This window comes from Podarcis erhardii (genome assembly GCF_964252035.2).
Source record: "Podarcis erhardii genome assembly, chromosome: 1".
In the NCBI taxonomy this organism is placed as follows: domain Eukaryota; kingdom Metazoa; phylum Chordata; class Lepidosauria; order Squamata; family Lacertidae; genus Podarcis; species Podarcis erhardii.
This window is the reverse complement of record NC_138497.1, coordinates 50500478-50571133: the sequence shown is the minus strand read 5'-3', so window position 1 is coordinate 50571133 and position 70656 is coordinate 50500478. Positions and strand designations below refer to the sequence as shown.

At 44.5% G+C, this 70656-nt stretch overlaps 3 protein-coding genes across 6 annotated transcripts; 2 read left to right on the top strand and 1 right to left on the bottom strand.

The window, feature by feature from the left end:
• Window positions 1–25391: 25391 nt before the first annotated feature.
• On the top strand, window positions 25392–45674 carry SLC39A13 (solute carrier family 39 member 13). 3 transcript variants are annotated; one of them, XM_081856277.1, is made up of 10 exons: window positions 25392–25546; window positions 37013–37315; window positions 38169–38282; window positions 40296–40417; window positions 41234–41389; window positions 42277–42366; window positions 42757–42807; window positions 43416–43548; window positions 43670–43769; window positions 44110–45674. In XM_081856277.1, exons 2-10 carry the CDS (start codon window positions 37045–37047, stop codon window positions 44183–44185), a joined length of 1113 nt encoding a protein of 370 aa, XP_081712403.1. In that variant the 5' UTR covers window positions 25392–25546; window positions 37013–37044; the 3' UTR covers window positions 44186–45674. The 3 variants fall into 3 exon arrangements, with proteins under 3 accessions (XP_081712403.1, XP_081712405.1, XP_081712404.1); XM_081856278.1 differs by lacking the exon at window positions 25392–25546 and adding an exon at window positions 25553–25800; XM_081856279.1 differs by lacking the exon at window positions 41234–41389.
• Window positions 45675–49084: 3410 nt separating this feature from the next.
• On the top strand, window positions 49085–60795 carry LOC309338870 (transmembrane protein 178B-like). 2 transcript variants are annotated; one of them, XM_081856373.1, is made up of 4 exons: window positions 49085–49546; window positions 55557–55670; window positions 57955–58092; window positions 59018–60795. In XM_081856373.1, exons 1-4 carry the CDS (start codon window positions 49087–49089, stop codon window positions 59260–59262), a joined length of 957 nt encoding a protein of 318 aa, XP_081712499.1. In that variant the 5' UTR covers window positions 49085–49086; the 3' UTR covers window positions 59263–60795. The 2 variants fall into 2 exon arrangements, with proteins under 2 accessions (XP_081712499.1, XP_081712500.1); XM_081856374.1 differs by lacking the exon at window positions 57955–58092.
• A 389-nt stretch (window positions 60796–61184) lies between these two features.
• On the bottom strand, window positions 61185–69094 carry PSMC3 (proteasome 26S subunit, ATPase 3). Its single transcript, XM_081856195.1, has 12 exons — window positions 68788–69094; window positions 68506–68586; window positions 67586–67711; window positions 66530–66634; window positions 66001–66063; window positions 64721–64858; window positions 64370–64513; window positions 63940–64088; window positions 62635–62731; window positions 62336–62481; window positions 61709–61790; window positions 61185–61541 (listed from the first exon to the last, which is right to left on the bottom strand). Exons 1-12 carry the CDS (start codon window positions 68812–68814, stop codon window positions 61431–61433), a joined length of 1269 nt encoding a protein of 422 aa, XP_081712321.1. The 5' UTR covers window positions 68815–69094; the 3' UTR covers window positions 61185–61430.
• Between the last annotated feature and the right edge of the window lie 1562 nt (window positions 69095–70656).

Here is a 70656-nt window from a genome sequence, read left to right as displayed (position 1 = left end):
CTGCACCAACAGGAAACTGGAGGCTTCTCTTTCTTTGTTTTCTGAACAGTCAGGAAGGGCCCGTGATAGAATTTCAGAACACAGGTGGGCATTCAGCCATACTAGATACACCATAAGGTTTTGTGTGTTGTTGTTTTTTAAAAAGAGTAAAAAGGGGGAGGCGGAAACGTTCAAAGCATTTCACATATTGTTACCACAGGGCCAAACTAAAAGTCATTCTGAATAACAGTAGCTTTCCCCAAGGTTTGTATCCAAAACTGTATTTTAGACTGTGGAAACTGTAATCTGATGCAGAAGATTGGCATGGATGGAGAGGGGCTTCTTAATCCTTTCCTCTTGGGCCATTTCCTTGCCAAAAATAATTCTTCTCAGGCTGCCTCTACTGGTCTGTCTGCTGGGGAAAAGACAGATGAATCTGTACCAATGCCTTCTGCCCATCCTCTGTTATAAATATGTGCTTATGAGATCTGGTGCATATGTTTCTGTCTATTTTTAATTACCGTTAATTGCCATGGGCCTTTGGGGCAGAGGCGTGTGGGTGGACTACAGAACTGAATAAATAAATGTGACAAGGGCAGAACAGTAGCCTATCCTTTCCCTGTTAGCCTGAAAATAAGCCTAAGCATGTGTCACTGTAGCGATGAGATGTTGCTTCCTTGTTTACCTCTGTTTTCGCTTCCTTGCTCTTTTCCTCTTGGGTGCACTGTATTCATTTTATTTTATTTTAAGCTCTTAGGACAGGGACCTGTCTTCTTCTTTGTCATCTCCTCCTCCTCCTCCTCCTCCTCCTCCCCCCCCCCTGTGTGTGTGTGTGTGTGTGTGTGTGAGAGAGAGAGAGAGAGAGAGAGAGAGAGAGAGAGAGAGAGCGCTATCTAGTTCCAGCATTCCTGTTGGTTTGGAACTGAGAAATAGCCTTTTGGGTTGACCTTTAATTTATGCTCTGTCCATCAATAAGTCCTGTTTGGGTTTTTGGGGTTGGGTGGCAGCAGGTGGTACTGGAAACTCCAAAGGAACTAAGATTTTAACCATAGTTGCAGCCACATGCATTCACATGAAAATGTGTTTGTCTTGCTCCTTCTATTGGGTGAAGAGATCCCCTTAATATTCTGCTAGGTGCATTTACAGCTCAAGACAGAACGTATATCGGAGTGATTTAGCCACAGTTATCATTGCCCTACTCATCTTTGATATTGGAAAGTGAGGCTCTGCACCTTCTGAATTCCAACTTTGGATTTTTTTTGTGAGTGAGGATGATGGTGGTGATTCATTGTTCCCATCTTGACTCTCACAAGGCGATCATGCAGTTGTCCTGGTTTCAAAATCATCAGCCCCGCCAGCTCGTCTCCATCAGTCTTGAGAAAACAGGAAGCACCCCCACCACAGGAAGCAGTGGGCTCTTACACCCTCCCAGTGAACTGAGCTGCAGAACCTGTTGCAAAACGTTAACAGAACACTTGGTGAGCTCCAGAGGGAAAGCAATGAGAAATCTGCTGACCCATCAGCCTCTGTGCAATTCCGGGCATCAACTCTTCAGACCATAATAATCTATGTGGTCAGATTGTTGTCACTTGAATAAGCTTCATTGGGGGTTGTTTTGGTTTTTTTTTTTTTTTTGCTTCTTAATTAACAAAGCTCAGGCTGTTCGCTTGTGAATTATTGAATTTAGCCAGTATATACATTTTGACTTAATTAAAAAGATATTTCAGAATTTTCACCATGCTTCTAGTTCCACTATGCTGTAAAGAGCATCGCTTTAGAAAATTATTGCTCTCCTGCTTGCTGTGTATTATTGATTATTATTTATTAAATGTGTATGCCACCCTTCATCCGTAGATCTCAGGGTGGTTCACAACATAAAAATGCAAGAAAGAAAGCACAAAATACATAATAAGAACAAGAACAAGAACAGAAGAACAGGTACATTTCAGTCCAATGGCCTGTCCAGTACAGCTTTCTGCCATTTCTTACAGTAGCCAAACTGGTGCCTATAGGATGAGGTAGGGCATGATCACAATGGCCATCCCTCTCTTGATATTTGCTACCGTCCTCCAGCAGCTGGTATTCAGAGGCATGATGCCTCTGATCATAGAGATTGTATGCAGCCATCTATGATCATTCATAGCCACTGTTAGCCTTTCCTTCTGTGGATTTCTCTTATTCCCTTTTAAAGCTGTCCACGTTGGCAGCCATTGCTACATTTTGTGGTAGTGAATTCCATCATTTAACTGAGCACTTTGGGGTGGGGGTGGTGGGAATGCTTCTTTTTGCCTGTCCTGAATCTGGCATTCAACTTCCTTGGATTACACGAGGCATTATGAAAGAGGAAAAACTTCTCCATGTGCATTTTCTCCACGCTGTGCACACCAAGCTAAACTCACCTTTTTTCTAAGCTAAAAAGCCTTTCCTCACTGGTGAGTTGCTCTAGCCCCTTGATCATTTTAACTGCCATTTTGTACACCTTTCCCAATGCTACAATATCCTCTTTGACCAGGGTGGGGTACCTTTTTGGCTCCATGGGCCAGATTCTTTTCAGGACTGGCCTCATGGGCCGAATTTTGACAGGTGGAACTCTATTCATTGGACCTGGTATCAAAACAATTGTAAAATTATCACCAATTGTGCTCCATTCTTCATTTTCATGCCTGTCTTGTATTGTCAGTAAAGGCATGGGATGGTAGTCAAGTGAATTTTATTCAGAGTAGACCCTCTGAAGTTAATGGCCCTAACTTAGTCCTGGTCATAAATTTCAGTGGCTCTACTCTGAGTAAAACATATTTGAACACCACATATAGTTTTTGGGTTCTGTGTAATTTCTTGTAGCCTGCTTTTTGTTTTTACTCATAGTAAGGCTGCATTGTCATTCTTTTTTTGTTCCAAAGAGTCCATCCTTCATTAGGATGTGAATAATAAAAGAATACTCAGTTGTTAATTACCCAACAGCGTATTATGTTATATTCGAAACCAAAATGATGTCATCTTTTGTTTGGAGAAGTACTGGCCCAAACGGTAACCAGGACAACAGAAACAAAAGTGATAAGAAAGAAGATTTTCTCTTTGTGTATAATAATTTTACTAAGGTAACCATCAAAAGGCATTTAAAACAATTAAATAAATCCATACAGGAGAATCATTGCAGAATGCGGTGAATAGTGTTGGAAAAGCAATTATATTCATGTAGGTGGAGCAAGAAATGATCCGAAATGGGGAATGGAGGAAGGAAAACCTTGAAAATGTGCAGGGGTGGTGTAAAGGTAAAAAGAAAAAGGTACATGGGATTTGGGTGGATAGAATGCTGTTCATCATCACACAGAGAAATACTGACAGTCAGAGAAGTGGGAACAAGGAGAGGACTTTGCAACACCTGCCATCTGTTCCCCAAGCCCCCCGACTGCTTATGCTGATTGCACCACCCCTGGCATCTGAGGAGGAAAGTGTGCTCTGGGACGCTGGGAATTCTAGCTCTGTGAGGGCTAAACTACCATTCACAGGGTTCTTTGGGCGAAGCCATGTGCTTTAAATGCATGCATTTATTTTTATGTATTAAACCACTCCTAACCCAGCTCTACATGGTCAAAGAATTTGGGGGAGAATCTCTCCCCCCCCCTTGATAGGGAATGTCCTATCCTCACCGCAGAAGTGCAGTCTTGAAGGAAGATGGGTGAGATCGTGTTCAACAAATGAGAAGATGTCCTCTGAAGGAAAAGGCGATTGTTGGGAATGGCTTCTAGTCATCATTCTTTAGCCAGGCTCTTGTTTACAGTTGAGAAGGATTTATGACAACTCTTGGGAGGCTTTTTACTCTGTGCTCTACTTCAAAATAAAATATCTTGCTTTCAAGTCTGCTCTGGGATAAGGGTGGGTTAGAAATTTTGCAAATAATAAATCAATTACAGAACAGAGACTGAATCAGTAATTCAGAATTACTTATTTTCTCTGCTGATCCACCTCATCAGGCTCTTACTAGAACGTGCTTTGGAAAGTTTTAATTATGATTTCCCCCCTTCTGTCAGTTAATTTGATCTGAAGCATCAGAAAGTTGCAACACAACATCTGTGGTACTGTGAAATTGCCAAATAACACATGAGAGTCTTTCTGGTCATTGCTATTACAGTTCTGTTGTGAGGGAGGCCACATTTTCACAGCACGCAAACTGCAGTATTGTGGGGGGAAATGGGAGAGATCTTTGCTGGCCAGCACATTCGTTTTGTTTGTAAGTGCCACCTCAAACAAAATTTCATCACAATTATAAATTTCATTTCCACACTCCCATATAGGTCACACACTGTCACAGTGAAAATATGACTCCTGCTTTAGAGGATTTGTGGTTCCACAACTGAATTTTTCAGTGCCATTCCCAACAATATGAGGAGGCCATTGTTACTTGACTGGCCTGCTTTGTTACAAGTGTGATCTCACCTCTCGCCCAGTCTAAAGGACCAGACCTCCTATTAATGACAGAGTTGACATAGGGCCAATCTGTTAGGCAGGGTAGAAAGGTGTGCTGGAAAAGAATAGAGAACTGTTTCCCTCTGAATATGTATACCAATTGATCTGTGCTAGTGGGTTTTTAAAACCACTTTAGAAGGAAAGAAAGAAAGAAAGAAAGAAAGAAAGAAAGAAAGAAAGAAAGAAAGAAAGAAAGAAAGAAAGGAAGGAAGGAAGGAAGGAAGGAAAGGAAAGGAAAGGAAAGGAAAGGAAAGGAAAGGAAAGGAAAGGAAAGGAAAGGAAAGGAAAGGAAAGGAAAGTGCTTTGATTGGACTCTTTATCTGAGAGACAACACCTGTCAGGGCTGCCTCTAGGTCCCAGCTCACAGAGGACCAACGCCAGGCTGATATTATGTACAAAAGTCTTTATTGAAGTATAATTTCCATTTTAAAGCCAGAGCGTGCAACCCTACGTCTAGACTCTAGATCGGCGAAGTCCCCTCTGAGTCACTGCCCCTTCCGCACCAGTTTAAGATCCTAGCCCGGCTCCACCTCCTGCGCTGTTCCTTCCTCTTCTGGGTCCTTCTGCCCCCTGGGGTTTCCTCCCTCCTGGACTCTTCTGACGCTGACCCCCCTGAGTCTTGCCCTTCCTTCCGGCGGGCTTTAGGACCTGGCTCCCTATCCGGGCAACTTGCTGTGCCGCTCGCCTGTACATTTGAACTTGGCGCGCGCGCCCAGCCGGTGACTTTCCTCTTGACCGTTTCCCCGCTCTCCGATGGAGGCGTGGCCAATCCTGACTCATCTCCTCCCTCTGGTGGTGGGAAGACTGGCCCCGATGCCTGGGACTCCTCCCCCCCACTACGCTCTGGTGGGGACGCTGGTCCTGATTTCCAACTGCTGCTCAGGGAGTCCCCGCTGGCCCCTTCCTTCTGGGGTTTCCCCCTTGGCACCCCCCTTGCCCTGGCCATCGGCGCTCCTCTCTGTGAATCTTCCGATTCGCTGGAAAGACTCGTGGAATCTCTTTGACCACTGTCACTGCCTACACCCCCCTCGTATTCCTCCTCCTCACTCTCCATTTGCTCCTTCTCCTGTGTCTCTGCTCCTGAACCCCTGACAACACCCATCCATTGACCCTACAGGGTCAAAGGGTGCTCTTCCCAGCCAAAGAAGACATTCTAAACTATATAAAAATATTCCTTCCAGTAGCACTTTAAAGACCAACTAAGTTGGTTCTTGGTATGAGCTTTCGTGTGCATGCACACTTCTTCAGATACACTGAAACAGAAGTCACCAGACCCTTCTATATAGTGAGAAGGTGGGGAGGGGTATTACTCAGAAGGGTGGTGGGAATGGGTGATTGGCAGATAGCTGTGATGAGCCTGTTGACGACTCTTAACGACTGCAATAGGTCTTACAGGAAAAAGCAAGGGGTGAGAAGGTGAAAAATGGCTTTGTCATGTATAATGAGATAAGAATCCAATGCCTTTGTTCAGACCAGGTCTCTCCATGGTTTAAGTTTTGGTCGTTAAGAGTCGTCAACAGGCTCATCACAGCTATCTGCCAATCACCCATTCCCACCACCCTTCTGAGTAATACCCCTCCCCACCTTCTGTTTCAGGGTCTGGTGACTTCTGTTTCAGTGTATCTGAAGAAGTGTGCATGCACACGAAAGCTCATACCAAGAACCAACTTAGGTGGTCTTTAAGGTGCTACTGGAAGGAATTTTTTTATTTTGTTTTGACTATGGCAGACCAACACGGCTACCTATCTGTAACTGATTCTAAACTATAATTTGGACAGGAAGGGACAAGCAGAGGAACAGTGTGGGCTAAAGACACTGACGTCTTGTGACTACATCCAATCCACTTCAAGCCAGCTACATAGACGTGTTATAAGAATTTAAGGTCTCTAATATATAAATTAAAGGTTCATAAACGTGCAAGGCAAACACATACCGTCCTAAAACCATTTTGACTCTCCCAAATTGACCTCAAATGTTTCTCTGCAAGGAGGAATGAAATGGGAAAGCCTGCCCATTGTCTCTTTGCTCACAAATCCTGTTTTAACGGCATATCTGTGTATGAATAGGGTGAGCCTGTGACCTGGATTCAGGAACTGAGTATTTACCATCACAAAAGAATGCCCTGGTAAAAGCAGTCAGTGACCATTATCAGGTATCCTGGCAGAAAGGATTCTGCTGTAGACTGCCTCTTCTGTGATGTATGTATGATTTAATGGGGGGGTGGTCTTGAGCTAGAGGGTGGCAATTTCAAAAGTCTATATAAGAACTTGCACACCAATGATATGGGTCCCTACTCCTTCCTGCGTTGGGGTGTGTGTGAGCACCCTCTTGCAACAGTTTAATAAAGATCAGGCTTACTAGCTGCTTTGCTTCTCAGTATTCTCTGGTTGGCCTCTGTTATTTTCTCCTACTGATAGAGAACCTACATAAGGACTCTATAGGCTCTTGGGTACCCTATAAGGGAAAAGGAGCAGTTTTTTCTTCTAACAGACACATCTGTTGTATCATCCTCTCAGTGAACAAAGCATAGTCTCTCGTTTGGTTACATACTTTATTCTTTCTGACGCATCAGCAGACTATGTGTTCTCTTAATTCTAGTTCTTTCACCTTGATAGCTTTTCACGGGGGGTGGGGGCGGAAATCACAGAAAATTGTGATATTGTAAAGACTAATTAGTTTATTGAGGCACAGACATTTACAGGTAAACACCCTAAAAGGCAGGCTAGAAATCTGTGACAATAATAATACAGGTAAGCACCCACTATCAATTTTTTCATCAAATGTTCTTCAATCCAAATGTATGTGCGAGACACAAACACCTCCTTGCTATGGAAATCCATGCAACAAGAAATAGGAACCTTTAAGGTGTTGTCATACTCTTTGTCTTTTCCTTGCGGTGGATTGACAGGACTGGTCCTCTGGAGTCCAGAGTTAATATCTTGAGGGGATAAAGGGTTTGGAAATGTACTGCTGGTTGCCTCAGTGGAAGGAATTTATCAAAATAGTGCTGATCTGTATCACTTAGCCACAATAAGGTTATACAAAGAGCAGCAAATCCCTTGGGGTGTAACAGTTGGTCTGTTCCTAACCTCAGCCTCTTATCTCTCTCAGACAGCTTCCAGTTCCTCCATTTCCCACAAGCACTGTGGCAAGAGGCCTGTCTCCAATGGGTACAGGAGAGGATGAGGGCATACAGTGTATGCCATCATAGATGATCAGGCTGTGTGTGAGAAGGTCTGTGTACACACAACAGTTTACCATGCATACCACGTGTGCATGTTTTTTGTGTTGCCTTCATCCAAATGGAAGCCTGTACTTTTCTCCTGTTCAATTCAGATTTCCCCTCATCTGCAGGTAATGTAGTAAGGGGGGGGGGAGGGCAGGAATCCAACATAAAATTGCATGTTACCCAACTCTGGACTTCTTCTTCTGTTATTTTTATTGTTATTATTGTTATTATAACACTCTAGACCTTCAATCTAAGATCCCAGGGCAGGTTACAACAATTAAAACACAACATTAATATTAAAACACAATATTACACAGTATTAGGTAAAGGTAAAGGGACCCCTGACCATTACGTCCAGTCGTGCCCGACTCTGGGGTTGCGGCGCTCATCTCGCTTTATTGCCAAGGGAGATGGCATACAGCCTCCGGGTCAGCGTTGTTGTCTTTTAATGGCCTTGTGCACACAATGGACCTTAGATTACTGGAATTCAGGGAGGTTGTGGAAGCAGTAAGTGAGGGGAGGGGACAACAGCACACAGTGCAAATGCATCCCATCAAACACAAGCCACTAGTTTGGAGAGGAAACATTGGGCAGGATTGACCTAACAAGCCTGGTCATTGAAGCCCTGTGCAAGGATTTCCACTTGTGCAGCAGATTGTGCCCCCCCCCATCCACATGCCGCAAAATTGGCTCTGGGAGGATTGGGAGAACCCCAAGAACAGTGTGGGGAAGCAGAGGGGTTTGTTCCATCTGGCAAGCTGCAAAGAACAGTGCAATGCTGAATTCTACCCATTGAGTTCTACTGAAATCGCACACTGAAAAATTGGTTCTGTGCAACTCATGCGGACATTAACACAGACATTCTGGTGTGTACACAGAGTGTAGAGGAACCGGCTGGTTCCAAACTGTCATGCACTGGAGCTTATTGGAGTCTTGAGTATCACCACTGATGGAAGGAAATAGGTTCAGTTGTTTTACATCACTTGCACAATGGGGGAATAACAGGGTATAAGCTAGATAATGATCAGTACTGGCAATGCTCTAGCAAATACATGCTCCTGAGCATGGGCATAGCCAGGTTTTTTGTGGGGGGGGGCAAGCTTTTGTTAGGGGGGCAGTTTTCATTATGCGAAGCAGAACCTCAGATTTGTATTGATTTTTACTGATTAAGGGGGGCAGCTGCCCCCACGCCCCCTTGGCTATGCCCATACTCCTGAGGAAGATTTATAAAACAGTAATGACATAAAAGAAACAAAATCACAAAGTATCATAAAAACTAAAAACCCAATCAACTAGAGGACCCTCCCACACACATCTGAAATAGTGCCAAAACCACCTGGTAAGGCACAAAGCAAACTTGAATTTTTTTTGCAGGGGTGCATTCTGGATCAGTATGGCTGCCTTTGTTTTTTATGTTTCCCTAGGGAGGAAATTCTTTCATTTTGGTGCCACCATTGAGAAGGCCCTGCCCCAGTAATCACCCACTGTGTATCTGATGGTGGGGGCACATGACACAAGCCCTCTGAGGGAGATCTTTACATGAGATTGTTCCTTTTATGTGAGTACATATCTTATCCTAACACCAACTTGCCTAACGAGTTCAGAGCAGATGTAAAAATTGAATGGGGGACTTCTTGACTCACACTCTGGACAACTAAGTTAACACCAGTTGCACAACTCTTTTCCTGCTTGTGGAAGGAGAATTGTATTTTCCCAGCAACCACAATTTGTGGTTTGAATTATAGAAAAAGGCCGTTTTCCTGCAACAGAGGCAAAAACCTTAAAATGAGATGTCTGCATTTCTTATAACATAGGAGTTACACATTTGTGTTAGTGGTGCAGCAATAAAACGGCTAACACATTTGCAAAGCACAGCAGGGTCCAGTATGGTTTCAAATTGGATGGAGGACCATGCATTGAGATTTCTGCATTGCAGGGGGTTGGACTAGATGACGCTCGGGATCTCTTCCAGTTCTATGATTCTGTGAAAAGTAATTGTCCATGTTGTTGTTGTTTAGTCGTTTAGTCGTGTCCGACTCTTTGTGACCCCATGGACCAGAGCACGCCAGGCACTCCTGTCTTCCACTGCCTCCCGCAGTTTGGTCAAACTCATGCTGGTAGCTTTGAGAACACTGTCCAACCATCTCAACTTTGTCGTCCCCTTCTCCTTGTCCCCTCCATCTTTCCCAACATCAGGGTCTTTCCCAGGGAGTCTTCTCTTCTCATGAGGTGGCCAAAGTATTGGAGCCTCAGCTTCACGATCTGTCCTTCCAGTGAGCACTCAGGGCTGATTTCCTTAAGAATGGATAGGTTTGATCTTCTTGCAGTCCATGGGACTCTCAAGAGTAATTGTCCATGGAAACCCTTCAATGGCTCTCTTATAATGAAGGAGTTGCACAGATGGAAAACTGTGTGGGAAGGGGAGGTACATCTGAAAGGCAAACTCAGGCCCTCTACTTCTAGACAAAAGGGAAACTCTGAGCTGTGGAGAGGGGAGAGAAGATCTCATAACTTTTCTGAGACTCTTTCATCTCATGATTCAGCAGCTTTTGTGCCAATTTACGGTAACAAGGGAGACAAGAGCTGGCCTGTATGGGAACGAGTGTTGACAAAGTGTTCTTGTATAACTTCCTCTGGGCTCTGTCAGGAGTGCTGGGCAGCTGCGTAGCCCAACTCCAGAATGCAGAGAGAGAAGAGGATGTGAGAACCTTTGACCTTGGGTGTTGCAATCCATGGAGTGGACTTGGGCTGAGGGCAGGCAAGGTGGAAAGCGACCCCTAGCCCTGTGTGTTCCAGATCCTTCATCGTCCGAGAAAAGATGAAAATCTAAGAAACGAAAGAAAACCCACAAATTCTGTTACTCATGATGGCAACCTGGATGTGCGAATCTGCTGTCATCTCCTCATGTCATTGTCTGTTGCAAAATCAATCAGTTACTCAACAAAAAGAGCCATATTGGGGGAAGAGAAGCCTGTCACGGGTTGGCTCTTGCGTATCACGCAATGAAGGCATTATCAGTGGAGGCATTTTCTATGCAAGAGCCCTAATTTTTCTGTGACTCTTATAGCTCAGGGTACCCTGTGTTGATCCTCTCAGACAACCACCAGCAGTCCTGAGAGATTACATAACATTGGGTGGTCCACAAAAAAGAAAAGAAAAAGTTAGTAACGGATTGTCCATCGGACAGAATCCTCCCTGACCTTCACGGGACATTATAATAATCATACTGTGTTTATTAAGTTCATTTGAATGGGTTTTATTTGTTGATGTTGTCATAGTTACCACTTTAGAAAGGGGGTGTGATGCACAAGGGCCAGTAGGTGGCGCTGTGCAGATGGAGGTTTAAGATTTGCAAGCAGAGAAATATGTACAATAAAGTTATATTTTGCCACTCCCAACATGGTGCCATCTAGGCTCTCTGTGAATCCTACAGTGCAGAGCTTCTTTGTTTTGTAAATAGATAAACAGCATAAGCAAACCATTTCAAAAAACTAGAATCCTGAGGAGAAATCAACTGCTAAAGCAAGGCTGACGAACCTTTACAGCCAGAGGGACACAAGGAGAGAAATACAGCTTAATTTTTACACGGGATTACCTGCGAAACCACAATTAAATCATAGCTCACTTCTGTGTCCGCATCTGTGTTCTAGGAATTGATGGTAGTTTTGCTGACATTCTAGGCAAACGTGAAGATATATAAGGATCCATGTCTTGGGTCAAACTTGTTGTGGTGCTGGCAAGCAGGTGTATGTGTTCATTTTTTTTGTGTGTGTGTGTAGTCTTCCAATATAAGATTTCTTAATATTATAAAACCTGAAAATCAGATCCCTCCCCACCCAGTATACCCTAATAGCTCATCTCACATTTTAAGACAAGCAGGAGAGAGAGAGAGAGAGAGAGAGAGACGGAGAGAGAGAGAGAGAGATGTATGCGGCTTTGACTAGGATGTTATTTTATATCTCTGAAATATCAGGTTCTGCAACAGCAGTGTTGTTTAGGTAGTTCTGATCCCATAATTCCCAAAAGAAAAGCTTCTGGGTTTTTTTAATAAATGTTATCTTAAACATCTTTTTCAGTTCATTATATATCATTTCCCAGAAAACTTTTATCTTATTACAAGACCACCACATATGAAAAAAGGTACCTTCTTTCTCTTTACATTTCCACCATATATTTGATTTGGATTTATACATTTTGGCCAATCTACTAGGTGGCCGACCCTGGGGTTGCGGCGCTCATCTCGCTTTACTGGAGTCGGCGTACAGCTTCCAGGTCATGTGGCCAGCATGACTAAGCTGCTTCTGGCGAACCAGAGCAGCGCATGGAAACGCCGTTTACCTTTCCACCGGAGCAGTACCTATTTATCTACTTGCACTTTGAAAGTTTCATTCTACTCCATATTTGCAAATTTCTTTTAATATCCTCCCAAGTTTTTAAATAATTATCTTTATACAAAATTTATATTATTTGCTGTTAACAACGCACCCAAATATTTAATCTTCTTTTCAAACTTTAAGCCTGATAAACTTTGTAATTTATTTTTACTGTCATCATTCATATTGTTTACCAGGGGCTTGGTTTTATCTTTATTAATTTTAAGACCTGCTATTTCTCCAATTTTTAAAAAATCTCTTTCAGTGCTTTTGGGATTGACTCTATTGGTTCCTCTACAAATATCACCACGTCATCTGCAAAAGCTTTTAATTTATATTGTCTCTGTCCCATCCTTATTTCTTTAATTTCTTGATTACATCTTATATTTGTGCCAAAACTTCTAAAACTGTTATAAACAATAAAGGTGACAGCCTTTAGTTCCTTTAGTTATTTTACAATTCTCACTCAGTACAATATTTACTATCAATTTTGCTGATTGATCAATATATATTGTCTTAACTCCATTTATAAAAGTGTCTCCACAACCCATATAGTCCAAATCCTTAAACATAAATGCCCACAAAAGCATTATCAAATGCTTTCTCAGCGTCTAAAAACATTAAAGCTGTTTGTTTTTCATTTCTCACTTCTAAATATTCTATTACATCAATTATGTTTCTAATATTATCTTTCATTTGTCTGCCCGGCAAAAATCTGGCATGATCTTGATGGATTACCTTTTTAAATACATTTTTCAATATACTAGCTAATATGTCTGCAAACATTTTATAGTCGTTATTCAACAATGAAATAGGTTGATAGTTCTTAACCAGCTCTGGATCTCTATCTTGCTTATCAATCAAAGTTGTGTACTGTATGCACTCTTCCAGGATTCTGGTAACTCCTGTATTCAAAGTTATATTCATAATATATTTTAAAGGTTGTAGTTGGTAATCTTGTAATTTTCTATAATAGATTGCTGAAAGTCCATCAGGTCTGGGTGCCTTCCCTAATTTTGCCTGTAAAATTGCTTGCTGTAATTCCATCATTGTCACAGGTCCATTCAGAAATTACATTTTATCTTTTGGTATCTTAGATAGTCCACTGTCTTCTAAATATTTACCCATTTCTTCTAAATTACCTCATTTGGCTCAATATAGTTCTGTATAAAAACTCACAAATTGATCTATTTCTTTCTGATTTTCCACAATTCTGCCTCCTATATTTATTCTATTAATGCAGGTTTTTTTCTTTTTTTCTTTGCCAAGCTTATAGTTTCCCCGGCTTGTTTACCTGTTCAAATTGTTTTTGTTTCAAATATTTAATTTTCAGCTCTATTTCCTGGTTTATTATAATTGAATACTGCATTTGCAACATCTTGATATCCTGTTTCACTATCTCTTTTCGAGGAGAATGTATTGATTCTTTTTCTTTCATTTCTTGCAAAATTTCTTGTTTTTTTCTGCTCTCTTATCTTTCATTGGTATGTGCTTTGCTGTATAAAAAACCTCTGCATTACTGCTTTACTGTCAGGGACTGAGCAGAGGAAGAATGATGGAGACTGCCTTCCAAAGCCTGACCCTTCCAGAGAAGAGGAAGACAGTTGAGAATTACAACAGGGGTTTAAGGGAGGTCACAGCTCAGAGGTAGATGAGGGGGAAAGTTGGGAAATAATGGGAGAGGAGGAGGAGGAAGCACCGGGGTGGTGGTGGTGACAGCTGACAAACACAGTGTCTTTAGAAAATATTCCAGACCCTCCCTCTCCCAAAACTCGGCAAGCATTTCAATTAGGAGGGCAAAGAGCTCACAGACAGAGGGCACTCATCAGCACCCATCATAGCTGTCAACCTCCCCTTATTCCAGCGCCATTTCCCGCTGCTTCCCACTGCTATCCCAGATTGTTAGGTATCCTGTAGACTGTCTCCGGGATAGGTGAGGCTGCTGATCCCTTATTTTCAAGGCTGCTGATCCCTAATTTTCAAATCTGAAAGTTGACAGCTATGGAGGTGGAAGATGACGAATGAAGAAGTGGGAGAGACAGCAGGGAGGGAGATTCACTCGGGACACCATTATCCAAGAGGCTGGGTTCTAAAGCCTCTCTCTGTAAATACTGAATAAAAAGCAGATGGTAAGAACATTCCTTGTCTTTGTATGTTCCTGGGCAACTCGTCCGGGGGGGGGGAGGTTACCGTGGGGCGAGGTCCAGGACCTGAGTTGAGGGTCCTCCTCGGGCGAAGCGGGGTCCACAGAGGGAAGCCGGGCAAGGACAGGAACTCTGGGGGAAACAGGACTGGATGCTGGCCGAAACAGCTCATCAATGACGTTGCTCCCGCAACCTGGGTCCGGGCTGACTGGCCTTTATCTTCTCTGAGGCCAGGGGTGGTCCCGGCCCCCAGGATACCCGCCTCTCCTGGCCTTAAGGCGAGCACTCCTCCTGGGAGAAACCAGTTTCCTTCGCCTCTCTGCCCTGAGCCTCTGCAGTTCAGGAGAGGCCGAAGGGTTACTGGGCCCAGGGGGAGACTCACCTGTAGGCACTGAGTCCTCAACCACCTCTGGAGCCAGAGTGGATTCACCTGGTTCCTGCTCCTGAGGATCCGGCACAGGTGCAGGCGCTTCAGAATCAAGGCCCTGCCCCAGTTCAGCCGGCCCTGGAGGCGGGGACTCCTGTGCAGGCTGGGATTCCTCCAGTTCAGCCTCTGAATCGGATTCCCAGGCCATCACACCAGCAACGTTTGTCCCCCCTCCTCCTCCCTGAATTATTTTAATTTCAGCTGATTATTACAAGACCACTGAATAGTATCTAGCAAAGTCATCCTATGAACAGCGGAACTTCCCCTCCATCTCCTCCCCACCACCACCTGACCCCCAGATGTGTTCTGGGTTTCCCTTTCTCCCAACCCACTGGAGCAGATTTGGTGGGGGCGGCATACAGGCATTCAGGGGAAAGAGAGGAAGTTCTGTCACACACTAAGAAGTAAGAAGTCCTTGCATGAAAAAGTCACCTTCGTGATGAAGACCTAGTTCCAAAGCTGAACATACCCATTTTCCAAATTAATTTTGTCTGATGAAGCACTCCATGGTTCCACACCTCTCTCTCTTTTCGTTCTGCTTCTACTATTGTTGTACAAGTACAGTGGTACCTCGGGTTACATATGCTTCAGGTTACATACGCTTCAGGTTACAGACTCTACTAACCCAGAAATAGTGCTTCAGGTTAAGAACTTTGCTTCAGGTTGAGAACAGAAAAGGTGCTCCGGCGGCGTGGTGGCAGCGGGAGGCCCCATTAGCTAAAGTGGTGCTTCACGTTAAGAACAGTTTCAGGTTAAGTACAGACCTCCGGAACAAATTAAATACTTAACCCAAGGTACCACTGTAGTAAACTGTAGTTTACTCCTCACAGAGTTCTAATTCCTAGCATCCTTTAATATACTATAGTACCCAGAACTCGAGGGTGGGGTGGGGGAGATGTGCTTTGTATGCCACCTTAGATTGTAGTTCTGATATTTTTTAAGCCACTCGAGAGACCAAAGTTAAAATGCTTTAAATAAACAACCAACCATCTGGGAGATGCCCTTCATACTCACAAAGCCACATTCCTCACAGCCCTCAGTGTGAACTGGCTGTGGGGGCAGGGAGAAATAAGTATTTTCCCCTAGTGACAAAATATTGTGCTTGGAGCGCTAGGGAAAATGTGACAAATCCCCGTAACACAGAAGCTGCCTTGAGGAAAGAGTTCTGGATTCCCCACAGCAGATTATTTAACAGTTGTATATCTGTTGCCCCGGCAAAGGTACTAGGAATTAGGAATCAAGGCCTCTGCTGGGTGTGAGGCAGTCAACTCAAGAGTTAATGTGCTGACAGAAGCCTTGAGGTTTACATCTGAAAAGCCAGATATAAAAATAATATGATGAGTAAGACTAAAATTCCCTGGTTTGTGCTTCCAAGGGGCAAGGACCCTCCTCCTTCTCCAGCAGTGACTTCTCCTTTTCTGCTGTGCCTTGCAGAACTGCATCCTGGGATGAGTCAGAACAGCACAGCCAACCCATGATCTTCAGGCACTCTGCTCCCTCAGCACCCACAAATTTGCTCCCCAGGGTTCATTGCTAAATTACAGGTTGTCTGAGACACCTGCCATTGGATCTCCCAAAGCTTTGTGTTGGTGGTGATGGGTAGTGGGTGTCTCTGAATTTTATCAAAGTAGCATGGGTGTGTTTAATCCAGTGTTTTTCAACCAGTGTGCTGTGGCACCCTGGGGTGCCTTGAATGATGGCCAGGGGTGCCGCGGGCGACACTAGCCTCTGTTCCTCTTTCCTCCCCTCCCTCCTCTGATGCCCTCTCATGTCTCTGCCTCCCCAAAGCTTGCACAGCTGTTTGTTGCAGCAGCCCTGGGTACAAGCTCCCCAGGCAAATGGTCCTCTCGGGCTGATCAGGGAGCACTGGTAGCCAGGAGCTGAGGCAGCTCAGAGACCGGGGGGGGGGGGCTGTGGTGGCTGCCAGGAGGACTCCCAAGGAGGGGGGAGAGGAGGCTGAGGGAACACTCCACAAAGGAGGATGTTTGAGAAAGGGTGAGAGGCTGCCAGCTCTGCAGGCAAGGGGTGACATAACTGACTTTCTGAGCCCCACAGGGGTGCCACAGAAAGAATGCAGTTGGTCAAGGGAGCCGTGGACTCAAAAAGGTTGAAAACCTCTGGTTTCATCCTTTCCCTGTACAGTATATGTTTTCTCAATCAATGGCATCACCTCAAGGCCTGGCAAGAGAAAACATATTTTCCCCATCCTGCCTTGCAGGACACACAACAGTCAGGTGTATGAGCAGTGGCGTAGCGTGGGGGGTGCAGGGGGGCCCGGCCGCACCGGGCGCAACATCGGGGGGGCGTGCTCGCACTCGCAGCTCTCTGCCCCTACTAAAATCCACGGGTTAGGGGGCGCAAATTACTTGCCTTGTCCCGGGTGCTGACAACCCACGCTACGCCACTGTGTATGAGTGTGATTTTGATCAGGACTTCTCTGTCCCCGCTTGATCTGATCAAATGCAGAGCATCTCACAGCTACATTTGAGATTGTTTCTTAAAAGCTCAGGAAATCTGATTGTGGATTGTCTCATGTTGGTTCCTGGCAAACTCCTGAGAGTATTGTTACATACCACCCCAATCTCTGAGTGGTGTGAGATTCCAGGCATTTACCAAGGATTCAGTTTCCTCAGAATGAGAGACAGTGGAGACTATGGTGTCGTTAGGCTGTATAGTTTATTTACACATATATGCAACCTGAACGTGTGATGGAGGGGCTCACAGCAGTAACACCCCAAGAGGGGCTTTCTTCTCCTATAGCCACAGCTTTAGGTTCCAGCAGAAGTCCAGCATGGCTCTGTCTTGCTTCCAGATTCTAGCTTACACACACACACACCAGCTCTATTCTGGCTTTTGTCTTTCTGACTACCAGTGAGCTAAGGGAGGGGACCCACCCAATTTTCAACTGGCATAGAGCCACTTCTTTTTTTACCTTAATGGCCCATATTAGATGGTGCTTAGTTGTCTGGCTCTTTCAATAATATTACAGTGGTGCCCCGCAAGACGAACGCCTTGCAAGACGGAAAACCCGCTAGACGAAAGGGTTTTCCGTTTTGGAGGCGCTTCGCAAAACGAATTTCCCTATGGGCTTGCTTCGCAAGACGAAAATGTCTTGCGAGTTCCTACGGGGTTTTTTCCCTTTCCCCCCCCTTTTCCTAAGCCCTAAGCCGCTTATCAGCTGATCCGCTAAAAGCCACTAAACCGCTAATAGCGCTAATCCGCTAAGCTGTCAATGGGCTTGCTTCGCAAGACAAAAAAACCGCTATACGAAGAGCCTCAAGGAACGGATTAATTTCGTCTTGCGAGGCACCACTGTAATCCTTGCTTAGATATTAACCCTTGCTGGGTGGGGTCCAGGAATTTGAAGGGGGCTCAGGCATACAGCTTACACTCCACTCACAAACTCATAACAGTATCCTTTGCTATACCTTCCTTTATGCAATCTTCTTTTATGGGAAAGATGCCTTGATCATTGCTCAAAAATGTCAAGCATTTCACCTTTCGGCCCCTAACAAAGTTGCCTGAATTTTTCTGCATCCTTTCCCTCTTGGTCCTCCATGTGATTACAAGTTGGCACGTGTCTATTTTTATTTACAAAGCAGTGGATAGTTTGTACAGTACTTGGAAATGCCAAGAAAATGTATCCTAAGAGCTCTGAATAATTTGCATACAACTACCCATTACAAATCACAATGGATTCAGACAGTACTAGACATTTGCATACTCATGTTCCACTTCTGTCATGCCATTTATTTTCAGAATGAAATTAATCCCTTTCTTATACTGATTTTTCCCCTCAGCCATCCTGGGTGACAGACAGATTTGCATTTGCTGATCAAAATTCCACAACTGTCTTTAAAACAAGTGGAATGAGAAGATTTATTGCAACCAAAAATTTTACACAGAGGTTGGGTGGCCATCTGTAATGGATGCTTCAGTTTAGATTCCTGCATTGGACTAGATGACCCCTGGGATCTCTTCCAACTCTACAATTCTGTGATAAACACAAACACAAACCTTTTTTTAAAAAAAGTCTTTATTGTTTTAAAATACAGTCATACAACAAAGGTAAGTATAACAAAATTAGGTACAGAAAAAGAGAAAGAGAAAAAGAAAAAGAAAAAGAAAAAGAAAAAAGAATTCATCTCATCAAAAAAGGCAAAAAAGTGTTTAAAAATATTGAAACAAAGGAAAAATAACAATAAAGAACCAAATGTTTATAAAACATCATGTCTTATCCAATAAAGTTTTCTGTAAAAAATAACTTCCAATTGTTCTCATTATACTTTTTCTAACACAAACCTTTTCTAGGCTTTAGAACGACTTATTGTCCCTTGTTTAGGCCCTTCTCAGACTCCACTAAGACCAGCAGTTTACTTTTAAAGGGCATGTTGGGATTCTTTCCAGGAAGAATTTGCTTCAGAAATACTTGCTTCAGAAATACATCACTGAATGGTGCATATTAGGGGAGAAATTTGGATCGGTTCGCACTTATATGCAAACGTACGTAACTAATTCAAACTTCCCAAAACAATATGTAAACTGAAATGCAGTCATCCTTTAAAAATTGTATTTCTCAAAATTGTGCAATGCACTTCTCCAGCCAAAAAAATGTGTATCAAAATGTGTACATGTTTCTGAATATCTGGTGCTGAAAAGTCCAGGAAGGGAGAGTGCTGTGGTGCTCGTGGGTTTCTCACAGGCACCTGGTTGGCCACTGTGAGAAAAAGATGTTAGACTAGACAAGCCACTGGCCTGATCCAGCAGGCTTCTTCTCTTGTATATTAGGGGAAAGTGAGTCTGAATATATATATATATATATATATATATATATATATATATATATATATAAATTGTTTGTGAATGTGTGCAAGGCCAGATTGCATACAAAAACGTGTGTATTTGGAGAAATGTACATTAAGATAATGCTGACATTTGGAGGGGTGGGGGACTTTACATATGAAATTTGCAAACTGATGTGGAAATAGGGTGAACTGAACTTAAGACTGGAGAAACCACAGGTTTGTCTCTCTTTTTATTTCACATGTTTCCCCTGCACATATGAATATTTTGCTGGTCTGACAACTTCAAGCAAAATAGCAAGAAATTCGAATTTTCTGTTTCTCCAAACTGTACTTTGTGTAACAGGTTATTTCTGTCTAGTTTCCCATCCTACCAACACAAGGTTGCTTCCAGACTGTCGCTATTTTTCAGGTGGCATTTTGTTAAGCCGAACAAACTCAGGCTGAGAAATTAAAGCTGATTTGGAGCTCTTGTGAAACAAACCCTCTTCCTCAGAAGATCAGACATTTTGCCATAAAAAGCGACAGGAAGATGCACCGGAAAGTATGGGATAATACTTGCTTGGCACAAGTTGTCTGGTCTTCCCAAAGCAAATCAAAATGAATGCTCATTAGACCGGTCTCTAGAAATCAATAATAAGCTTAAAAGTGTTTAAAGAATTCTGGATAAGGGTAGGGTGTTTCTAGATAAGCCATGTAGAGGAAAGAGAAAGTTTGAGCAATGGGGTTTGATGAACACTAACTTAGGAGACCATCCCAGCCGGTTTTCAATTGTGGTGCTTGTTGGGTATGTGTTGAAAGAAAGGCAGTGTATCCAGGACAAAGGCTATGGAAGATCACATGATGTGCATGAATGAGATCCTAGTTTCAGTTTGGGCAACCCCAACTCAAGGATATTCTTTTGCTCACTCCACTTTTTCTCTAAGTCATGAGAAGTTTCAGGGGTTTCGTTTCCTTTGAAAGCAGGTCACCGCAGGGTTATATGGTGTTTTGTAAAAATGTGTCCTTGTTTACAAGTATGTGGCTTGGGCATCGTTAGAGGTGGAGCATCAAACACCCTAATAAACCCCCCCCCCCAGTTCACTGCACCCATAGCAGGTCTTCTGGGGAACAGCCAGCACCTTCAAATCCCCCAAAATTTACAGAGTCTGTTTCAAGCTACTGGCTTTGTCCTTTCTGACAAACACAGTTGGATTACAACATTCCTGAGGGAGGCGAGAAGAGGCACCCCATTCAGAAATTTGCTGACCATTAAGAGTCATCCGCCTACTGTTCAGTTCCAGTAACAACCTACCACCTCTAACTGATCTAGCAACGGATGAATCTGGGCCAAACCTACCTGGTTTCAGGTTCATTAACCCTCTCTCTTAGAAACAAGAATCCTCAGACTGGTAGGTGCAGATGTGGTCCAGACCAATATCAAGCGGTCAGGCTGGGCAAGATCCTGACCTCAGCCAGTTCAGTTAGTATTAGGTGAAAGATGAAGGGGAAAGGAGTCTCACCTTTCCAGCTTCCTCCTTCAGCTGTATGTAGTTTAGGGGGGTGGGAAGATGAGGTAACCACCCTTGCCAGCCTATGGTAAAGGTGGGAATAAGGGGGATTAGGAGGAGAAGGGGGCTCAGAGATTTCTGAGTCCTCCTCACTGCTGGCGTTTCCCCTGAACAAGTTAGCAAGCTGGAAGAACCCATGGAATAGCACAGCTCCACAACCCCTTTGCACTCTCGTCGCCCCCTAAAGTGAACAGTGAGTGAAGGGGGCTAGTAATGTTTAGGGTTCTGGAAATGCAATCTTAGTGCAGGCTGGACAAACCCTGCTTACACAGATCGAACTATCACCCAGCTCTTCCAACAGGAACAGTGGGGCTGGGTCATGTCAGTGAGACTAAAGACACAAAGTTACTCCATGAAATTTAGAGACATTAGATACTCAAACATCATGTATACCTTACTCCCAACTGTAGAAGCAATTAACTTGCAACTCATAAATACAGTGGTACCTCGGGTTACAGACGCTTCAGGTTACAAACTCCGCTAACCCAAAAATAGTACCTCAGGTTAAGAACTTTGCTTCAGGATGAAAACAGAAATCGCATGGCGGCGGCAGCGGGAGGCCCCATTAGCTAAAGTGGTGCTTCAGGTTAAGAACAGTTTCAGGTTAAGAACAGACCTCCAGAACGAATTAAGTTCTTAACCCGAGGTACCAATGTATATAAATTCCGCACGTTTCCAGGACTATGGCAATGGTTTGTCCCCGAGGGAGTATGCTACACAAGTTGAAATGTGACTGAGTTATCTGTATGAAGTTTTAATCTGCTGGTGGCTTTGACTTGTTATATTTTAGCATTGTTATAATATAAATATTTTGAAGGAAGAGAAAGAAAGGAGTGAAGTGTTAGGGATATAAAACTATATAGATAAATGGTGCCTCCATGTGGTTATTCTATGAAGTTACAATCTCTGACTTCTACTGAATGAGCAAAATAGGAAGTTGAGGACTGTAGCATCATAGAATAGCCACATGGAGGCACCATTTATCTACATGTTCCCCATTTGGTGCTGGTTCACTAACAAAATAAACTTTAAGCAAATCTTGTTTGAGGCTTCATCTTTGAGTATTGTGAATGGGTCTATGACTGCTTACATACAATATCTCTAAAGCACATTTAAAGCACCCTACCCCCACTCCCGAATCCTGTGAACTGTTGTTTACCCCTCACAGAGCTATAATTCCCAGCACCTGTAACAAATTACAGTACCCATAATTCTTTGGGGGCAGATGTGCTTTGAATGTGTGTATGGTGTGTACACAGCCTATTTCTCTATGATTTGCCATAATGCAAAAGTGGCAAACCTCTTTATGTTGTTGTGAATACAGTTCCCAATCATTCTTGTTATTAAGGGTCACTGTGCTCATTTAGATATATTTAAGCTATACCTGCATAGTCACTTTACCCTGTACTAAGATGACTGCATTATCATGCTACTGCTGCTTTGACAGGACATTTTGGATACATTTAAGCTCTGATTAAATAATCACAGAATGTTTCTCTGTGTTCCATTGCCATTAACATCAACCTTCATGTTTCTCCCCTTTACAACTGAGGATCATGCTGCTTTTATCTAATGAAGCAGGCTCCAATCCACACCACAAAATCATGTTAAAAGAACATTTATTACTCTTTAAAGTGTCACAAGAAGCTTTGTTCTACTTGGCATTTACTTCCTTTGGAGAAGATGGTTTTTAAAATTTATTTCCTTTATATATTACAAAACTAGATAAATGTAGAACACAAGTGGAGGCAAACAGCAAGCACTCCTTCAAAGCAGGCAGATCCACTACCCTACCTCAGATTTCCAGAGAGAGGTCCTGGATGGGCACAAGATGCTTCCACCCTTAATCTAATTCACATGCTGATTCTGTTCCAAAACCTACTAACTCTGTTTCCTGTTCATGAATGCATACTTTATAATATCCACACTGCCACAGAGTGGTGGTGTTTCAGGTGCCAACTCCTCCAAGCTTGAACAATTGAGAGAGATCAGATATCAAAAGAAAGGCATCCTAACAATTTAGCTTCCATTTAGGAAACATCGGCAGGGCTCTTAGAAGCAGTTCCCATCAGTCCATAATGGTATTTTCCAGTCCTTGCTCATCCCCTGAAAAGGAGGGGTGCATATGGGAAAGGATAGGCAAACTTAGACTATTTTACTAAAGCTGCAATGCTAACCCTTCTTACCAGGGAGTAAGCCCTATTTAACTTGGTGGACTGCACTGTAAGGATGTAAGGCTGCTTCTCGTGCTGCTAACAACTCTGAGGAGATACAAAGCAGGTGAAAGCTCACCTTTCATTGGACCAACATAGGCTACTGTGCAGAAATATGCAAGTGTTTAAACTGTGCAGCTGTTTAAACTAGGGGGCAGGGGGGTTATTGGTTTATTTTTGTTATGTGTTTTGTGTTTTTTCTCTTATCTTTTTATGTTGTGAACTGCCCTGAAATCTACAGGTGAAGGATGGTATATATAAATTTAAATAAACAAAAAAATAATAGAGTGTGCTATTGTTCAAGAATCATTTTATGAAGGGAGATACAGTGGAACCTTGGTTTTCGAACGTCTCAGAAGTTGAACGTTTCGGCTTTGGAACGCCGAAAACCTGGAAATAACTGCTTTGGTTTTCAAATGCTTTTCAGAAGCCAAACGAGCCATGTGGCTTCTGTATTGAGTTTTCCAGACGGAAATACTTCCAGAAATGCATGCTTTGGTTTTTGAACATTTCGAAAGTTGAATGATCATCTGGAACGGATTATGGTCGAAAACCTACGTACCACTGTACTTTGTAAACAAACACCTGGAGGCATCTGATAACCCTCAGAAATTTCCAGTCATTACCAGCACCCAGCTTAAACCTCTCCATGCTTTCAGTGGCTCCATCCTTCAGATCTTCTCTCCCCTTTCCTCCCCTCACAAACCTTTCATGTATCTGAAGAAGTGTGCATGCACACGAAAGCTCATACCAAGAACTGACTTAGTTGGTCTTTAAGGTGCTACTGGAAGGAATTTGTTTTGTTTTGACTATGGCAGACCAACACGGCTACCTATCTGTAACTGAAACCTTTCATGTTCACTCCTCAATGATTTGCCTTATCATTCAGACATTGCTTTTGTGAAGGCAGGCACTTTGAAAACAAAGGTTTTGTTGAAAGTTTAATTGCAACAATCTTCACAGGTTGCTGTTTACACATATCCCTGCTTTAACCCAATTGAAAGTCTTAGCCAGTTCCAGCATTTTAAAGATCAAAGAATAGACACGGAGAACTAGTTTCAGGTAATAAATTAAAAAGCACTCTAGGTTACAAGAAATGTGCTTGGCCACTCTTTAGAAGAGTTTTCCAAAACCTGGTGCCCTTCAGAGGTTTTGAACCACAAATCCCCTCAACACCAGCCAGTGGGAGTTGCAGTCCGAAACCTCTGGAGGGGACCAGTTGGGGAAGGCTTCTTTATAAGGTTTGCAATTATTATTATTATTATTATTATTATTATTATTATTATTATTATTACTGTTATGTACTGAGTTGAATAGGATCCAAAAGGCAGTAGTCTGATAGGTCCTAGAACAATAGGATTCAGAATGCAGCAGTCTGATTGGTCCTAGAACAATAGGATTCAGAATGCTGCAGTCTGATTGGTCCTAGAATAGGATCCAGAATGCTGCAGTCTGATTGGTCCACAGAAGCCACCCAGTCCAGCTCCAGGTGGAAGTGAATCTGCAACCTGATTGGCCTACAGGAGAATCCTGGAATTAGCCAATCACGTGAGGCCCATTGTGTAAATAATGTATATAAAGCAGACATTCTGGGGGAACTCCATTCCTCCTCACCACTATGAGCTGAATAAAGAGCATGAAATGCACTCTCGACTCCGAGCATATTTCAATTACTATTTATTAAATTTGTATACCGCCTTATACCTGCAGGTTTCAGGGCGGTTCACAACATAAGAACACAAAATACACAATAAAAACAAGAACAAGAACAAGAATGGTGCTACTGGAAGGAAGGTGCTACTGGAAGGAATTTTTTTATTTTGTTAAGAACAAGAATCTCCTCTTCCAAAACACATTTTAAAAGGGCATCGGATGTCTATCAACCAAAGAGACCCAAAAAGGGATTCTTCCTGAGTCTTTAACACAAATGCTGCCCCAGAGGGAGGCGTGGCGCACGAGACAGCAACGGCAGCTTCTCTGCGCGTCTACCTCCGCTTTGGCGAATACTCAGCCGTGCAGCAAGCAGCCCTAGACCTGCGCTCTGTCACTTGTACGGCAGAGTAAGACTCTTTTCCGGTCCCCCATCCTGCCCTAACCGGAAGCATGTCCTGTTCCCCGCTGGCTCCCTTAGCGTTTCTAGAAGAAGCGTGTGCTCTCGCTATCCGGTCCCCCTTTGGCGGACACGTCGGAAGCTGTGCCGCGCGCGAAAGCGTCCGCCGGAGCGGCGGCTTTTGATCCGAGGAGAATGGGACCGACGTGGCTGGCTTCTGGAGGCGGAGCCGAGGCTGAAGAGGCGGGGGGAGTCCCGAGCGGAGACGCAGCTGGATGGCAGGGGCAGCCCGGAGCTCCCCGGTGTCGCACGGTAACGAACCAGCCCCTGAGCTGCCCCTGGGTGGGAAGCACCCCTGCCCTCCATCCCGAGGGTCGAGGGAGCCCAACTTTTCCGGGGCGGCTGAGGCAGAGAGGCGGGCGGAGCGTGGCCGGGGCTTAGAGCGGGATGGAAGAGGCGAGGGCAGAGGAGGCGCAAGTGGTACCCTGTGCCCGGGCAGCAATAGGAAAAGAAAGAGCACCCCGGGATTGAAGTGCGTATGTGGAGGGGTATCCTTCATAGACCAGGTGGGTTACTTGATGCCTCGGGAGAACCCGGCTCTTCGTCCCCCAAGTCCTTTAATCATTTGCTGACAGATGTTGCATTTAGCTTCGTTGTCTCTGCCGTTAATTATAGCCTGATCCTTCACTTTCTTCCTTTTTTCAAAGTGCTGCGCTTTTGAGATCTTGTGATTGTGTGTTTCCTAGACTCGGTATGGCTTGTTGAGAGAAGGGGTTTCCTTTTATCGGCTTCCGAGAAGTGGGTGATCCTAGGAGAATGTAGCGCTCTTTTCTCCCAAGGAGCAAGAGCCGCCTCGTAGTTTTGTTTTCAGAAGGTAAATAACCATAATATAGAGTTCTGATCCATACGGCACGCAGACCATATCGATGTGCTTAATGAGCCTTGCACGTACCCCATCGCTTTTCACTTCTCCGCTCCTCCACCAGTTTTCCTTCCAGCAGAAGTCGCCGCTAAATAGACTCTGCATGTTTACTCCGAAGCTATTTTAATGAGGTTTACTCCCAAGGCAACTCTGCTTAGAACAATTTCTTAGATAATGTCCCATTGTGCCTCTTAATAAATAGACACATGTTTTAATAAAGGAACATCTGTGGTGACAGCTTTAGCATATTAGCTGGCCCACTCAAACTGTAGCTTCCACTTCAGACAAATTATAATGGGAGATGAGGAGAGAAGAATTTCAAAGGCAAAATAATGGCTTGGTACATAGAGGAACCTGCACTGGGGATGAATGGAAGTGTATTCTATCTGGTAGAAGTTTTATGTCTTTTGACCACCCAGAATTGGGTCTTGTAAGAGTTAGGATACTTCTTATAGGCAGAAACAAGTGTGTCTTGTGGCTACTTAAATACAGACACTTTTACAGTGTCAGCCTTTGCAAGTCTACTCAGAAGTAAATCCCACTGAGTTCAACAAGACTGATTTGCAGCCAAGTACATGTGGGATTGCAGGCTTTCTGATAATAATAGGGATCAGGAACTGTGGCCTTCCTGATCTTTGATGGACTCCAACTCCCATCAGCCTTAGCCAGTATGGCCAATGGTCAGGGATGAAGGAAGCTGTAGTCCAACAACTTATCCACCCATGTATAAACTTTTGTGACCTGGAGTTCACTTCACCAGATGCATAATGTATTATCCTCAACTGACAGATAAAATATATACATAAATATGTAGAGGAGGGACGGTGGAATGTAAAAAGTGGGATCAAAGGGCTGTGAAATGCAAAAAGCTTCTGACAAGTCTGTTAAAGCTCAAATGCATGTAAAATGAACACAGTGATCCATTCACAACAGTAGTTATGGGTGCTAACCCAATCATCCTAGCTGTGCTAAGTTAATTACCTATAATAGGATAGGAAAGTGGAATGGGCAGATTTGGTCTGGTGCAGAGTAGTTACTGTGTCACAAGTAGTTTATCTTAACTTATGGAATGTCATACAGAAGGCATGACCCACCATACTTCATTGTGACCTTACAGAAGTTTTTAGAAGCACAGTGGAACTTCTGCATTGAGGCTAAGTAAGGACACATGCCGCTCAAAGATCTGTGATTAGCTGTATCTTCACTGGTGAATGGTGGACCCATGCAGTGGAACTGTTTTAAATTATGAAGGACTCATGACTTGATCCTCTTTCAACCAGGAGCAAGTTCACCTGTCATTTGCCTCGTTATGTTCTTACTCTCTTAGTGACTGCTGGTGTGGTGATTTGATAATTGCTTCTCTTTAGGGTGAAGGTGGGGCATCAATGAAGTTTATGCAGCTATGAATAGTGTGGACAAATCTCACAAAAACTTTTTTCCTCCTCCATCATAATGTTAGGATTTGGGTCCTCCCATGAACTTTTTAAGGTTCAGGACAGGCGCCATAAAGCACTTCTTCACACAGTGTGTAATCACTTGATAGGATTCACTGCTACAGCTTGTGATGATGTCCATTGTCTGAGATGGCCCTAAAAGGGGGTTAGAGAAATTAATGGACAACGCTGTTAGCAAAATAAGGCACAAAAGAAGAAGAAGAAAAATGATCAAAGAGCAGTTTGGAGAAAGGGGGCATCTTCTCCTCCTTTAGAGGTTGCTGAATAGGTGCAGAACATATCCCCCCATGAATTGCTAGCTGCACTTCTGTTCATAAGATGAGTTCATAGATGATGTCTCCACTTGCTGAAAAATTCCACACTAATAATAGTCAAGCCTGTATGTTGCTGTGACTTTGTGAAAGTGGAGGGAAAACGCATAATGTGGTATTGCATGCAGAAACCACCTTCCCCTCAGCTTTCATTTAAGTTACTGGTCCTTATGGCTACAAAAAATGTTTCAGATTGTTTAGCCTGTTGAAATATCAGAAGTCAGAGAGCTGGATGAATAAGGCTTCCAGTGGCTGCGTTTCAGTGACCTGCAGAACCAGAATAAATTATGCAGAAGAAGAAGTATTGAAAAATAAATTAGGCAAAGTAAAAAAGATAGTTCTGCTTTTCTTGGTGCAGAATTGCTTGGGATATTGAATTTTATTTTTATTTTTTAGCACAGAGTCCACACAGTCCTACCTGTGACTGACTCATGCTCCTGGTAGGCTCAAATTAGGTGCTTTTTGAGAATTCCATGATGGCTCTTGAAGTAGCATGTTGGGCAAGCCCATCACTCCCATGGACTCACTGGATGGACAAATCAAACTTGTTTTTCCAATTTTGTCTCTTGTAGAATGGAAACAATGCTCTACCTCACAAGGCAGTTGTATACTCTAATATGATCTGGAGCACTTTGCAAAATTAGAAGTGGCTTAAAAACATGTCAACACCTGTAATGTTTCTTCCAGTTCAGATATGTATGTTCTTTGACAGGAGTTTGTCTCTGCAGGGATAGAAGTTTGTTTATTTAACAGAGCTCTATCATGGAACCCTGACATGGGAACGAGGCTCCCAGACTAGACCTAGGCCTGCTTCCAGCATCAGGCTAGGCTTTGGTTCTGAATGGGTCACTCCAGGGTGAGTGGGTTGCTTCAAACCCCACAGTGGCAGAATTGGTGCGACTGGGAGCTGTGAAGCCTTGTAGCTGTTGGCAGAAGGTCAGGATTTCCAGTAGGATTCCAGGCGTTTACTGCTGCTGCTGCTGCTGGACTCGTAAAAGGGTCTGGAAGAGAGTTTGTTTGTTGCTGTTTCTATTTCCGTTGTGGGGGAATAGGATGACATTTTGTCTGGCCTCTCTGGCATAATTAGAGATGAGCCTTGGGCTTCCAGAGGAATATGCCCGAATATATATATATTTTAAGAGTGGCATGGCGGTAGGATACAAGACTGGAAAAATGCTGGAACAGTGTGGTCAGCAGAAGGGTAAAGCTGCTGGCTGTCAGGGGAGGAGGCAGGAGCAGAAGAAACTCTTGACCGCTGCACAGAGCTTGCTGTGGGGAGAGCTGAGCTGGATTTTCCAGGTGCATTGGATAACGGCCATTTCTAGAATAGACTGGAAATCTCTTGCAAGGGAGACTAAGCAGTTTCAGAAATGTCTCAAGTAAACATTCTGATCTATTTCCCTTTTCCGTTTCTCTCTTTCTCTTGGTGTAGGCTTATATTTCAAGTGGCACTGGCTCTCGAGTCTACCATCCAAGAGAATGGAGTGGGTGTAGGTCTCCTGTCTAGAGAGGCATGCAGACTTTTCACAGTGTTAATAACATAATCCTAAGCATGCTTAACCAGAAGTGTTTTTCAGATAGCAACCCCAATCTTCTACATGTGCCATATGAAAAGGCTTTTTTGTGTTTCTTGTTGTCTGGTTTTGGGTTTCTTTCCTGCAGCATCTCATTCTGAATTGGAAAAAATAAATAAATCTTACGTATATCAATCATCCTCCAGTTGCTATTTCAGGAGCTCCTCGCAATTTAGATAATCCTCCAGGGAACACAGTTATTCACTAGCAAGCAGAGTCTCCTCTCCTCTGGGACAATTCCCACTTCTAATACCCCCACATGGAATGTGCTCTGAGTCAAGGTTCTACTTTTTAAAAAATTGTGCGGGTCATGACTTCAATCCTGTTCACTGGGAATTATGAAAGGGTCACTAGGCCAGATGTGTTTTGCATTAAAGCTGTTTCCCCGAGTTACCAAAGACTGGAGTTTTTTTTTAAAGAATAAATAAATAATGGGAATTTCTTAGGACACTCTCTCTCTCTCTCTCTCACTCTCTCTCTCTCTCTCACACACACACACACGCACATACGCACATAGGTTTTTTTAATACTTGATGGCTCATAGTTGGATATGGGAATTTACTCAATTGAAAAATATTGAGTTTTAGTTGTTGTGAGAGGTTATGGAACTTCTGACCATGGTGCCTGACCTGTGATGGTTCAATCTCACAAACACATTGCCTCTTTATGTTACTAATGTGACATGTTGCAATTGCAGGAGAGGAGAGATGCAGAATCTTTTGTGCTGGCCCTCATCACTCAAGCTCTGGAGGAATGTTGCCAAAAATGCCCCCCCCCCATTTCCATGGCAAATGTTCGCTCTCTCTGTCATAATACGTAGCACTATTTGCTCCCCTGGCTTCATGTTCATTGTTTCTGCTAGGAAGGTTTGGAGGCTCACAATATGATAATGGAATTCCAGGCAGAAGCAGGTGGCATCCTTGGGTACCACCCCACTCCAGGAAAGGGTCCACTGCCATGCTCTGAAGCTCTGAATGCTCTGAAGATGCTGGTCCATCTACTTTCCTTTGGTGCCTGTTCATCGGTCCTCTCCAAGTGGGCAGGCAATGATGAGTTAGGAAATGGAACAACACCCTCCACTTCCCTTGCACATCACTGTCCGTACCTTGGAGGCTGTTTAGTTTGCACACAGAGGGAGAGTGAGTGGGCAGCGGTACCTTGGAGAAGTGGAAAGGGGATCCATTGAGGATCACCTAAAACCTGTTACTATATATGGTTGCTGGTTTGGAGATCACTTGCGTTTGGGTGGTAACCTCATGGCAAGTGTAATAATAATAATAATAATTTAATAATTTTATTATTTATATGCCACCCATCTGACTGGGTTGCCTTAGCCACTCTGGGGGGCTTCCAGCAAAATCTAAAGGTAAAGGGACCCCTGACCTTTAGGTCCAGTCGTGGCCGACTCTGGGGTTGTGGCGCTCATCTCGCTTTATTGGCCAAGGGAGCCAGCGTACAGCTTCTGAGTCATGTGGCCGGCATTACTAAGCCACTTCTGGCGAACCAGAGCAGCACACGGAAACGCTGTTTACCTTCCCGCTGGAGCGGTACCTATTTATCTACTTACACTTTGACGTGCTTTCAAACTGCTAGGTTGGCAGGAGCAGGGACCGAGCAACGGGAGCTCACTCCGCCGCAGGGATTCGAACTGCTGACCTTCTGATCGGCAAGTCCTAGGCTCTGTGGTTTAACCCACAGCGCCACCCACGTCCCTCCAGCAAAATATAAAACACCATAAAACCTGTATGCTGGCTCAGAGTTACTAACAATCACTAGGCAAACACCTAGGGAAGAGCTGAGGAATCTGTGGGCCCTCCTGATGTTGCTGGACTCTATTTCCCATCAGCCCCAGCCAGCATGGCTGGTGGTCAGGGATGAGAATTTTAGTTTAACATCATCTGGAGAGCCATAGGTTCCTTATTCCCATACTTGCCACTTGAGAATGTAAGAACCGATTGGCTGCATTTGACCTAGTTCTGCACTTTTTCTGCTGGCCAGATGCTTGTGGAAAACTCATAAGCAGACCCTGAACGTAACAGAAATATTGCGATAGTTGGCCTTAACATCTGATGATCCAGTACACTCCCTTTGAAAATGGAACTTCCTTTGTGGCTGTAATGGGAAATGGCCATTGATCAACATCTTCTGCCATGAATTGGTTAAATCCTTTTATAAATAGGCATCTTCCCTAGAGGAGTTGTGGTAGTTAAAAATAGTGCTTCCTTGTTCCGTTTTATTGCTAAACAAGAAGTGTGTGTGTGTGACAGGGGAAATATTCCCCGGGAGGAAAAAGGCTCTGATGGTTTGGAGGGAATCCTGCAGGAAACTTGAGTAGTGCAGAGTGTGTTCCCCACATGAGCTTTGCTTTCTTTCACCCATATGTTGTGCAGTGAGCAGGGGGCTTCTGTGGGCTGAGCATCTGGTGCTGCATGGTTTGCAGAAAGCAGGTGTGCTGACTTTAGGGGAAATGTGGTTGATTAGGTTTGGCCTCTGGCCTCTGGGCTCCAAAAAAACGCTTGTCTCAACTGCTGGAGAGCTGTATCCAGTCAATACTGAGCTTGATGGACCTGTATAAGACAGCTTCCTATGTTCTTAGGGGGACAACAGATTACTCAAAGCACCACATGCAGGTTCAACCTAGGATGACTCAGAGAAGGAATTTCGGGAGGCATTTTGATACCTCACATGTCTCAGATGTGTTGGCCCCAAATTAGTTGGCACTGGCATGACTAAGGGAGCCCTGCTCTGTCCCCTCCCCCTCCCCAGTGTTTCCCCAGGCCTTCTAGCCCCCTGGAACTCTGCCTTCTAGGAATTTTCCATAACTCACTGATTCCACCATGGGCCTTGCAAGCAAGTGCATATGGGCTGCTAAGCCACAAATGTTTGTCCTTGCCTGCTTGTTCACATGTCCTATGTTTGGCAGATGTGAGTAGACTGAAAAAGAGAGCTATCTCCCAAATGACAGAATGGCCTTGCCTAATAGTTACTCCTCTGTAATATAAGGCGAATGTTTCTTTCCAAGTCTCTCTTAAATCACTGGAGCCAGAAGGGTGCAGTGGATGAGTAAGACCTCGAATCAAATCCCTGATTCAGCCACAAAGTTCCCTGAGGGATCTTCAAACAGTAATTGTAGCCCCATCCATCCATCCATCCATCCATCCATTTCTGCTTGCTCTTGATTACCTGTTGATCTCTTCCGACATCATCTTCATCATCTTTCCTGCAAAGCCCCATATGTTGGAGCATAATGTTGAGAAAGTGTTAGTATAGTCTAAACAATAACTTGAAATGATCCTTGAAAAGTTTTGCCATAGCAACAAATTTTGCTCTTAGCAACAGGTTTCTTTATAAGGCAAACTTTGGATGAGAAAGTGTGTATGTGGTGTAGAGGCTGCTGCTCTGGCCAGATGGCCAAATGATTATCTGCATATAGTTTTATTTTACTTTATTAGACCAGTAGTTATACAGTCGTACCTCAACTCCGAACGCCTTGGGAATTGAACGTTCTGGCTCCCAAATGACTGAAAACCGAAAGTGATTGTTCCGGTTTTCAAATGTTCTTTTGGAAGCCGAATGTCCGATGGGGCTTCTGCGGCTTTCGATTGGCTTCAGGAGCTTCCTGCAGCCAATCAGAAGCCACGCTTTGGAAGTCGAACGCTTCGGAAGTGGAACAGACTTCTGGAACGGATTCGCTTCAACCTCCAAGGTATGACTGTACAAGTTATATTAGGGTTACCAGACGTCCCCGGTTCCCAGGGACAGTCCCCGGATTTGCAAATCTGTCCCTGGACAAATTACGTCGCCGGAATGTCCCCAGATTTGCAAATCTTTCCCCGGGAAACGTGGCAGCGGTAGCCTCAGCAGCCCGGAGCCAGCCTGGTAGCGCAGTTGGCTGTGTCTGGCTCCGGGATGGTGACTGCCGCTGCCACCGCCACTGCCGAAGGGGAACCGGGGACATCTGTCGGTACAGATCCCCTGACCCCTTCCCCCTTTGTTTTGACTGATGGGGAAAGCACGGGAGTTGCGGGCGGGCATCCATGGCCCAGGAGGGGTGCAAGGTACGTGGTTTATCTGCTGGGCAATGTGCAAAGCCCTTCTATCACACCATGTGAAACATAAATGTGCAGAGTTTTTAAAAAACTGGGCAAAGGTGCACCGCCCGCCCATGACTCCCGAGTCTCCCTTGTTCTCCTGCCCCCTTCCCCCCTTTGTTTTGACAGATCGGATGAGGCTCGGGAACCGTGGGCGGGCAGCCATTGCCCAGTTTTTTAAAAAAACTCTGCACATTTATGTTTCACAGGGTGTGAAATAAGGGCTTTGCACCTTTATACAGTATGCATGTGTGCTTGGGCCCAGGGTCTTTTGCCTCACCATCCCCACTATTTATTCCCTGTTGCTACTGAGCTCCCCCCCCCCCCAAAAAAACTGTGTCCCTGGATTCATTGAAAAAAATCTGGTAACCATATACATTGTAGTGTTACTTTGGCAATAAATACTTTAAGAAGAACAAAAATGGGTGTATTCCCACATGGGAGTTCACCAAGAGAAGAGCCGAACTGTGAAGTGGAAGATTCCGGAAGACTTTCTGGGTGACACTGCTGACTGGAAAAGGAACCCCAAAAATGGCAAACTGCACTGGCAGAAAGCTCCCCATGCAATTAAGAAGTCTTAAGAAGATTGGGGTTCTAGATCACATGATGGGGAGACCCCCATGAGTAGGACAGCCTCTTCACTGCAGAAGTTAGTCCTCAGCATATTGGGGGCTGTGGGAACAGTGCCAGGGGTGAGAAGCCAAGGCCAATGGGCTCACCCCCTTGTGTTATGGCAATTGGCTGGAGGAGGTGGGGAGACTGAGTGAATAAGGCTTGTGTCTGATTCTAATCTTATCTCACAGGATTGCTCTGAAGGCAGAGGGGCAGGGAGTCCCATGTTTGCCAGCTTAACTCTTTGGGGGAGCAGGAGAGGAGACTGTATTGCCTGCAGAAAACCTTGGGGAGAAAGTAATTGTAGAATACAAATCTAGGAGGGAGAGGAAGGGATGGAATCTGTGTGAGGGTGGAGAGGGGAAGGCTAGAGCTCATTGGATGAGGACACACTTTGCATGCAAAAAGCGTCTCAGGATTAATCTCTGGCAACTCAAGCCAAGAGTATCTTGGGTTACTGAAAATGTTGTTAATTGCCTTTTTAGTATGATTGAAAGGCAAGATATAAATACTTCCATTGAATAACTACAAAGCAAGTGTGGGACCGGAAGAGATCTTTGCCTGAGACCATGGAAAGCTGATGCCAATCAGACTCAAGTAGACAGGACAGGCTGGCCGAAGAAATAGTTTGACCAGAAATTCCTAGCTTCAAACTGCAGGGCCAACAGATGGGCTAAATAAAATATCAAAAAATTCTGCGGCTATCCCTGCTGAAGAGCCTTAAGCCCCTGAGCTGTCGTTTCTGAGTGGTTGCTCCGGTGACTTCCCAAAAGGTGTTTCCTGACCACATGGTGTCTTGGATATACATGTGTCAGAACAGGACAGAGCATACATTGTGGAACTGGCTGCTGCTTGGCTCTCTCACACCACCACAAACCTGGCTGGAAGTCCATAGATGGGGCAAAGAGGGAGGAAGCAGGTCAGCCCTGGCCAGATTACAAAAATATGCAGATACACTTGTAATATATCTGTTATGGTGTTACTGCTTACTTCCTCTTCAAGAGAGGTCCAGCAACGTTTGGCAGCCTAGGTTCCTTCAGAGACTCAAGTAGGCCTCAGGATTCTAGAGGAGAGCTGTGAAGGTCTCCCTCTCCTACATGTAGTCCCAGCCTCTTCTGATCAGCAGGAACTTAGTTTCAAATATTGTTAAAATTCTTATACAGCCCCAAAGTTTACTTTCTCTCTCTGATTCTCTGGAGTACCATAACTCACAGTTTCTGATTGACTCCCCCACCAACATCCTTCAGGGTCTGGAATACTTTTCTCTTTCTTTCTTTCTTCTTCTCTCTTTCATTACCTTTCCTCCCCCAGGTGGTAAAGACTTCCTGCTGCTTGCCTTTGTAGGCTGTGGAGGTTCCCAGTTATATTGCTGCTGCATCTCCCTCTCGCTGTTCTTCTGAGTCTTTATCTACTGATAAGGATGGGTCTGACACTCCTATCCCCATCCCCTAGGTCTGTGTTTGTACTTGGTCATGATGAGGCCACAGCAGTCTGGAGATTGGAGTTGCTTATCAACAGCCGCTTACACATGGGCTTCCCCAGGCAAAGTCCAACATCTCCAACCAGTAAGGGTGGGATTCAACTAACAGGCCCTGCCAGCAGAAGCCTATGCAAGAACTTCTGCTATAGCAATGGGGCTTTCCCCCTCCCTCCCTAAAATTATTTTTTTGGTGTGTGTTTTTATATTTGTAAATCTACCAAGGAATAAAACAAAACAAAATTGGGATTAAGGTGTTTTTTTCAGGATGGTGGAGGGCCATACACCCATTTGCATATTGGTGGTGGCACTTGCACTTCCTTTGGTAGGAAATGCTCTATGTGAGGGCTGGGGGAGCAGAAAAAGTGGGGGTCAATGAGGGTCAGTTGGGGGAGAGTGAGAACTCCTGGGGCCATGGCAGCAGAAACACTGGTGCCAAAGGGGCAGCATACCTTCCGACATTCCTCAGATGAAAATGTCCCTATTTTCATCTGAGGAATGCTGGAGGGTATGGCATGATGGGGGAAGAGAGCGAATCATTCCATTAGGTAAGCAGAAATACTTGTGCTGACAGAGATCTGCTTAGTGGCATGCTGAATTCCTCTTTTACATCATTTTAGTATCTGCAGAAGCCATTAAACTCTGGGTCTAGTTTTGTACTACCATTTTGATGGGTTTCTGGCTGGGCTGCTGTCCTTGTAATGTCCTCATCAGTCAGCATGTTGCCTCAAGCCACCCATGGTGAACTGGTCAGGTTGCCACTCCACCTCAGATTCCATTGCTGTCACGAGCGCAGGTGGTTTGTTGGTATATTGCCAGATGCCCTTGGCATCTATGCTTGGAATGGGTGGGGGAGCCTTTGTTTGGTCTGACTGGGCCGCGTGGCCAAATTTAAATGGGCCAGCCGGCCACACCAGAAAAATCCCAGCAGCTCAATAAGTGTATATACATACAGGAGATATGTGAATTTTCTTTTAGGAATGGTTCAGAACCACACAGCCCCAGTGTGAGGAAAGTGATGTTCAGTCACAGAAATGGGCTGCCGAGATCTATGCTGATCCCTCTTTTTCACAATATGAAGGTCCCACATAAGTAGCTACCTAGGAGTTGCAGGGACATCTTGCTTCGTTATGAGATTTCCATCTAGTAAAAAAATGAGAGAAAGAAGTATGACTCATCCTTTCTGCCCCTAAAGTCAACAATGGGAAGACTAATTCAGTTCAGGAGGGAAAAAAGAACAAATGTCTTGGGACTGACTTTCAAAAGGGATGGGTGAAGAGGAGAAGCACTGGAGAGTTTTAGGCATGGACTGTTCATCTTTTCCCTCTTCCTTGCAGGGATTGACCAGCCAGGCTGAGGCTGCACAGTGATGATGGGGGAACGACTGCTTCTCCATGGAACCCTCTCCTTCTTGATGCTTACGGCTGCCTGCCAGGCCCACGACCTTCCACTGAGCCAGACTGACATTGAGGCTAGTCCCCTGTGTGAAAAGGAGACTGAGTCCTGGGGGGCCATATTCAGCGAGGAGCGCCTGGATGCTTGGATCTGTTCTCTGATTGGTTCAGTTATGGTTGGGCTGAGTGGGGTCCTTCCCCTGCTGGTAATTCCTCTCGAGACAGGGGCAGCACTGAAGTCAGAAGGTAAGCACCCCCTGATGAGTTCTGCCTCCTTTTTCTGGCTCAGCATCTCAGTCAGGGATTGCTCGGGGTAGCACAGCTTTTAAATGCAAGACCTGGATGCGGCATGCTTATTGTAATACAGGAGCAATATGCACTTATCAAGTCATTCTATGAAGTCAGGTGGGCGGACAATGGCTAAGTTTAGGGTGTTGAGCATGTGCTGGTGGATTTTCTAAAATAGGACCTTCACCCTCTAGTAGTAAACCAAATTTCATGTGGATTCTGTGACTTGTGTAACTGATGCATAGGTATGAGTATTTTGTAAGCCTTTGTTTCCTACTAGCCATGGGAAAGGGCAAAGCATCAGGCAAAACAATGAAGCCCTGTTTTCTGGCCACTGGAAATCCAATTGGAAATGCCTCCTTTCTGTGGCTTTTGAGATTTCCCTTGGCACCACTTGCATAGTTTTGATTTTATCTTTGTACTCTTAAGGGCTAGAAACAGGATATTGACTTCTACACTAAGTTGTGTGTTTGTGTGGTGCGGGCTCAGAACTGTGGAATAAACACAGCCCTGTTCTCTTCTCTAGACACTAGGCAGACACAATTTTCCCACTGGCCCTACCTCTCCTTGCAAGTTCACAACCGGCCCACTGGGTTCTGTTGTCAAATAGCAGGAGCAATGTACTAGGTGTTTCAACTGGCTTCCCCAGTTTCAGCATTTTCTTGGAAGTAGACAAAGCATCCTGATCAGCTGCTATGGCAGCAAACCCTATGCATGGGGGAAGAGATGACTGTTCCCTCAGCTTTCCCATGAGTAGCATAGCAAGATGAGATCAAGCTCTGTGGTGACTGGCTGCTCTTTGTCTTTTCAGAGGGATCCCATCGGATGAAGCAGTTCTTGAGCTTTGCCATTGGTGGGCTCCTGGGGAATGTTTTTCTGCACCTGCTCCCAGAGGCCTGGGCCTACACCTGCAGTGCCACTGCAGGTAATGCCTGCAACTGTGCAAATGCCTTGAAATCACACAGGCACTGATCTGCAAGCCATTTCTTTCCCTGCGTCTGCACAGATTGTTGTGTTCCATTTGGGCTCTCTTGTTATCTTTTCAAAGGAGACGCCTGGACGCCAGGGCTTGTTTTCTCTCTGTTCTATGCTTTGACTCTTAATAATAATACTAATAATATAGCCATGCTTCTTCCAAAGCTATGTCAAATGAATTACTAATCAACTTGTTGCACTTGTAACCCACCTCGCCTCCAAGGAGCTCAAGATGGTGAGCATAGTTCTTCTCTTCCCCATTTATCCTCACAACAACCGTGTGAGGTAGGTTAGGTTGAGAGTGAACAGCTGGCCCAAGCTCACCCAGTGAGTTTTATGGCTGATTATCATAGGGAAAATGCCTTGTCCCTTTTCCCCAACCTGTAGCCCTCTAGATGTGTTGGAGGACAGGTCCCGTTCTCCATGGCCATTGACCACTATGGCAGGAGTTGATGGGAGCTGTAGTCCAACAACCAGGCACCAAGTTGAGGAAGGAATTCTCTTCTGTAGATGCAAGAGATGAAACAAACACAGCCACCTTTGCTCCTGAATAGCATGTTGTTGCCTCCCTGCACTTCTGCAGCCTTGGGGAAGGGTGCTCTTCTGTGCTGCCCTGCAATTAACTGCTTGCTTCATAAAGGACAACTTCCTCTGATCTTGAAGGTCTACATAGGTCTCCCTCCATAAGAAGGGCACCTGCCCTTGCGCTGCTGCCTGCCTTGAGTCCGCAGGTGTTGTTGCCTCCTGAAAATGTGACCTTGGAAGACGTTCCCTGCCTTGTCAGCCTTGATCTGGCCTTTGGGCTTCAGGATTGCATCACCACACACATGCCTGTCATTCTCCCTTGCCTACAGCCAGTCTCAACAGCGTGTGGGAAGCTGACTGCACTCCATCTAATAAAAAAGGACATCTTTTGTCCTTAGGCAAAGAACTTTGCCAGGGTGTGGCGGGAGGAGGAGGCGGAATGAGCTCTCCAGAGCACAGACTTCATGCCTGTGCACGCAGCTTAGGCAGGCTCAGCTTCAGAATCTGCCCTGGTGTGGCTGTAACCGGGGGCTGCCTATGTCTCTTTGCACACACAAAAAACCCCAGCTTTTTTCTCTGAATAAAACATGCAGAGTTAATGAATTTGCAAGTAAAGCATCTCCAGCTTGCAGGACTTGAGTTTTCAAGGAATCAACATTCTGTCACGGGAAGTGGGTTGGCAGGGAGCTAGGTGCGTGAAGGTATCCAAGAAGAGATGGGTGGGGAGAGATATACAGCGAGAGACAGAGAGTGGTAGCCATAGGAAGAGGGAGCTATAAAAAGCACAGGTGCCCCCCCACCCTTTACTACAGAGTCCTCTTCTATTTTCAAGGCTTCTTTTTTTCTAGACTTGAGAAGAGTGCTTGAGAACAGAAGAGCTTTGCTGGGTCAATTTATTATAGATTCACCCACTCCAGCATCAGGCACAGAGCTCATCCATCCATCCCCTGCCTACCTGTGTTGTTTACAGGTGATTGATGCTCTGGGTCAGTTGGCATCCCCACTATAGCTGACATGTGGAAGCACCCTTAGACTCTTTTGTTTCAGCTTTATCAGAGATGTGTGCTGAGTGTGTGGGTTCTTACTTTACACCAACAGCACTGGTAATACTCTAGAGCAGGGTTTCCCAAACCTGGGTCTCCAGCTGTGTTTGGACTACAACTTCCATCATCTCTAGCTAGCAGGACCAGTGGTCAGGGATGATTGGAACTGTAGTCCAAAAGCAGCTGGAGACCCAAGTCTGGGAAACCCTGCTCTAGAGTGCACTGGCCCCAGATTTGTATGTTTCTTCTGGAATCCAGTTTGCCTTTTGTGTGACTGAAGCAGGGGGGTGTGTGTTTTACTTTTGTTTGCTTTTGTGTGGGGAAAATGGTTTGGGGGGCTCCTGATTTTCAGGTTACGGTGAGACTTGTCCATTCTACCTCTTTCCCCTCTACAGGAGAAGGGCAGAGTTTCCAGCAGCAGAAGCTCCTAGGACTCTGGGTGATCATTGGTTTGCTGACCTTCCTGAGCCTCCAGAAGATGTTCCCAGACAGTGGAAAGGAAGGAAGCTCCAGCTTGGTGAGTGGATTCTGAGAGGGGTGCAAGATCCCAGTTTGATTATGACATGTGATGTTGCCATGTGATCTTGGAAACGCAGCATGAAGCTTAACTTCCTATCCCTCCCAGTAGCCTCCTCCTCAGCCTCCCAGTAGCCTCCTCAGTGATTCAGAAGGCATGACATAAACTCCTTGTGTGAAGGTCAGCAGGAGAACAGAAGGGCTCCATAATGCCCTGTGGCAGGAATGGTTAACTTGTGGCCTTTCAACATGTTGTTGCACTACAGTTCCCATCATTCTTCACCATTTGGCTGGGGCTGATGAGCGTTAGACTCCCAAAAAATATGGAGGGCCACAATTTAACCACCCCATCCTATATCAATTCCTGCCCCCACCATGTGCACAATTCCTCTGTACTTGGCATAACTTCCTCTATATTTGGCATAAATGCTTTCAATATACTATTTGAATACATTATGCAAAATACAAAGTATGGGATTTTCAAGTTTTGAATTGTGTGTGTGTGTTTAGGTTAGAGTTAGGGAGTCAGGAAAGCAGGATATCTGTTTGCTTCCCCGTCAACCTTGCATGAGCAAAGTGGAGGTCGTCCTTGTCTGATTTGTGTGACTTTGCCTAATAAACCACTTAAAATGACAGTCTCTGGGCTTCTGTGTCCTTTTTTTTTGCAAACTTTCTTCTGCTTTGGAGATCATCAGATGTAAAGAAGCTATAGTTTTCTTTGAGTTTAGGATAGCACTATATGAAGGGGATGGGGAAAGGTTTCTGGGCCACTGTTTGATGGACATGGAAAAAGACCAGCCGCTTCTCCGTGACTTAGGTCAGTGATTCCAAAGCACCTGCTAAACGGATTCCAAATGGGAGCAGTTTCTCTGCTGTGCAGGAGGCAGCCAGTCCAGTCCAAAGAAAGAAGTTGGGCACAGCTCAGAGTAATGGTTCTTCTCACTTGTCTTCGCTACCAGCCCAGAAGATCAAGGTAAACAATTTGGTGGTGGGGGTGGGGTCCATGGGCCAGTGGAGAAAATGTGATATTTGTCTAAGCAAAAACAACTCAAAAGGAAGTTCAATAACTTCCTGAAAGCAAAGATGGCAGGCAGTATTAAAAAAAAAATAGCCAAACCCTCACTTTTAGGGGAGATCAGGCATGCAGATACTTTCCTCTTAAACATGTATGAATCTTCCCTATAGTGAGTCAGACCGTTGGGCTGTCTAGCCCCATCCACTCTGACTGGCAGTAGCTGTCCAGAGTCAAAGTCAGAGGTTCTTCCCAGTCCCACATAATTGGCAGGGATTGAGCCTTGGATCTTACCACTGAATGATGGTTTCAACTCCATCATCGCCTGCTTGGTTTGGACCTTCACCTGCCTTCTCCTTTATTTTTTATGTACACAGTCTTTACCTGAATTTAAGCCGCTTTCTTTAAAAGTTTCTATCATTAAAAACAAAATTCTCGCGTCTTTACAAAAATGCCATCTCTCAACATCTTTCTGTGTTTTTAAGAATATAACTGCCATTTTCCAGTTCAGGAGAGGCGAACTGGACCACATACACTAAGAGAAAAGCCCCGTGCTGCATTCCTGTTTGACAGCTGGCAACCCATATTTTAAATTTCTGCATCTGCTTGTCAAAACAGGATAACTCACATCCATTGGGTTGTTAGAATACGATAGTCACTTTAAAGACTGCTACTTACTATGTTATGTGCCTCGTCAACCACATTCACAAGTTTGATATAAGCTACATTGTGGATAAAATTGGCATTCTTACCTTTGTTTGTGAAAATGGCCTTTGTCTGTGGTCTCCTTGTCTTTCAGGTGTTAGATGCTCTGATTTTATTTCTCTTTCTTTCCCCTGCCACTGTAGATCAGCGGATACCTCAATCTTTTGGCCAACACAATAGATAATTTCACACATGGCCTGGCAGTGGCAGCCAGCTTTTTGGTTAGCAGAAAGGTAAGTTCCCTGTTTAGGGTACCTGTTTGACTCTCCCCTAATGTTCAGATCCCAGAGGTTGGTGTTAAAAGCAAGTAGACAAATAAGAAGCAATTCTGTGCTGTTTCTGTATAGCATTTTCCTAATACTTTCATTCTAGCAGAAGATCTATATAATATGTATTAAATAACTACAGCTTTTTCCACATTCTTCCTTAAAACCCAACACTAAAAGCCCTTGCAATTGCTTTGAAGACTAAAACTGCACAGATCACCATTCAAAGGGGGACAGGGTCAGCATCTCCCCTTTCCCCCCAGGAGAAAAAATGTTTAGAAAAGTCTTGCTTTGCTGCACTTGTGTCCCTGTTGAGTGATATGGAATGTCTTAACATGTTTCTGCCATTGGCTGTAGGTTGGGCTCCTGACCACTATGGCAATCCTTCTGCATGAAATTCCCCATGAGGTAAGCGGGATCTGTATTAGGCTTGCTGGGAAGTTGTCTCAATGTTTTGTCTGAGCAGGAGGCCAGGGCTTTGTTTGAAAGAGTGAGCAAATCTCTGTAATATACACACTCTGTAATACACACAAACACACACACACCTAATAATATACAAAACTTTCCAGAGTAACAAAATCCAAAAAGATACCTGCCCCAAGAATCTTACAATCTGAATTTTGACAATGAATGAAGTAAATGGAATGGAAGGGAGAGACAAGGGATAAGCAAATATTGTGTATTTGCACATCCTTAGGTTTTCTCTCAGCCAATGTGTTGGTGGTGGCGGCGGCAGATGGTGAATGTTCTGTTTGCTTAGAATTACTTATTGCCAACCAAATAATTGGAAAGAATACTTTTCCTCCCTATGAGGCTAGAATAAATGAGTTATCTGACTATGTTCCATGTTTGACTTCCCCACTTGTTAACTCTGCGGCTTGGAATTAGTTATCTGTTCAGGAAAGGACTTTTTGTAGATGGCAATTCTGGAAAAGAGCTTGCAGTGCCATGCTTTGGGACTGTTGTCAGCTTCAGTGCAGTTCTCTCTTTTTTTGGTCCCCGCTTTGTTGCTGTAGGTGGGAGATTTTGTCATCCTCCTTCGTGCTGGCTTTGATCGTTGGAGCGCAGCCAAGTTACAGCTCTCCACGGCCCTTGGAGGCATTCTCGGTGCTTGCTTTGCAATTTGTGCTCAGTCACCCAAAGGGACAGGTAAGACTTGGAGTATGCAGAAGGGATGAATGAGAGACCCCCATATCCATCCCATCTTACCCAAATACAGTTCTCTCCTGCCACCTCCTGGTCACTGGTGTGTTTCTCACTATCCACACAGGGGAAACCATCGCTTGGATTCTCCCATTTACCTCAGGGGGCTTTTTATACATCGCCTTGGTAAATGTCGTGCCCGATCTCTTAGAAGAGAAGAATCCTTGGTAAGTGTCTTCACCACATCTACTTATGGGAAGAAAAACCTGTGGGGGTGGGGAACACCCCATGCATAACTTCCAGGGCAGCAAAGGGAAATCTGTGGCCCTCCATATTGTTGGAGTACAACTCCCATCATCCCTATTGACTGTGTTGATGGGGCTGATGGGAGTTGGAGTCACGCAACATCTGAAGAACCAAAGCTTCCCCATTCCTGATCTTGGAGCCATTATAAGCCGCCTTGAGGGTCCCAGGAGGAATAAAAATGTGGGGGATGGAAGGATCCAGATCCTCATCATGCCTGATCTTCAGCTCATCCTCTCTTCTTCTTCTTTTTCCTTCGCCTAGGAACTCAGTGCAACAAGTACTCCTCCTGTGTACTGGCATCATTGTCATGGTGCTTCTCTCATTCACTACCGAATGAGCGACTCCTGCTCCGGCTGCCTTCTGCTGCTTCCCAAAGCTGCCTTCATTCTGAACTGTTACAGAGCAATAAGGGACACCATTGAATTTTTGTTTTGTGTGCCTGTGGATTTGGCTGCTGCTACGAGAGGCAAATCAGGGAAGCCTGGTTCTGGAGGAGAATACTGCACTCCATTTCTTGTTTCTAAAGCTTCACAGGCCAGGACTTCCAAAGTATTGAGAAAAGAAAGTGGGGTGGCTGGATTTTTCTTTTCAAGTTGTGTGTGTGTGTGGTTAAAAAATAATAATTTAAATGAACACAAAACAACAACCAGCAATGAAGAGAGGGACTGCTTTTGCTGAAAGGGGCAGTGTTGCCAGTTTGGACTTGATGTGTGCAAGAATAAAAAGGCAGGTTGCAATGTAAGCATAGAGATGAAAAAATTATCTTCCATCCCAGGCCAAAATACCTGGTTGTTTCATATAGGAAACCACGATATACCTGGTCAGACTTACATTAGTCCCTCTAGCCTAGTATTATGTACTCTGACTTGCAGTGGCTCTCCGGGATCTTGGGCAAGGAAGGCTCTGGTACCCAAGATCTCTTTCAAACTAGAGATAGTAGGGATTGAATCTGAGACCTTTTGCATGGAAATCATAAGTGCTACCTTTGAGCTATGGAAACCTTCTCCCACCCTGCCATAAAATTGCTTTCTGAACCTTCTAGGATGAGGTCTGCTACTGCCTGATCCTGTGCCTCTCCCTAAGCAGTAACTGAAGATCCAGTTGGGTTGAAGCATTATAACTGAAATCAGTATTCACGCTGGAAACTTTTGGAGAGGTTGTTCAATGCCTGCCTCTAACCAAGGAACCTGGCTATAATGCCTGGTTTACGGCTGTACAGCTTAAACTGGGAAGAGTTCCTCATGCTTTCAAATCGTAAGGTAGTATGGAAGCAGCAGACTCTGCCTTTCTGGATCTGTCTCAGCCCCTGTGACACATTTTGCATTCCTTTTGGCTGACCTGGTAGCTCCTTGCTGAGTGAGCTGGCTTGCTTTACCAAAAATAGAGAAAAAGGAAGATTTTCTGGATGTGCAACTGTTGCAGGGTCAAACAAAGAGGAATGACTTCTGGCCACTCAGCGCCAGCACAAGTGCTTAAATCAGGACTGTCAAGAAAACTAAATGATACAACTTCTAGTTTAAAAACGGAAGTAAACGCAGCTTGACAGCATAATTCGAATAGGCCCTTCAGTTGCCAAACAGTGAGATGAAATGGCTTCTAAAAACAGCAATGAGATTCAGTGTGTATTGAAAGACAGAAGAACAAATGACTAAATGGTCGTGTTGCAAATAAACAGCGCTTTCAGACCAAGCTGTCTTCAGTGGCACAAAGGTAAACTCTGTGTGAGGTTATGTGCTCTTCAAAATAAAAGAATACAATGATGTTACATTTATATAACGAGCTGTTTCGTTATTTGAACTTGTTTATAAATAAATGTTTTATCATTATTTGTAGAAGTTATGTTGTTTTCTGTGAATAGTCACAGTTTTACTTGCAGATTTGTATGGTTTTCTTTGTAGTCCTAACTTTTGGTGAGGGTTTTTCAGCATTCCCATTAACTAATTAGGACTGCAAATTTGCCCTCCAAAAAAGCTCAACAACTTAGACCTGCCCCCCATGGGGTTTTTTTTCCTGGGAGAAGATTGCAGTCTCTTGGGAGTTGGATGTCCCTGATCTAGTTTAACCCCCTGCAATGCAATGCAGGAATCCTACAGCCATCCCTGGGTGGGCTCAAACCACCAACCTTCTGATTAACAGCCAGGCACACCAACCCGTTGTGCCACAAGGGTTTGGGAATTCAATATGTTATTAAAGCATTTAAAAGCTGCCTGACTGTAGCGATGACCAGCTTCTCTTCTCCCTGGGAGCCGCCCTCAGCGTTTTACAGTGTTGCACCAATGACACAAGCAGCCCTAGAACAAACAGTAGTTTCCACGGCAGCAGCTAAATCTGCATCCTGACTCCAGCAAATGGATGACCATTTTCTTATCTACTTTTATTTTCTTTCAAAAACACTACTGGGAGAATATCAGCACAAAACTCTGCTGCCATTCTCCACTCCAGAGCCAGCAGGCATCTGTTGTATGTGCTGTTTCTGTTTTAATTCAGTAGCGTGGATGTGCTGCTAATTACACGTGGGGAAGTGCAAATGATCTGGCAGTTTTTTTGTCCTGACAAGTCTTTTTGTTATATTCCTGTTTTAGGATGTTTAAAAGAGAGGTCAGGTGGGTTCAGACTGTATTAAGTTCTTGAGTTTTGTTCTGGTTTGAACATGCCTTTACTCCTTAGTGCTTTCAATCCTCAGGTCATTTGTTTGGCGAGTTCTAGTGAAGCCTAAAGGTGAGATATGCCCCTTAGGCACTCTGTCTAGATCCTGAGGGGTGGGTGGGTGTTTCTGTATGATTGCACAGCTTGCAGCTCAAAACTCAACATCACATGTGACACAGTGAATATGCATCTGATGTGCTACTGAGTCATGGGATGCCAGAACAATCGTTAGGACAATTGCTTGGTTGTAGCCTGCATAAGTTGCAGGAACAACATCCACTGTTGGATCACCTCAAGCACCATCCTCTCTGCTTAAGCGGGGCATGGAGAATAATTTAAACATCTGCTCCCTGTTGCTTTGTAGTGGAAACATATGTTGTTGCTTATGCAGCCTTAAATCTGCAGGGATGGGAACACTGTGATTTTTGTGGTTTTATCTGAAGGACGGTTGCCTATAGTAGCCATGTAGAAGAAAGTTTCAATCACATATTTTCCAGAAAGCAGCAATGAATGCATCTGGTCTGCCTCATTGACTCTCATCATGAAAAAGGCTGTCTCTCTCGATCTGCCCTTGGAAAGTAGCCTTTCTTTAACAGCTGTTGTCAGCTGTTAGGCATCCAGCTTCAGAACATCACTGTTCCAAAACAGACACCCTTCCTATTCCCAGGCATCCTGTGTGATTATTCACTGTTAGGCAGTTAGTGCTGCTCCAGGACTCCAATTTGCCACGCTTCTGTGCGGACTAGCAAAGCCCTGGCTTGAAGGAGGGAAAGCTACCATGGAAGACACAGTACCCAATATATTTTTCCAGGATATTTGTTGTCCTTAAAAATCCAGTTGGCATTGGTAAGAGGCTTTGGTGCATACCCAAGAGGGAGTACCCAGAAGCGTATGCTATTTGCATCAGGGTTCGGTTTGGCGTAGGCTGCAAGCTGCAGCAGGAATTTTCTGATCACAGTTCAGGAATGCAAAGTGGGTGACATTGACTCATTAATCTCTGTGAGCTGTTGCTTCTGGCTTGCGGCCCAGACTGCCTGGGCTGGACTGTGTTTGCAGATCTTGGGAAGCTTTGCCTAAAGTGGCCATTCAGGGTCCAAGGGAAGAGGCCAACCCCAGTGTTACGTACAGGATTGGGGGCGGGGGGGGGGGAGTACAGTTAATTTCTCCACACTATTTGTCACTTCAGGAAATGCAGAGAGAATTCTGTCTTTCTGTCTTTGTTTTGCACTAGCTCTTGTGCATTTTCTCATTCATCTGTATTGATCTACTTGGCCTGGAGGCAGTAGAGATGAAATAAAGAAAACTGAGTGTGGCCTCTTCTTCATCAGCATAGATGTTTTCACCCTTTTATTGGACTCCAGAATGTATATCACTGAAAAAAATGACAAATCATGGAAAGATCCATCTCTGCCATTACTCAATGGTTGGAAGAAACAAGAAGAAACAGCCTCTGGTCTAATCCCTCATGACTCTAAGTATGATCATTTCATATTTCTTTCATTTTCCTAGTCAGGGAATTTGCCCAAAGCTGAGTGGCTCTAGAGCAGGCATAGACAAACTCAGCTCTCCAGATGTTTTGGGACTACAACTCCCATCATCCCTGACCACTGGTCCTGGTAGCTAGAGATGGGAGTTGTAGTCCCAAAACATCTGGAGAGCTGAGTTTGCCTATGCCTGCTCTAGAACAAGGACCAGGAAACCTGTAGCCTTCCATATTTGGAGGTCTCCAATTCCCATCACCTTCAACTTGCATCAAGGATTATTGATATTGTAATCAAGGAACATCTGGAGGGCCACAGGTTCCTTTCCCTGCTCTTGAAACAACAGAAATGCCAAGGAGCCACAGATCATCAGTTTCCTGGCATGTGTCTCCATTAGGAATGTGTATCCATCTTTCTCCTTTCACATGATTGCTCTGGGGAGTACAGCAGCAAACATGCCCAGCATAGAAAGTGTTTTAATTCCTCAGCAACTGCTTTGAAACTCTTACCAGGGCAGGTGGTGCGGTGGAGAGATGCACTTTGTGCCAGTGTGGTGTAATGGCCAGAGTGTCGGATTGGGACCATGATTCAAGCCCTTGCTGGGCCACGAATTTCACTGGGTGGCCTTGGGCCAGTCACTGCCTCTCCGCCTAACCTACCTGACAGGGTTGTTGTGGCGTTTCAGCCAGGAGGAAGAGAAAGAGGTAGGCCTCCCTGAAGGAAGACGTGGGCTTGACCCGCGAGAAATAAACGTGCACGGAAGCATTGGCTAGGACGGCTTGAAAAATGAACCCGGAGAGCCGAGCCCTGAGACTGCAAACAAAATAAACAGCAATAATTCTTGAAGAGCCCAAACCAGGAACGCGCTGCCGCTGCCCCCCGCAGTCTCCCCAGGCTTCTCCCTCTGCCGCCTCCCCTCGGGTTCCCCGTGCTGGACCCGCTCGCTGCTCGAGGGGCGGCCGGGCCTGGCCAGCCACGAGGGCCTCCTGCAGAGCGCGGGAGGCGAGGAGCGAGCGAGCGAGGCTGGCTGGCTGGCGCTGCGGCCCCCCGGCCGGGCTGCAGGGGGAGCAGTGGCGGGCGGCGCGACTCGGAGGAGGCGGCGGCGGCGAAGATGGCGGCCGCGGCTCAGGCGCTGAGTTGCTCCGGGCTGCTGCTGGCCGCCGCCGCCCTGGCGCTGCTGGCCGTGGCCATCGGCACCGACTCCTGGTACGAGACGGACGCGCGGCGACACCGCGAGCGCTGCCGCGGCTACGGCCACAAGCGCAACGCCCACAGCAACAGCAACAACAACAACAGCGACCCGCCCGGCTCCATGTCGGCGCCCAGCCCGCACCTGCCGCTCCGAGCCCGCCCGCCCAGGGCCCTGCTCCCCGGGCAAACCCCGCCGCCGCCGCCGCCGCCGCCCTCGGCAGCGCAGCCGCTGCTGCTCCCCGGGGCCGCCGCCCTCGCCGCCGCCGCTTTGGCGCTGGAATCGCACTGCGGCCGCCGCTTCAACTCCACCGTCTCCGGCCTCTGGCGGCGCTGCCACCGCGCGGGCTTCGAGCCCGACAGCGAGGAGCTCATCCAGAAAGGTGCGCGGGGAGGGGGCGGCGGCCGCGCCCCACAGGTCGCGGGGGGGGCTGCGCTGGAGGGGGTCGAGGGCGCGCGCACGCGAGAGGGGGAGAGAGAGAGAGAGCTCGCTCCCGCCGAGGGAACATTTTGAGGGGCGTCGGTGGGGTGGGTGCTGCTGCTGCTGCTGCTGCTGTCCAGGGTGCTGAGTCTGCAGAGCTGCCTTCCCGCCCAGACCAGGGAGGGAGACGCCTCCAGGGACCTTCTCCTCTGCTGAGCTCCTAGGGGCTGTGGGGCCGAGTCCCCGCCTCAGGGCAGCCTCCTCACCCGCTCTCCTCACAGATTTCTAGCCAAGCGCCAGGTGTCCCAGAGCCTTGCAGGCTTTCTTCTCCTCCTCCCATGGTGGCAAGAGGGCTCAACAGGAGCTGGAAGGGGGAAGGGGGGGGGCAATTGCATTTTCTCAAGTCAAGGCTGCCTAAAATGGTGGTTATTTCCATGTCTCCCACTGGATTCTCTGCCGGCCTAGATCTCTAGGGCTTAGGGTCCTTTCCCAAACACTCACAATGCCCTCTTTATGCATGAGAATAACCCGGGCAAGATACCTCCTGTATATGTTCCTCTGGAAGACCTCAGGTGAACCAGCTGGGCATGGGTACAGCCTGCCAAGGTTTCTGTGGTTGCAGCCATTGGGGGAAGTGATGCTTGTTCACAGCTGTGATCAGCTAGCTGCCCATCCCCATTCATTTCTCCCTGGGAATGCATTCTTCCACCTGCTCAAAGGTGGTCAGGTCTGCCAAACAAAATGCAGTGCATACAGTTAAAAAAAATAAATGGGCAGGGGGTGCTGTACCCACCTGGGTGAGAGCAGTAATTTGTTTGGCCAGGGTGGGATGTGCCTTATGCACAAGGAAGAGCTTGCTTTGGACATGGGATTGTCCTAAAAGAAAACATGCCTTCATTTTCCAGGGACACTATGCACAATTCCGGAGTCGTGCAGTGTGGTGTCAGAAACCAGGGCTGTTGCCTTGTAAGTGGCATTGTCTATATATGAGTGACAAACCTGAATGCTGGGCGCCATTACTGCCACATGCCTCCACCATATCCAGCTGCAGGTCACTGTCAGGTATATTTCTTGATTGTCAGGCAAAATCTTTTTGTGGCTGCTCTGTGTTGTTCCACTTTCCACCATGAGAGGCTAAGAAATGTACCTGGCATTCCTGACATATGCCCAGGAACTGCACATAGAAAGCAGCTCTTGCTTTACCCTTCTAAAATTTGGCAATGGTTGTCTTCATTGTGCTGCATTGGAAATAGAGTGGTTGAATCTCACACCTTTTCCATAGGATTTCCTTTACCTGTAACAGTTGTGGAAATTGCAACAGGATGGAAGCTCATGCTTCCAATAAACATGAGCTATATAATATTCCGATGCTGGCAGCACAAGATGCTTCAGCCCATTTCCTTACATTTCAAGTATAGTCTTCCAGGCAGTTGAATAAATTGCTAATAGCAGAGATTGTGGCATTTCCACCTCACAATAGGAAATAGTTAAATCACTCAATAAAAATATATTTCAGTCGTCTGCTAAAAGAATGACATACAGCATAATCAGTAACAAGTTCAATTAGCAATGAATTTAGAAAAAATGACAAAAAACATATTCTACAACCAATACTTACAAATTTAAAAAAACAGCAACAAGGGTAAAAGATGTTGCACATTAAAACTGGTAACAATGAAATTAAGTGTTATACAATTAAAGCCTGTTGGAGAAACATCTGGGGTGTTTTAAAAGTATTTATGCATTTTATACCCTACATGTTGAGAAATCTCTTTCTCAGTGATTATTTAAGGATACATATAGAGATGGCAAGATGATGGTTTGAGGTAGAGTTCTAGCTCTAAAAGTCTTTGAACATATACACCAATAAACTATCTCCTCCCTTGCTGCCCCTTACACCTAGAACTGCCCCTGAAAACACCTTTACTTCCTTCAGGTCTTTCCTCAAAACTCATCATTTCCAGAAAGCCTTTGGAACAACTCATAGACTATTGTGTAACATGTAATTAAAATAATAGCATGCCCTATCCTAACCTCTGTTTTGCCCCTTCTGTTAAGGCTTCATAGTATGTTTTTTAGGTTGTGAGCGTCATTGGGTTGAGAACCTGTCAAAACTCTTCTTTGTGAAGCCTGATGTCCATGAATGGTGCTATATAAAATAATTATTATTTTGCTAACCTGGTGTTTCTGATCCTGTATCATGTCTAAGATATAGATGTAGATTCTCTTTATAGAACCCATTGTAACATTACCAGCTGCTTTCCTGCATTTAATTCACTAGAATCCATCTTCTGCATTTTTATGTTTCCATATTGAAAGCAGTTCATTTACTTCATTATAGTAATTAGTATTGTCGTGGATCATGCTGTTTTACATCTCTTTGATTCTCCCTCCTCCACTTTGGCCAAAGGCCTTCTGCTCCCACTGTTATTTCCAGAAGGATTGAAAACAAACTCTGTTGCTTGTTCTCTAACACTGTTTTCAGCATGTTCTCTCTTTTATGAAAAGTTAATTCATGTCAGACAATGGGGCTGTAATCCAAGACAGAGCTAGTTTTGGGCAAACCCATTAAACTCAGTGGGATTACGCATGCCCTTGTGTTGGATTGTGGCGTAAATGGTGCGTTTCCGAGCACAATTCAAAGTGTTGGTGCTGACCTTTATAGCCCTAAACGGCCTCGGTCCAGTATACCTGAAGGAGCGTCTCCACCCCCATCATTCTGCCCGGACGCTGAGGTCCAGTGCCGAGGGCCTTCTGGCGGTTCCCTCATTGCAAGAAGCAAAGCTACAGGGAACCAGGCAGAGGGCCTTCTCGGTAGTGGCGCCCGCCCCGTGGAACGTCCTCCCATCAGATGTCAAAGCGATAAACAACTACCTGACACTCAGAAGACATCTTAAGGCAGCCCTGTTCAGGGAAGATTTTAACGTGTGATATTTTACTGTATTTTTGGTTTCTATGGAAGCCGCCCAAATGGGCGGGGTATAAATAAAGTATTATTATTATTATTATTATTATTATTATTATTATTATTATTATTGCCTTCCTGGGTTCCTTTGTCTTATGGCTTGGAGGGCCAGCATCCTTCCTGGCTAGTATGCCTTCAAAAATAACTATTCCCAATACATAGTCATAGTCTTGTATCATTTGCCATAATTCATATTTTTCTGTGTATGGATATATTTGCACATAAAAGAAAACAGCCTTATTTTTTCAGGTTGCAATCCTATATTCCCTTACCTGCAACCAAGCCCCATTGACTGCATTGGGGTATACTTCTGAATAGTCATGTATGGTATTGCACTGCAAATTACTGTACTTCTTCTGGTCTCTTAGTTCAACTTTTCCCTATCTTCCGTTTCCATGTCAGTTCCTCTATAAACAACAATACTTATTCAAAGTAATGAGCTCATGTGTGTGTCTCATCATGTACTTATAGTCACTAGAGCAGTGTGCTCCAGACTTCTGATGGCTCAGACACTTGAAAATAAATCAATCAATAAACTTGTAGGCATACTTCATTCTTACATTTGAAAAGGCTTACTTCTAAACATCAACATCTAATGATTTCTGACCACTTGTGCAATAGAAATGCACTTGTGCAACAGGACTTCCAATTTCTCTTTTTACCCCCTCCAGATCTCCATCTGTTCTGGAAGATCCCTCTAGATTTTGATCACATGTGGGGCTGCAGGGGCAAGTAGAGGAAACTTAGATCTCATCCAAGGCATGTAAGAATGAGAATTATCTCTCTTCAGAGTAGCCCTGCTAGGTATGCATGTGAGTCACTCTTCTGAATGTGCCTCTTCTGAGGGCAGGTAATTTGTTGCATCTCTGCATCAGGAGTAAATGAAAAAGCCACTCGCACTTGGTGCAGAAACCTGGAAGAATGATCTGCCTGCATTGGAGGCTGCTTGGATGAAGGAGACAAGACTGGAGTAGTGGATCATGCAGTGGGAAGCATATTCTGTGATTGGGTCCCTTGAGCTGACATGAGAATCTTTATTTGCTTCTTAATGAACAGGCCCTACTATAGGAGAAGATATAAGAGGTCATATAGGCCAGTTTATATTATTTGTCTAGCTAGGCTGGTGTTTTCTACTCTGGCTGGTGGTGGTTCTCCAGGATCACAGGCACCAGGCTTTTCCTCCCTGATTCCAGCTCTTTATTTTAAACTGGAGATTCCAGAGATTGAACCCGGGATTTTCTGTATGCAAGGCATGTGATCTACCACTACATTATAGCTGGAGATAAATGTCTCCTATTCTGCTGTGCAATACTGAAGTATATTTCTTTAAAAGCTTTAGTTTATTCATGGTGAGCATGGATGCAACCATCTTTTAAACTTCTGCTGTTTAAATGCAATGCATCCATTTTCTGTGACAGTTCCTACTTGTGAAAAACTGGCAAGGATTAATTTTTACCTGTTTGAACTATGATATATATGCTTTTTAACCACTGGGGGGAGAATGCAACCCTGTTTATTCTTTTTCACAATTTCCTTCAAGCTCCCAAAAGTGAGTTTTTAAATATGTATATATATATATATATATATAGAGAGAGAGAGAGAGAGAGAGAGAACTGCTTGTCACAAAGCAATATTCCCCCCCCCCCAATATAAAAAGTAGGTTTGCAGAGACTACCTTGGATTTGATGTTTCAATAAAGATAGGGTAAGAAACGGATACTCCCTAATCTCCTAAAGCAGGTGAAAATCGGTAGAAGACATTTAAGCACATATTTGCCTTGTCCTATGGCTAAGCAGTTAATTATAAATACAATGAAAATTCAGGAAAGAGAAGTTCAGTTATTTAAATCAAATCTTCAAAGAGCTCTAGCAAGTGATAACAGAATCCCCTGGGAGCCTATAGAAGACACCAGAAACTGACTTGAGTTGGGGGTCTATCTGAAAGACGTAATTCACTGTTATCGTAATGATAAAATCATGAATTGATAACTCTTTGGTTTGGCTCTATAATATTCCATAGCACAAACTAATTTGGAAAGGCCACTTAAGGGTGATATAAGAGGAGGGACTCAAGGATTACATTGTGGAGATGGTTATGAACAGTGATTCAAAAGGCCACAGTCACAATATTCATTCTATTTCTTTCTTCACAGTTTTCATCCTGTTGGTTTTTTTTTTAGAAACTTCAGGTCCCATTGAAGCTTCTCCGCGTTTCTTCCATAGTAGAAATAATCTTGTCCTGTCCACTATAACCAGAACATCAACCTAGAAAAGAGTATAGTACTGTAGGTCCTGCTGATTATTTGATGCCGTGCTTTAATAATGAAATGTGATAATTAGTAATAAACATAACAATAATATATATAATAATAATAGTAGTAAACACAATACATTATAAGTCTGAATATTAAAAGTCCTTTACGTATATTATCTTTTTGCAATCCTTACAACACTATAAATAGGATCTGTATTGTAGCTCCCTTATTGCAGATGCTGGGCTTTTGTTGAGAATCAGTGGTTTGCCTAATACTCTGTACTGAATTTGTGGCAGAGGTGAAATTAAGTGACATGGTTCACATTGAATCAGTGCCGGATTTACGTATAAGCTAAACAAGCTATAGCTTAGGGCCCCACTCTCTTGGGGGGGGGGGCGAAAATTTAAAGGAAAAAACAACTGGATGTACATTTCCAAAAAATAAGATAAAAAAATAATAATAAAACACATACAGCAACAGTGTTTTGTGTTGTGTAGGCTCCTATGATGTAAGTAATGGCCGCTGCCTGCTTGCCTGCTCCCTAAAATATCACATATAAAGGGCCCCATTACCTTCAGTAGCGTAGGGCCTCATCAAACCTAAATCTGGCCCTGCATTGAATGATGGCTTAGCATTATGAGTACAAACTAAAGAAAGGCTAATATAGTTTAGGAGGCAGTAAAGGGAAAGCAACGTCAATAAAGCCTAACGTCAGATATATAGTGTTTCTGTTTGTCATTTTTTCTCTTTCAGGAGTCATACAGCGTTGCACATCTGTGAAGTATCACTACACTTCATCTTCCCTGCCACGCAACTTGCCTGTTAATATTACCAACACTATCCGCCAGGATGAGTGGCATGCCCTCCGTGAGTATCCAAAGCACTCGCTGAACATAGTTCTTTTGTATCTTTGTTACCAGAATTGATCAAAATTCAGGAGAATCACATGTACCTCCTGGAACTGTACTGCTTCAGAATGCAGGTGGGGTAAATCACACGTTTGAATATTCCTGTTGAAAGCATCATGCACATGAAAGCTAGCATATCAAGGAGCCTTCTTCTTGACACATTAGCTTTCCATGTACATGGTCTTTTTGATACACAGGAGTAAACAAATACTTTCTGAGCCCACCCAAGACCACCATGCCTTGTATTCATTTATTTTAGCCTTGAATTTTACCTGCTATTGGCTCCAATATGAGGGCTTTTTTGAAGCCTAAATGCAGTGTTTTGTAGAGGGTCACAGCTGCTGAAAACACTTCCCACACTGCAGTTAGGCTTGGAAAAAGCCTCCTAAAATAGGGTGCTTTTTTCATGCAAAACTGCAGCTGGTGGCAGGATGGTTACACTGAGAGAATGTGTGTGTGAGAGTGAATGAGAGAGAGAGAGAGAGAGAGAGAGAGAGAGAGAGAGAGAGAGCGCTGAATGGAAGAACAAATGGTGTTACCCACTACCAACTCTGACCCTGCTCACTTGCACCACATCTACTTTCAGTTGGACCCAACCAATGCTGGTGTGAAGTTCTCCCAGCATTTTCTCAGGCTGGCAAAGGTTCTCCATTCCAGTCTAAGTGAGAGGAAGTTGAACTGAGCAGCTATGCACTGGAACAATGTTTTGGGTGCTGATGTAACTGAGGTGCTGCGTATGTTACTATTGGATTGCAAGTTTACCACAAATAGCTTGGGGGGGGGGCGGAATCTGAGTCAGCCAATCCTTAAAAAAATTGAAATGGTCATGTAGGCAATGGCAGAGGAAGGGTATCATCACTGGGTGTATGTGTGTGACAAAATGACAAAAATATGAGGTGGTGTTTTTTTAAAAGGCTCATGAAACTTTTTAGTTCAGTCAACAAATGTAATGAAACGTGGCTGACACTGGGCACCACACCGTGGGGGCCGGCACTTACTGAGGGGCCTGCAGCGTGCCCAAGCCAGGGAGTGGGAGTGACATAGTGGCTTAGGTGTCTGCAGGCTCCACGTTGCCTAAAATGGCAGTGTGGGACTTGCGTCTATCCACCACCTCTCCCTCAGCTGCCCTACAGCTGAGGGGGAGGCGGCGGAGAGACTCCATGCAGCGTGCCCTGCCCCCTGGGTGGCTTGCCCCACCCCTGGCTGAAGGACACACGGACTGCTTTGAGATTGTTACTCATATATTTCTAAAGCCAGAAGGGATCAAAAGGTCATCTATGCCCCAAATTAAGGTCTCGTCCCTTTCCCATCAGTTTATGTAATCAAAAACACGGTTAAGGTATTCTTGGAGTGGTGGTTTGGCTCGGAGGTTATTCTGACCTCTGAGCTACACAGTCATGGTGGCCAGCGAGACAACCTTAGTTCTGTATAGCTTTGTTCAGGGCTTTCCTACATTTGTGCTCCAAACGGGAACCCCCTTACAATGCTAAATACTGCTACTCAACAGCTGGTTCCCCATATAGCTTTCCTTTCTGGTGGTATCATATATTGTACTTGAAATACTACTTTCCTTTCTTCACTGCCATTCCTGCTCCTTGGTCAAGCCCCACCAACCCACTAGGCCATATGCTAATGATTATCCTTTCCTCTTCATTGCCTAATTTCATGGACACTTTTCTAGACTTCTTTGAGGACACATGTTAATAGCAACCTAGCTTGCTCCTGTAACAGCACCACATCACCAGTATGTGTAACCCATCATGCTTCTGAGTGGGAGCCTGATGGCATGGATAGTCAAAGAGATTGCCTCTTTATGTGCTTTCTTGTAAAGAGCTATAAAAGCGCAGTGTAAACCACTTGTAATAAATATAGAAGGCAAATTTCCATCTGGCTCATTTTCCAAAGTGATTATTTTCTTGACTTGGGGGTTCTTACAGAAAGGCATGATATTTTTAGGAAGCGCTGAGACTTTGCCTTCTTAAATGCTTAATAATAATAATATTATTAATAATAATTTATTATTTGTACCCCACCCATCTGGCTGGGTTTCCCCAGCCACTCTGGGCGGCTTCCATAGATTATAAGATTTCAAAAGATGGAAGCACTCATATTCATGGATCACTGGTGCAAATGTGAGCCTCCACCTCTGATTTCCTCTGCAGTCTCCAAATTACTCTTCACAGACTCTCTTTTCTCTCCCTCTTTCTCCATCTTCTTTCTTCCTTGCACCAACACCCCCTCAGATCTGCGGAGAATGACAGCTGGCTTTATTGGTATGGCAGTTTCCATCATTCTCTTTGGGTGGATCATTGGTATGCTGGGCTGCTGTAAACAGCATGAGCTCATGCAATATGTAGCTGGACTGCTCTTCCTTATGGGAGGTGAGAGTTCTTTCTTCTTTGTAGGCTGAGAGCCATTTTCTGAAGAAATGCATTTGGTATTGTGCCCTATATGTAATGAATTGAAGCCTTGGGGGGGGGGGACTGGGCTCACAGGACAAGAACTAGGGAACAGGTGATATAATTGTTTGGACTGTCTCAATGAACTTAAAATGTGTGATAAAACATTCAAATGACAAAAAAGAGGGGGGGTGAAAACATGTGTCAGATAATGGTACTTACCCAGTTCTTGGACCAGTTCTACCCTGGGAAACCCCCATGAGGGATTGTGACAGATGGGTGGGACAACCCACCTGTCATTCATGTGGTAGCATGTGATTGACCAGTGGGTGGCACTGACCATCTGTCAAATACTGGTAAGGGTGAAAAAAGTTCCTCACCCTTCTGTATACCCACTGCTGTGCTTGTAGCTATGTGACTGGCTACTTCATAGGTGTGCTAGTAGAATATTGTATTTTTATTTTTATTTATTTAACTGGTTTTAGGTGAAGCCAGAAACCCTCTAATGGTTTTTATGTATTTTATAAATTTATATCCTGCTCATCCAATGGAGCTGGTTTTCTGTTTCCTTGTACAGTACAACATGAAAAGAGCAGCATAACCTTTAGAGAGAAAAGCAGCTGAGGAAGAAGGTATTCAAAACAGATTTTTTTTCTCTGTAGAGATCAAAAAGCGAGATCAAAACAAATGTGAAAGCATAGTTCAGATCTGACAGTAGCCTGAAAAGGGGCAGGAAAAGGCCCATGAATCTGAGATTCAGATGCTGTGGATAATAGGCTGTGCAAGTTTGTTTCCTTCTACAACAAAATTCCTCAAGTCACAAAAAATGGGAGCTTTACAGATTTGAGGCAGCCCTTTGCAAGGAAGCTGAGAAACACTGGCTTTATCTTTATCTCTTCTTTTTCAGGTACCTGCTGCATCATCTCCCTTTGCACATGTGTGGCTGGGATAAACTTTGAGCTGTCTCGTTACCCTCGCTATGTCTATGGGTTACCCGAGGACATCAGTCATGGCTATGGCTGGTCCATGTTCTGTGCTTGGGGAGGCCTGGGACTGACGCTTCTGGCGGGATTCTTATGCACATTGGCCCCCTCTCTCAATAGCCCCCGGACTGTCGTACAGAAACCCAGACAGGAAAATGGTACTGTGTGATGAGAAGGGAGCAAAGGACTCTAGCAAGCACAGGCCAGGCCAGGTCCGGCAGTGTGTTACTGCCAATAGTGGGGGCATCTGAAATTCATGAAGAAGGGAGGTTCCCACTGCAAACAAACGAAGGAATTCAGCTGCTATGTCAAAGACTCGGGGGGGACCCCTCCCTTCCTTTGATTCTTCAGCCTGCCTGTCTGATACAACCAACCAAATCAGGTTAATTCTTTATTCCTGGCTTGCCTAAAGGGAACTTTTCTGTTAAATAGGGTGTGTTGCTGTAGGATCTGTGTACCATTTAAGCTAAATCAGATTTCTGCTAGGAGCAGAAGCCACTGTGAATTCCCTTTGGCGTCCTTGTGACTCCAGGGAACTCCATTTCCAAGAATCTTTGAGGACCAGTCAGAGGTAAAGACCAAAGGGAAATCCAGCCAGTCTCAGTATTCATAGAATCATAGAGTTGGAAGGGACCCTGAGGATCATCTAGTCCAACCTGAATATGCAGCTGTCCCATATAGGGATTGAACCCGCAACCTTGGTGTTATCAGCACCACGCTCTAACCAACTGAGCTATCCTACTGATTCTCTTCTGCAGCAGGGACCTGATGCTGTTACAGGCTTAACACAGCCTACTGCTTCAGCCTTTGACACCAGCTTAAGTGGGGGCTTTATAGACATTCAGACAGGAACATTAGCAAGTTCTTCCTCTGGACCACACAGTATCTAACCTATGCCAGTTCTGGGAGCCAAATATGTATAGCAGTAGCTCATGAAAGGTTACTTCTGGGATAACACATAGGGAGTTAGAGCAAGCAGCAAATAAATGAGACTTCAGTGCTTGAGGAATTCTTCCACGAAGGCATCAGGCCTGAGTTAGTGTCAAGATAACTCACACGCATACAGAAAAGCATTTTTGGGGATGGCAGGGGTGGCTGAACCTAATTAAGTTATTTAGTCACGTGTGATATTCCTGCTTGAGGTAACACAAAGAGCAAAACAACAGGTTTCTGGTTGAGGCAAGAAAGTGGACCAGGGCTCCCATCCTAGAAATGGTGTTGTCATAGCAACTGCTGTAATAGGCAAATGAGATTTGCAAGCTGCTTCAAATCCTTCCAGGCTGAGTGTAGAACTTTACCATTTTGGATAATGAGCACAGAAACTTGAAAAGACAGCCCGCTTGGTAGCATCCTCTTCTAACAGAAAAGGAAGCACTTTTTATTAAATGGACTCAGTACACACGTGAACAACGAGAGCTGGGCCTAACTCAGGAACATCAACAATGGTGCTGAAGGGGAGGAACTGGTCTTTCCTCATTGTACTCCTTTTCTGTCTCCTCAAAAGACTACACAGAAGCCTTTTTTGGAGGGCTGTTTACATTGTATTTTTAAGTGGCATGTAATTAATAACTCAGTGCTAAAGTCAATGTATTCATGGAAAGTGTGATTTTTAAATGGAAGTTGTAAGTTTCAAGAGGCATTAAATTAAAAGGCTTGGGTCCAGTGAGAAGCTGGAGATTCTCAGCCTTTTGGATCTCATTAAGAGAGGCTGACATTAATTTTCTGCACTTCTACACAACCACAGCTGCTGGAGAAACCCTGTCATGCAGCTGACGATACAGGGAGACAGGAATGTCATTTATTTGGCAGCCGGCCTCGTAATCCCAGCTGTTGATCTTGTTCCTGTCCACAAAGCCTAATGTGTGTATGGGACAAGTTTTGCCTCAAATAAAAATTACTTCCAGAGAATAAGCAGGTTGATTGGTGCAACCTTACACCCTCTAGGGGACTTTCGTATACCTGTACCTTCAGTTTAAATGCTCTGTAGGGGGTGTAAGCATACATCAGCAGGAACTGGAATGCTGTGGTGAAGGAGTAATTTTTTAAAAGCTTAAGAATTCAATCACACAAACAGCAAATGACAAATTTGGGTTCTTTGTGCAAATTTTGGTGTTTTTAAGGGGTTAAAAGGAAGACATATGCCTCATACATGCACAAGGGTACCATTCCACGAAGGTAATTCTTTTTCTTCAAGGTGTAGCAACATAACAGCTGCCCTAGTCAAAGCAAATGCTTTATTTTAGCCCATCAGGTAATAGAAAGTAAGAAAGTTCCAGATCCAACTCTTGATCCTGGTTTCTCAGCCAAAGCCTGAATAATTAGCTTCAGGTACAAGAATCAGGCATAATATTGTAGATTAGCTTTCTTCTTGGCCTGGACTTCCAAGATTCCTTCCATGTAATCTTCATGGGTAAGCTCTGTAGCTCCATGCCGTAAGGCAATCATCCCCTGATCCAAAGAGAAAAAGGATGGCTCAGAAAAAAACCCTAATAATGCATCACAGAAAATTGCCACTCTTTTGTGTTGAAGGCACTCTCCCCAGTTCAGCATCAGCTGCTGAGGACAGTTTCTCAAAGGAAGCAGCATTGGGGGTGGGGTGGGGTAGATCTACTTACCGCTTCCACACACACAGCCTTGCACTGTGCCCCATTGAAGTCATCTGTGCAACGAGCCAGCTCTTCATAATTCACATCAGGGCTGCAGAGAAATAAATTATGTTTTAAAAATTAAAAAGGAAAAAAGAGCTCAACTGGAAAGGACACATAAAAACTTCCCGAGAATGCTTCAACATCAAAGCTAGGGCTGTGCATATTCGGTAATAAAAATTAATTTCTGCACCACAAAAAGCAAAAAACCTGCCCTCTGTATAAAATTAAGCACACTTACTGTATTTAAATTTGAATTAATTATTCTGATTTGACAAGTCATAGGGAAAGAAAAGAAGCAATGAGGTGTACTAAAGCCCCACTTGATCACTGGAAATATTGCTTGGCTATCTCTTAGATTTCTGAGATTACAGCAAGTACCACCCAGCGCTAACATGTGTTTACAGCCATAAAGATCAGAACTGAGCTCTGAGAAAGTCAAGATTCTTAAGCCCAATAGCATAACCTGTCTTCCTACTGAATCCAAGACAAGAACACTCTATAGTTTACTTATGACAGGGCCTGGAGAATAAAGGAAGAGTACTATTGCCCGCAACCCAGCCATTTCCACAAGCTGGCTTCATTCCTTTTTAATACCTGACATTCATCTTGCGTGAATGGATCTGCATAATCCTGGCTCTAGCCTCCTCATTGGGCATTGGAAACTCAATCTTACGATCCAGACGCCCTGAGCGGAGTAGAGCAGGGTCTAGGATATCCACACGGTTAGTCGCAGCAATCACCTGGATAAGAGAGAACCCAGGAACAGTGATTTTAGTGCTCTGAGATGCAGGTGAACCTATTAACATCTTTCTCATCAAAATGGCTTCGAAAGCCACTCTGTAATCTCTGCTTGCAGCACCCCCACCTCGTACCCTCAAGCAAAGGAAAGTTACCTTGACTTGTGTGTTAGGTTGGAATCCATCAAGTTGGTTCAGCAATTCCAACATGGTCCTCTGTACTTCCCTATCACCAGCCTTTTCACTGTCAAATCTGGAAGAAATCATGGTAGAAAGTCAACTTTTGTTACACAGCATATCCCTTGCAGAAACCTTATATTCATGTTCACCATACAAGTATAAGCCAAATCTAATTGTTACTGCAATGTCATCATAGTCAGTGAAGCAAATGACTCCCCTATGGTCTGGTAGCACAACCACCATTTGAACCTTCAGAAGCATGGATTTTGCATGTGTCATGTAAACATACTATTAGTTATTGTGCCAGTGTTAATGGGCCAGTATCAATGGGCTAATGAAGATAGGTGATTGGGTCTATGCTGCTGACATAGGAAACAGTGGTATGATTTAGGACAATTCCATCTGACTTCAATTAAAATGCCTGCTGTAACAACAATCGTCAGTAGGTGCTGGAAGTTCAACAGGGAGGGGACCTGTCTGACCTCAAATGGAAAGAAGTTCCACAAAACTGGGCCCAAAATGCGAAACACATGGCTCCTGGTGGATACAAGTTGTGCATCTGAGCCATGGGGAAGCACTAACAGTGACTACCCCAAAGACTTCATTGATGGACAGAGATACTAGGCAGTTCTTGAGGTCTCCTGGATCCAAGTTGCTAAGGCCCTTGTAGGTTGATACAAGAACCTTGAGCTTGACCTCGTAGTTTACAGGCAGCCAATGCAAGCTTTTGAACACCAGACTTCTGTGCTGGTGGAAGACTGTCCCCATGAACAGTCTAGCCCCCGCTGGAGCTTCCAGACCAGGCCCAAGGGTAGCCCCATTCAGAGCACATTGGTAACCTCAAGACTTGATTATAGCAATGTATGAATCACTATGGCCAGACTATTCCTGTCCAAAAACAGCTATAGTTGATGTACAGGCAACCACCAATTGATGTGTGACTAGGAATGCAGCAACCTAGAAGTGGCTGGAAAAGGGGGCCTGATGGGGCAAAATGGACTTATGCACGCTCCGCCGATGCACACAGGGGTCAGGAACCGAAACCCCATGCAAATCTGCTGTTGCCTGTATACGGAGCTAGCCTATAAGGAGGGTGGTTTTTCAACAGCTACCATGGATCTCAATTAGGACCACAAAAGTTCAGTAGTCATCTTTTCATCTAACATATATTCTTACAGAAATCAGGAACGATCCTATCAATACTTGTACATTACAGTCTTATTTGGCTTCACAAAGAAGCCTGGCATGATTTCCAGATCATATACAGTCCCAAGATCTTACCTTTTTGTGCCAATGGCATCAAGTTCATCAATAAAGATGATAGAAGGTGCTTTCTCCTTGGCTAATGCAAAGGCATCTCGCACTAATTTGGCTCCATCTCCAATGAACATCTGCACCAGCTGTGGGCCAGCCAGCTTCAAGAATGTAGCCTAGAGAGTGGGTAGCAGAAAAGGAAAGTATAAGCAGGCTTGTGGGTTCTGCACAAGTGTGGTATCCCAGGCAAATACAGTATTTTGCATCCTAACAGTATGCACTTCCATAAAGTAAAACAACTTAAAAAACTAATATTGAAATAAAATCATCAAATCAAATGCAGTATGAAAGGATTTGGATTTGGGGCATGGACTACACTGCTGTGGAATCACCACACAGACCCCCACCCAATACTAAGACAGTTCCTGGACTTTGGGAAATAAACATCAAATCTTACCTTTGTCTGTGCAGCACACGCTCTTGCTAAAAGTGTCTTTCCTGTTCCTGGAGGTCCATACATGAGGACCCCTTTAGGAGGCTGGATACCCAGGTTTTCAAATTTTTCTTTATGATTCATTGGCAAGACAATAGCTTCTACCAGCTGCCAAGACAGAAAGAGACGATTAATCCCTACTATGGACCATGCTGCCCATTAATCCACACTCCAGGACAGGTATTATTTATTATTTAAAAAACACCTAAAATGTATCCAATGCTGTAGGCATATTAAAAACAAGACAATCCCTGCTTGCAGGCTTACAGCTTAAAAGACTGCTCCCCACCCCCGCCCACAGCCTCTTGTTCTCACCTCTTGGATCTGTTTATCCAGTCCCCCAATATCACTGTACTGCTCTGTAGGCCTCTCGTCCACCTCCATAGCTTTGACTCGTGAGTCATATTCTGTGGGCAGGGTCTCCAGAATCAGGTAAGAGTCCTTGTTCACTCCCTACAGATATAATTTCAGGAATTAGTCTTCTTTACTCCAAAACCAACATCTTCATACTCAGTTCATGCTCTCTGCCCCTCCCCCTCCCCCCTTTTAAATTCTCTCGTGTTATTGTTGCAAATCCATCAAGAATCTGTCAATTAAACATTAGAGCTACGATTTCTGGGCATTCGATGAACCAACAAGCACTGTTACACTGGTTTAATTTTGAACTCCATTTTGAAATCAATCAAGATACTAGTCTTTATTTTAAAGCAGAAAATAGTTACCAAACTGCGAAAAGCAAACAGCCACAGACATTCATGAAAAGGAATATTTGTCATCATAAGTCATGTTATAACCACTAGTCTGAGGCATAAGAAAAATAATTCTTGTATGCACCAAGATTCAGCATCAGAGGAGTAAACAAGAACCCTGTAATAAGACACCAAGCAGTACTTTTGTGAAGTGAATCTCAGTGTTCATAAGTATCCAATATTTCTTTAAACAGAATACTCTTTTGGGGGGGAGGTGGGGGTCTTGATAAGCTACAAAAACTCTTGGAGGGCCACTTCTGGGTTAGCCACCTCTGCTGTACAGCATTCACACATACCTCAGCTGCATTAAAAGGGAAGTCTACTAAATCAAACAGCTAAGAAATATTGCCTGGGGTGGCAGTTTACTAAAATGTCATAATAATTCTCAAGACAATTAGGGATACCTCATTTATGGTAAACTATCCAGCGCTGTGGGTTAAACCACAGAGCCTAAGACTTGCCGATCAGAAGGTCGGCGGTTCGAATCCCCACGACGGGGTGAGCTCTCATTGCTCGGTCCCTGCTCCTGCCAACCTAGCAGTTCAAAAGCACGTCAAAGTGCAAGTAGATAAATAGGTACTGCTCTGGCGGGAAGGTAAACGGCGTTTCCATGCACTGCTCTGGTTCGCCAGAAGCGGCTTAGTCATGCTGGCCACATGACCCGGAAGCTGTACGCCGGCTCCCTCGGCCAATAAAGTGAGATGAGCGCCGCAACCCCAGAGTCGGCCACGACTGGACCTAATGGTCAGGGATCCCTTTACCTTTACCCTCAACAGTATATCATGAAAAACAAACCAGGTATGTATTTATGGCTGCTTATGGTTGCGCAGAGCAGAAACTACTCACCACAAGATCTCCAGGCTTCAGTTTTTCAGCATCAACCAACCCAATCACAGGCAGGAAATAAGTCTGTTGAAGAAAATGCAACAAAGTATTAACATTTGGATTTGACCTAGGTGCCATCAGTTCTCCAAATGCTCAGCACAACAAATAAATCTAAAATACACTCTTAAAACCTAAAAAAAGCCGTAGCTTAAAAATGCCTGCTGAAATAAAACAGGTTTAAAAGATATGCCAGGTAAGCTTTTCTTGGAACGTTATACCATGATCTTTAGTGTTTTGTGGAGGGGGGGCATAATTCAATAGCTATTTTCAATGGGTTCAATGGATCCGTTTGGTTGGTTGGTTGTAAGCTGCTTTGGGTTGCTCTAAGCAAAATAAAGTGACTAACAAATTTAATAAATAATAAAACAATAATACTTTTTTGCATGGACAAAATCCCAGATTCAATCCCTTGCACCTCCAGTTAAAATGGTGTAAGGTAGCTTCATATTTGTGTGTATAAATGACAGCACTCTCAACAAGGTGTTCTCACCTGACGCGTAGAGGTCTTGATCACAGCACACTTGCCCTTCCTTTGAGAATCAAGGTCAATATTTGCTCCATCCTCCTCTTGGTCATTGGGATCAACATCCAGCAGCTAGAGGTGGAAAGAGACCAACAGGAGTGCAAGCATACCACAATTAATCACATCATAATTACACACAGCAATGGAAAGAAGCACTAAGTTATCCAACAACTATTAAAGAGTCTTTGAGGCCTCCAGAATTATCTTGGTCCATCACTCCTTTGCAGGGGAAATCAGTAGGTACAAGTCAGTAGGTAGTTTTGCCTACTGCACAACAGCTAGGAAATATTGTGTAATATAGGAAGACACAATTTAATTTATTAAGCATTTATTTATATCACCCTTTAGCCAAACAGCTCCCAGGGTGGTTCACTGCAAAACATAAGCTAATAACTAAACAGAAGTGCCTGGCATGCTCTGGTCCATGGGGTCACGAAGAGTCGGACACGACTAAACGACTAAACAACAACAGTGTCCAAAAGTTGTCTCAGTATTTTCCCCTAAGTTTTAAAATGAAAAGTAGTCCCCATTAGAAATGCAAAGGGAGACTGCAGATTGCTGCCTTTGCCAAGAAATGTAGGTCCTCTTTGCAGTTGATTCATTTATGACTATCTATTTTTCAGACTAGCAAATTAAAGCACAGGGAGAGAGACAACTGTCTTCATATTTACTTGGAAGTTAAGTTCCATTGTCTTCAGTGGGGTTTACCTAATAAATTTATTTAGCACTTTAGCCAAGAAGTTGCATCAAGAAATCAAACTGAGCTAGTGAAAACTATGAAAGGGACTCTGCAGCAATGACAACATTAGAAATAATGTGTTTTAAAACAAACATACATATTTTAACAGGCCAAGTTGTTATAGTGCTTTCTCCACAGACTCCATCCCTGTTCTCTTTGCAGAACCAGTTTAGCACTACCATCTTAAGCCATCTTCTAAAGCACCAAAGGATCGTCTCATGTGCACAAATAAGAAACATTCATTGTTAGCAGCATCCATTTTACTATTAGCATAAGAAACTCACCTCTATGACATTGGAAACAAGATATGGCAGTGTTTTGTTTACTTTTATCTTCTCACTGTTCTCTTTGATCTTATCTTTCATGGCTTGCAGCTCATGGGTTACTCTCAGCACCTCACTCTTCATGATCTGTAAATTCCAAGTAAGACATTACTTCAAAAAACAAGCGTCAACGTAAGTATGTTCATGCAAGTCTAGAGAGGAACAACTAAACAAAAAATAAAAGGAAACAAATCTGCCGAGAAAAAAAGAAACAGCAAAAATAATTTAGCCATAGTAGAAGAAAACGGAACAGTCTCCTAACAACTCTCAGCTAATTCTTCTCACAGAGCTACAATTCTCAGAGCTCCCTGGGAAGACAGGTTTACTGTTAGACCATTCTGAATTGTAGTTCCGTGAGGGAAATAGGGATGGCCTAACAATGCTCAGGACTAGTTACAGATAGGTAGCCGTGTTGGTCTGCCACAGTCAAAACAAAACAAATTCCTTCCAGTAGCACCTTAAAGACCAACTAAGTCAGTTCTTGGTATGAGCTTTCGTGTGTATCTGAAGAAGTGTGCATGCACACGAAAGCTCATACCAAGAACTGACTTAGTTGGTCTTTAAGGTGCTACTGGAATGAATGCTCAGGACTGTTAACTACACTTCCCAGGATTCTTCAAGGGAAGCCATGTCTGTTTAAAGCGCTATGATGCTGCTTTAAATGTATAGTGCAGCCGGGACTTAAGTCACACTTAAGTGACTGGGCATTTTGCCTCGAAAGGCAGGCCGAAGAACAGGTATGCTAGGTGACGAGAACAGCCTTAAGGGGAAGGGCGAGCCGGGTGTGTGTCTCGGTTACAGGAACTACGTATACAGAAAAGACTGAAAAGGGACAATGGCAACCTGGAGCCTCCGGCTCTGCCAGCCCAGCGCAACCTCACCTTGATTTCGCTGTCCAGCAGGCGGGTCCTCTGCACGATCTCTTCCGTGGACATCTTGAGGACCTCCTCGCCGATCCCATCCTAGGCAGAAACACAGAGTCATGGCCAGAAGCAGCGCGTCTCTTCGGGCCCGGGCCCTCCTCCCCCACCCAGGACCCTTCCGCGGAAGCCGCGGGGCGGCCCGACCGGGGGAACTTCTGCCGCCGAACCACGGAGTACCGAGACCACGGAGTCCCCTTTCGCCCCCCGCGCCCTCATCCGTCCGTCCCCCCATCTCCTCACCTCCGCTTCATCCCAGACCGACGCCATCTTTCTTTAGCCACACTAGCCAAGCTCCGCCTTCGAAGCAGCAGATTCGACGCGCTTGGCGAGAGCAGCGATAATGACTCTCCTTGCAGTCGCGACCGACGTCTCTCAAGGTTCCCCCTCTCTCTTTAAAGCTGAGTTACCACACTTGCCTTTTCCTTAACCTAGCGAGAAAACCCGGGACAGTCGAATCTGCTGAAGCAGGTGGAAGAGGCGATTTCCCTACACTGGAGTCATGTGACCAGGCGCTCAAATTCGCTGAGTGATGGTCTTTCCTTAGCTCCTTAGTAGAACTTCCAGCGCTTCCGCTGCCATCTTAGTTTGGGGCAGCGACGGAAGCCTCGGACGACTTAGCTTCATAGAGATAAAAACCCAAGGAGGAGCACCCTTCCCCTAGTCCTCAGTTCGATTTCGGTTTTACACTGCGGGTAAACAAGCACAAATGCGCCTGGTATTATTTTGCGCGTATATGAACGAGGGAATGGACAGCTCAGCTAGGTTTTTCTTAGCTATAAGAACCCGATGCAAGCTTTTTATTCTTAACAGTATGCTGCCTCGTCCCCACCTAAGCGTGTGGTTGACATAACAAGTTCATTAAACGAGGTTGTTATATACCGTTTGCTGGCAGGGCTGGAAAACGGGGGCCAGCAACAGGGAAGGAGAGAGACGGGGGAAGAACGAGTCCGGAGGCCAGCTTAGCTTTAAAGCCTTTTAGGGATATAATATTCAGGCAGTCAGTTAACTGTGAACTTTCCCTTTAAAGTGCTCAGTTAATTGACAGCGTCTCTTCTCCTTTGCCATCGCCGCTATCTACGTAGAATGTCTTTACTGTGTAATAGAGCAGTTGAGACCGGGATCCGAGTCATGTTTCAACAACAAAGACCACTGCCAGGTCGTTCTCACTCAGTCCCCCATCAGATAGGTGGAGATCGTGACCCACACTTGGTTAAAATTCTCACGCAGTCTGCAATATGGGGATGCTAAAAGTGGACTTCATTAGAGGGTTGTCATATAAACCACTGTCTCTCGCAGCATGCCACCATCACATCGGCAGGATGGATTATTAATAATGGGTGACATCATGCTAGGAGATTGTTGCAAGCCACTCTCTCAGCCTCAGCTCTCCTCCCTCCACAACCCATGCTAATAACATTTATTGTAAGCCAGCACCCTGATAATTTATTGAAAGATAGGGTATAAATCCTAATAAAGCCTGAGCTTGCTTATTTGCAATATAGCAACATTAACATGTCATTGTACAGGTCCCCTCTTCCTTGTACAGGAAACCCTTTCAGAACAACCTAATAAAAAAAACACACACACCACATTTTTTCACATAAGGCAAGTTTGAAAACATTGCTGAAAGTTGTTTTTTGTTTTTACATCTAGTGGGCACAGCTTGGCAAAGCCTGGTACCTTGCTGCTACCTTTAACCTCAATTTAGTATTCAGTATAAATTGAAAGGTTTTTAAAAGCACACCTTGCTCTAGCTTTTACCTATTTAGTTGTGTGGCAAACTGCTTACAAAATGCAAACGCTCTGTCTTAAACCTACCTCTGCTTAACTGCCTCTGCTGACATGTTAGGAACAACTTGAATTGATGTGTAATATGAGTACATTAATTCAGTTATTCAATACTATATATAATAATGCAATGAATACATTCACTTAAATAAGCTCCATATCACAGAGCTTGTGCATTTAATGCATCACATTCTCACCTGTTTCATTTTCAGCCTTATCAATTTGTGATAGCCAAAAGCAGTCAGATCTATTGAAGACAATGGTCTTGAATTGTGGTTTTTCTGCTATATTATAACAAACAGCTAGAAAAATAAACTAAAG

Bases quoted from the DNA above. Each gene is read 5' to 3' on its own strand.
- SLC39A13 (XM_081856277.1), top strand. From the start codon at position 37,045: ATGATGGGGGAACGACTGCTTCTCCATGGAACCCTCTCCTTCTTGATG. The intron at 37,316-38,168 runs GTAAGCACCCCC...TTGTCTTTTCAG, and splicing joins GGCAGCACTGAAGTCAGAAG to AGGGATCCCATCGGATGAAG. The intron at 43,549-43,669 runs GTAAGACTTGGA...CTATCCACACAG, and splicing joins TCAGTCACCCAAAGGGACAG to GGGAAACCATCGCTTGGATT.
- LOC309338870 (XM_081856373.1), top strand. From the start codon at position 49,087: ATGGCGGCCGCGGCTCAGGCGCTGAGTTGCTCCGGGCTGCTGCTGGCC. The intron at 49,547-55,556 runs GTGCGCGGGGAG...TTTCTCTTTCAG, and splicing joins CGAGGAGCTCATCCAGAAAG to GAGTCATACAGCGTTGCACA. The intron at 55,671-57,954 runs GTGAGTATCCAA...ACACCCCCTCAG, and splicing joins GGATGAGTGGCATGCCCTCC to ATCTGCGGAGAATGACAGCT.
- PSMC3 (XM_081856195.1), bottom strand. From the start codon at position 68,814: ATGGCGTCGGTCTGGGATGAAGCGGAG. The intron at 62,732-63,939 runs GTAAGATCTTGG...GATTTCTTCCAG, and splicing joins GATGCCATTGGCACAAAAAG to ATTTGACAGTGAAAAGGCTG. The intron at 61,542-61,708 runs GTAAGTAGATCT...TCTTTGGATCAG, and splicing joins AGGCTGTGTGTGTGGAAGCG to GGGATGATTGCCTTACGGCA.